This window comes from Equus quagga, chromosome 14 (genome assembly GCF_021613505.1).
Source record: "Equus quagga isolate Etosha38 chromosome 14, UCLA_HA_Equagga_1.0, whole genome shotgun sequence".
NCBI classification, from domain to species: domain Eukaryota; kingdom Metazoa; phylum Chordata; class Mammalia; order Perissodactyla; family Equidae; genus Equus; species Equus quagga.
The window spans coordinates 24,156,713-24,217,843 of NC_060280.1; the positions used below are offsets into that span (position 1 = coordinate 24,156,713).

Genomic DNA, 61,131 nt, shown 5'->3' on the forward strand with positions numbered 1-61,131 from the left:
TAGCGGTGTCTTCAGAATCCAAACCAGAGAGGATTTTCTGCTTTCCCTTCATGTTGATGACAAGAATTCAGGGATCACAGTCACCCCTGCACCAATACTTACAATGCCCAAGAAGTACAATTTTCTATTTCCCCATTAAACTCTAACCTTGGCAAAGAGCTTCTCGTCCCTCCTGGAGAAAGAAGGACATCCTGTTAACTTCTAGTCTTGTGTATTTCTGAAAGCTGAGATGTCTGGTTTAAAGTGGCAGGCCGTCTTACAGAGAGGTACAAGGGAACAGTTCCTGGAACAGCTGCAGGGGCCGCTCCTCAGCATTTGGACACAAGTTTTCTAGGACGGAGAGAGTGATTGGAGAGCCTGGTGGAACGGTGGCTCAGGCAGACACCGTTTCCCAGCCAGGACTTAATTTGGCACCGTACGATGGTTTCATCTGAGCTCAGCCTTCCCCCAGGCTCTCCTGACTGTTATCATGGCAGCAGGTGCTGTCAGGGCAAAAAGTCTCCTCTTAAACGGGGTGCTAAATCAGAGTTTAATAACATGCATACACCGGAGAAACCCAAGAAAATTAAGTCACTAAAATAGAAGAAATCACAATCTTAAATACCATCTTCAGCTAAAGACAAAGGAGGATGTTGGGGTGAATGGTTTGGAACTTCAGAGAGGAGAAGGGCAATTCACATAAAGGTGGAAAAGCAAACGTTCAGTGAACAAATGTTTGCCATGTCATCACAGACAAGGGGACATGGAGAAGACTCTGATCTCTAGCTCTGCCAAGTGCCCTCACTATACTCGGCCCATATTCTTTATAGATATTTCTGGGAATACCTGTGTTCGTCTTACAGGCCACTTCTCGAAATTCCACTGGGTAGTTCTGGGGTGGTAAAGAAAACCTTTGTGAGTCTTTCGTTTCTTTAAAATAATCAATCTCCCAAAGAAGCATATTTTGGGGTGGCAAACTCTGTTCCTTTTCAAGGACAACCCAGTGAGAACCTAAAAGAGAGAACCCCCACTAAGCTGTGCCCACACTCCTGTCCAGAGAAACTAGGACACAATAAATGTGAGTCCTTTTATCTTAAAATGTGAGCCTTTTGCTAAACTTGTGGTATCTGGTTACACAGTAATAGAAAATGAATACAATGTTTATCTAGTATGTTGAGTTAGTTTAAAGAGGATATTTCTACTACAGAAGATGATGAGAACAAAATTATTTTTACAATAAAGTAATATTTATACTTTGAGAGAAAAATTTTTAAAGACTGTGATTCTTTATTCTAATTATCCTCTTTCTTGAAATCAAGCAAAACTAATTATTTTAAAGTGAAAAAATGTGCTTTCTTAAAATGATTTATTTCAAGTCCTAAAAGAAGTCAAGAAAATATGAATAGACATCACTCTGGATCAGTGCCTATGTGCTGCAAAATAGCAGAAGTTATTACAAATATTTTGTTATTTAATTCCCACAACATCCCTATCAGGTAAGTTTTATTATTTTTATTTATTTTGCAAGTGAGAAATTGAATTCCATAGAAATTAGTTAATTTTGATATGGGCCACTAAATGGCTGTATTGTCATACAAAATTAGGTCTGTTTTCATATTCCTGCCTTTTAACCATCCAATTACAATATTCATGCCCTACACTAAATGGAGGGGATATTTTCTTCATGTCATCTGCAATGGCATGCTGGTCCTGAAGTAGCTCAGTATATTATTATCCATTTTCACGTCTACTCCTGTCCCATTTATGGCTGCATGGATGGAGCACATCAAATTATATTTCATGGTACCTAAGATTTTCCCTAATATGCACCAGGCTTCTCCTGCAGGTCAGCATTTCCTGGCTCTCTCTTCTGCCCCACATCTTTGGGAGTCAGGCTGCTGCCTTCTCTGTGATTTGGTGCAGAGGAGACATGGCAGATTCTGCAGTAGCACACCTGATCCTAATCCTCCCTCTCCCATTCATTACCTTTGGGGCCATAGGGAAAAAGTTTAACAGGTTTTAAATTCTTTTAAACTCATGATACAACTATCTCCTGTGGATGATGTTTGTAAAGACTAACTGGGATAATGTTAATGCATAAGTGTGTATATTTAAACAAGTGATTACATGTATATATAAATATATGTACATATGTGTATATGTGTGTGTGTATGTATAGAGAAAGAGATGTAGATCTATACAGATTAACACATTGATCTCAATTCACACACTTTTCTTTTGATGCAGTATGACCAAGATACTCATCTTTCTCTAAAGTCCTGCAAATCCTTTTTTTTCAGTCAGTTAATATTTAATTGCAATAGTGTTTTTATGATCGAACAGTCAACAATGCACAAAGAACAAAACGTTCAGGGAATGTTTACACACAGTGAAAAAATACTTTAAATATGCAGTGGAGGAGGAGTGGTGAATTTACAGTTAACACAGCTAAAGGAAAGATCCTTGTTATAAATTGCACAGAGCATGTAAAAATGTTTCCCTGAATGCACAGAGTAAGACTTTAATTAAGACCTACCAGCAACTGTGCACCTTATCCCACTGCCATCGGCAGGAGTCAGTTGACCACAGAGGACTTTGTAAAGGAAAAGAGAGAACAATGTTGGCCCATCTCTCACTGGAGATGCCAGCCCCTTGCTAGCCCATTTCCAAGCCCAGGGTATGCCCAGAGCTACTTCTCGGCAGGCCACCTCCCAGCCAGAGGCCTCCACTGCTTCTGAGAATCTCCAGTGGATCCCAATAGCTAGAAGAGTTTTAACCCCAATGATTTAGACATTAATTAATACTGAATTTATTTATTCCAGGATAAAGCTAGCCTTCATTGTGTCAATAAATTGAAATTTTTTCAAAGAGAAGGGAAAAAAGCTTAGTATGTCTAGATAAACTATCTTCTGATTGGTTGAAACACAAGTAAGGTTTCTTCTTTAAAGCACTTCAGAGAAAGAGGGTAATAAGTAACCTTTACTCTGCTGTGTAAACACTGTACAGTAACTCACCATCAGTCCTTGGTGGAACCCAATTAAGTTACTGAACAGAGTGACTCTGTGAAGTTGGCCTTGAAAACACCTCAACCTCAGCTCAGCATTTAGGTGGCAGAAGGAGGCCATTAACTTCGCACAACATCCTCTTCCGTTGATGTCTGCACTCTCTCTCTCGATTCTAGAGTGCCAGTAAAATTAACCCAGTTGGGATGTTTTCTCTGAAAACTATAGGCACTATGGGGGAAAAACCTTCTTAAGACAGCGGGGACGCTTTTCAACAGCTGGCTTCAAACCTCTGCTCTCCTGTTGTTGAAGTGCGCTCGTTCTTATTTCTAAAGTTAAGCTGTTTGTTGCAACCAGAGAGTGGCTTTTCTTTTAACACTAATGACACTGAAGGAGAAGAAAAGAATCCTTGAATGCACTCTTTAAAAAAATTCTCATGCCATCCATGCTCAAGAGTTTAGTGAGGTGTTTGTTTTTTCCTGAACAAAGTCTGGTGGACTCAAAACTGACTTTGTTAAGTGGATTGGTGATGGTAGTGGGGAAAGCTCTCAGATCAAATGATTTGTTTACAAAAGCACAGATTTCAGGGTTGTATAAAAATCCAAATAATTTCAAGATAATCTTTACTTTTGATATAAAAATAAGGATGCTAACTCCTTTATCTCAGTTTATCGCAATAATTTTTTAAAAAGCCACAGATTCTGTCTCAACAATTGCTTTTCATTGCTAGCAGAAAATGAAAGAGGAGAACACGGATTGGCAATGCTTGTGCTCTTCTCATATGACACAATTAAATGCATAGATGAAAGGAATCACTTTAGAGTTAAAAGAAAGTGGTTGCTCTCTCAGAAAGCATCAGAGAATCCTCTAGTGACCACAAAGGAGATAATGCAGAGATAACTGTCTAGGCAATGGCAGACTAGAGACAGAGAAGTAGTCATGAGTGTTTACAAAGGAAAAAGCAGGAGGAAGGGAACCTCTTTTGATTTATACCATACATACTATTAGGTAACTGTTTTTAAATATTTTAACCTAAGAAACATTTGTACCTATGTTCTGTGAAACCTGACAGCCACAACTCAGGCTAAAATTCCTTTGTTCTGTACCTGTGCTTTCCCCAGTTCTTTCCCCTAGTTGGTTCACATTTTAGGAGAGTTGGGAGCATGCAAAACCAAGAAAACTGTATCCTGGCTCTTCAATTGCACTGTCAACAAGAGTGTCTAGAAACAGGCTCCGCATTCTTTCAGCTTTACTTGGACAACTCTTTTACATTCTGCACATAAAACACATTGGATACAGGACCACTGGCTTCTACCTCTCCAGACCACTTCTCAGCTGTTCACAGCTTCAAGCAATAGGTTTATTGTGCGCCTAGAGCCTTGGAAGTGTGGGCACCACTGTTTGGGGTCAGGGGCCTCCTAACTTGGTGGAAGAATGTATGCTATGCAGTGGCAGCAGGGACCCTCCTGGGTATACCAGGCATTTAGATCAGTACCTTGTCTTTGGCCCAGAGGTGACACACATTGTCACAATATTCAGTGATAAAAGTCCTTGCTGCATGAGGAAGTCAGTTTTGAAGCTCTCTTGTTGTAGCAAGACCTTTCAGTCAGTGTGGATGCAGCATTTCTGAAGAAAAATTATTTTCACTTATCATTAGAATCAATTCCAACTCTTGGAAATCTTGAAGTTGAGCAACATCTTTGTCTTTTCTTACCAGAGCACTGGATACCTTTCTGATCTCCACTTATCTGGATTAACACTCAGGGCACAGTAAGTCATTCTGAGCAATTTGTGGTAGGTAAGCTCCTGAAGGGCCAGTTCAATTTTAACAAAATCATTTTCTCAAAGAGATGGGTTCTGAACCCTCATCTTAAGTACTAGCTCTTGCATATTAAATGGAAATGCTCCAGTGAGTAAAAATGGAGGGAATGCTGGCAGCAGTCGTGTAAACATCCCATTTTGAAGCTCCAGCAACACTGGCAGGTTGGACAGGACAGAAGAGAACAGTGAGCGACTGTGACTCCCTGGTGACTAACGAACAGTCTCCGGTTTTGTGCTTTCTGGTGTTCTGAGTATGGCAGAGGGGGCAGACACCTCATAGTTCTGAACCAGTGTCAAGAGGTGTGGTCCCACGAAAAGGTTCCCAGCAGGGGAGGGTCCCTATGAAGGAGCAACGGAGGTGAGCCATCCACAAGAAGTGATGCAGGAGGTGAAGATGAGCCCCCATTCTGCAGTTGGGTTGAATCCTCTACTGTGGGATTGTAGATAAAATGGAAGTCTGTCTTGGCCAAACAATTAGGAACAAAAGGTAGGTCTGTCTCCTTCTTAAGCTGGGGGTAGTTTTCTTCATCATAATCATTTTCTACTCCCATAATCTTCCTAATTTCTCTCCTTGATGTTAATTGGACTGGCATTTCTCCTTTTGTGGTAAGAATTTCTCTGTCAGATGCTCATTTTAACAAGTTAGAGACCACCTGGTCATGACTGTGTTTACATATCCGGTGTACACAGGTCCAGTTGGTGACCTCATTTGGGGAGTTCACATTGACCCCACTCTCTACCAGTTTCTGTACTTCTTGAATGTCCTGCAGGCTGATGCTGTGCACTAGTCCCCTGCTGTTCCTGGCCCACAGGTCAAGCGTCCTCCAGTCCTTCAAATCTTCATTCAAATTTTGTACAGTATTGTAGCCTGCTCTAAGTTACAAGGCATACTTCTCTAGCAACAGTTTGTGTCTTTGTTCTCCTAGGTAGTTCTGTTCTTCATCCTAAGTTTGAAAGTGATTTTTTTAAAAAAGAGATGAAAAGTGCCTAAGGTACTAAATACTGTGGTATACCCAAGTGTTTCACTACAGGGAAAAGGACTGAACACGAAAAGGCTGTCTCTCATAAGGACAGGTGGGCAGAGACCCGACCCTCTCCACAGGACACATCATGAAAACTCAAACTGTCTGCAGGGGCATTTCAGAGCTGAAAAATGAGACTTCAGTAGAACCAATTCTCATTTTGTTGAAGCAAAACCAAACCAAAAGAAAACTGTTCCTAGGGACATTGGCATAGCTTATCTTTTTTCAGTAAAAATAATAAATATTTATTCTTACACATAAGACTCTTAGCAAAGTGCTTTACATTTAATAAAACATAGACTCTCAAAGTGATCCTAGGAATTGGATACAATTTTTATTTTATTTTGTTTTGTTTTTTAAAGATTGGCACCTGAGCTAACAACCGTTGCTAATCTTTCTTTCATTGTTTTCTTCTTTTTCTCCCCCAAATCCTCCCAGTACATAGTTGTATATATATATGTATATATTCTTTTAGTTGTAGGTCCTTCTAGTTGTGGCATGTGGGATGCCACCTCACCATGGCCTGATGAGCGGTGCCGTGTCCACGCCCAGGATCCAGACCAGTGAAACACTGGGCCATCGAAGCAGAGCACACGAACTTACCCACTCAGCCACGGGGCCAGCCCCTGGATACAATCTTTAAAATCAATTTTTATTTTAAGAAAATGAGGCCAAGAGATGGTAAGTAACTTCTTCAAGTTTACACAGCTTATAAGTGAAGAGACAAGATTTGACCTCAGAAATTCTGAGCACCAAGAATCTACTTTTGGTAAATATTTAATTTCTGCACTTCTCACTTTAGCGCTGTGATAGACATGGGGTGCCATTGGTAAAGCAACACACTCTGAAGGATTCACTATGTAGGGACAGATTCTTATGTATGCTCCTAGATAACACAGATAGGGTTGACAAGTTTTGCTTTGTTAATTCTGTTCAGCAGCAGAGGGAATGAGGAAGAAAGGAGATGTGAGAGGAGTTACAGCAATACTGTTCTTTCTGTCAGAGGGATTAGATGTGTTTCCCTTGCAATACAAAAAAATAAGCATTCTCTCCTAACAAAAACAAGATATTAGGAAGAAAAAGTTCAAGCTTTCACTGTGTTAGAGAAGTGTATAGACTGTCATGGCTTGAATTATGTTCCCCCAAAATCATATGTTGCAGTTCTAATCACTAATACTTCAGAGTGTGACCTTATTTGGAGATAGGGTATTTACAGAGATAATTATGTTAAAATGATTAAGGTGAGCCCTACTGTAATGTGACTGGGTCCTCATCAAAAGGGAAAATTTAGGCAGAAAGCCATACATAGTGAGAAGAAGATGTGAAGAGACATAGGGAGACAAGAGCCATCTACAAGCCAAAGAGAGAAAATTTTGACCAGATCCTTTCATCACAGCTGTCATAAAGAACCAACTCAGCTGACACCTTCTCTTTGGACTTTTAGACTCCAGAACTGTGAGAATACAAATTGCTGTTGTTTAAGTCACTCAGTCAGTGGTACTTTGTTGTGGCAGCCCTAGTAGACCAATACAAAGACCTTCTAAATAAAAAAAGGGGAAAAAAGGAAGAGGTGGTTGGAATGGTGCAAATCAGCTCAGGTGCAGGAGATGAGCCCCAGGACAAGAGCAGAGGAGGGTGAGAGATTAAGAATGTTCAGGAGCTCGAGGGGCACACGGTGATGGGGCCTGGACAGTTCCAAGGATTGGAATATGGATAAACATTCTGAGAAAAGTGACATTTAGAGAACTAATAGATGAGAGACCCATGGTTTGTGACATTGAAAAATGAGACAATGCCTTCTTCAGAGTCTAGGAAAACCTCTACATGATGGGGAGGAACAGCCATGGAAAGAGTCTGGGAATCAGAGGTGGAACAGTCTTCAAAGGCATTGTACTCAGATTCATTCTGAAGCCCTATAACTTATTAGCCATATTGAAGTCTGTGTCTAGAGTATACATTTGAGTGGTTTACATTTGGCCAAAAATAAACCCAGAGGTCTTATTTCTCTTGAAGTTCCTTTCATTACTGCATACCCTCCGGATCCAGGCAATCTTCCCAGACACATATACTTCCCAGGAATACTTTCCTGAGGAGAAACATTGGCAGCCCAAGACATCGAAAGCTAAAAGATCATATGGATATATATACCTAACTGTAAAAGTTTGCACAACTATCCCTTGTCTCTAATCCAAAGACACACCAATACCAGTAATAGCATTGACTGGATTCAGCATCACATCCACTGTAGGAAAATTAAAGGGTCAAGTGAGGGTTATATAATGGGTGTGTCTTGCAACATTGTGAGGAGCAATACTGGGGGTTGACTGGGGGAACTTGTGTTGATAGGTCAGAGATGAGTAGGACACTTAAGAATGGTTGCATTACGCATCTTTGGGGAAGAACACATGAAGCTAAGTCCATGAGACCTAGCCATAACCACCACTTCTGAAAAGGGACCAGAACATGGAGAATTGTGTACCCTGTAACTTCTTACTTCTGTAGCATTGGACCTCTCTCAGCTCTGAAATAACAAAACCTGCAATGATGTTGTCAGAAAGAAAGGAGTAAACACTGATACCTATCGTCTATCTAGAGTGGGGAGAGGGGAGGGGAGCCCTGTGAAGCTGTGAACTGGTTAATGAGGGGACAAAGCAGACACCAGGCCATTCCCATTTCAATCTGAACATCTTCAGCACAGGATCCCTTTCTCCTTGTCAGGCCTATCTCCTTTTTTTTTCAACTTTAATCTAGAAACAACATGCACTTTCCCATTTTGCCCTGATACTACAAGAATCCCACACCCACACTCCTCCCTTGGTTCTCCTCAACTTTAAATGCTTGCAGTTTCCCTATCAGATTGGAAGCTTGAAACACTCTCCTTTGTTCCTTGGGGACGTTTTTGGCTTCTCCAGAGTCAAGGTCTCACTCCTAGGTACGAAAAACATTGACACCAACACCTCTGAATTTTGGTCCTTCTAAAACCACTGACTTCCTGTCTTTTCACTCTATTTATTCACTTGAACCTTATTTCCTAGAGACCTTGTGAAAGGAAAGAGGAGACTGCTGACCTTGAAGCCAGAAGAAATGTACTCATGTCCACTTTCCCGTTTACCCTCTCTATGACCTTGGGAAGGTCGTGATCTCTTAGAAACATAGTTTCTTCCTTTCAATATGAAAATGTTAACCTCTGTCTCTCTAACTTCTGGAAATCATATGAAATGACATGAAATAATAGATTTTAAAAAACAAAAATTTGGCAATTAAAAAAAAATTAATGTGTGGAAAAGTCACTGAATGGATATGGGTTCCCAGGGAGATGACCAGAAAATGAGGTTGCAGAGACTGAGTGTTTAATACATACCAAGTGTGAGAAAACTGTCTGGAGGGCCCAAGATCTTGAAAGTCTGCTCCCCAGTAGGGAGGCCCTCAGAATACCATCTGAGATTTCATTTTCTCTGGAAATAATTACAATAATTTGGAAAAGAAGACATTATGAACACCAAACTAACACTGGTCTGAATTGCATGCGTTTGGAAAGAGTTTGATGCTCCCAGGTAAATGTGCAAATTTAGACAAAAAGTCACCATCTTTTCATTCTAGCTTCTAAAGTACATCAGAAAGATGGATAAACTGTTTGCACGAGGGATGAAATATTCCTTGAGATTCAATTCTGTTTTTGAATATCTAAACAGAACCATATAGAAGGACCTAGTCTCCTCCATTTCCGGGTCAGAAATTTTTATATAAAGGAGTTCTGTCCAATCCTGGGTAGTTGTCAGATAAAGAAGACACAACCTTCCTACAAGTCAACCACCTATGAAATATGGGAAGCTCAGTGAGATACAGGCTAGCTGGGTGAATAAAATTGATAAAATCATAGGGGTCAGATAATACAATACCTTATCCATTATATGGCCATGGCCCCAAACTCTGTGACCTCCCCCAACAAATTCCCTACCATAAAATCTAGTCCACTCTCAATAGTTGTAGAACGCTCAAGCCATGATTTGTAAACAAATTTAAAATAAATCTACATCATAATTTTCTTGGCTGAGTGATGTTTTATATTTATTGACCACCAGATAACTCTAATGGCTTTAAACCTCTCTTCACAGCACAGAAGGACCATCTCTGGTCTCCCTCACATACCTTTCCATGATGCCATTCACATCCTGAGGAGAAAAGAGAAAACATGAGTCAAGGAGTGACTTCTTCATTTCTTCACTTACAAAGCTCCATCACAATCCCAGTGTCCCCTGATATGGTAGGAATAGCGATGGCCCCAGTATGAGAGCCAAAAAGTAAAGAAAAGGTCCAGACCAGTCATTCTGAAAGACTCATGAGATATTGTCACATTTCCTAAAAGATAGAAATGGCTTTGACCCTATTGGAAGTACATCATAAGGCTTTCAATATCTGGAGGAGAAACATATTTATGAGGAAAACCAGAGGTTAATAATTTTTTTCCCAAAACAAATAAGGCTCTCTGTGAGACGATTTCAATAATTCATGATTCTTTCATTTATTCAACAGAAGTGTAAAGTGATATACTATTATTTATCAAGCATTATGCCAGCCTTTGTACAATCAAAAATGAGTAAATAACCATAATATTCCTCAAGAAGTTTACAAGGCTTTTGCTGAGGTAACAAGCAAACAAATGTATTTATGTAGGCATTTCTCAAGTCTCACTTCTCATTTTATACACTATCTATTAGTGACCTCATCTACTCCCTTCAATTCAACATATACTTGTACAGCTGATTTCCAACACTTTATTTTCACCCAATCTTTTCTCTTAAATACAAGCTCATATATTTAGTAGTAAAGAAGTCGCAGGAAAGAGTAACTTAGAATGTCTAATAGGTAACTCACTATTCGCCAATCAAATTTTCTCCTCTCTTATACTCCATTGTCCATAATGTTAACAATATCCACTTTATCACTCTCCTAATAACTGCAAAATTTACCCTCCTTTTCAGTTTCTACCAAGCCAGTTTAGTCCACATTCTTAACAGCTTTTAGTCATGTGATCATCTTTATCAACACAGATATAGTTATATTTCTTTGAAGAGATATGTACCAATACATTTGGTTTCTTTTACCTCAGACTTACCTCTTCGATGTTACCAAAAACTAGTTCAATGGCTGGGTCTCCACACTCTAAAAAAAATGGTTTTGCTCTGTGTATTAGGGCTTTTTTGGTACATGACAAAAACCACATAAAACTAGATTAAGTGGAAAAGGAGGATTTGGGGAGCAGTTATAGCTTTAGTCAAAGACTAATTTGAAGCTAAAACCTTGTCATCAAGATCTCATCTATGTCCTTTTCCAAATTCCATTTATTCCCTCTATATTGAATTTATTCTGAGTTCACCAAGGGGACGTGAATCTCCCTATATAAACTCCGGGAGAAGAGAGAATTCTCTTCCCAGTTACCACAAAAAATTCCGAGGCCTGCATGACATTGGCCTGCATTGGCTCAGGTTCCCACATTGAAAGCATCACTGTGTTGTTGCTGGAAGGAAATGAAGCAGTGTTGAAGGCAAATTTCTATATTTTACTAGAATTAAGTTAGTATTAATCTGAAGTACATCATGATAGGATACCTTTCATATCGTCACTAGAGCAACTGCTAGGAGAGAAACTAAAAAAAAATAAAGTTAGAAAATGAGGAAATTTTAAATAATATATTAGAAACACAAAAGAAGCTTCTTAAGGAGAAAGAGGAGACTAAAAATTAAAGGAGACATAGAGAAAGCAAATAGCAAAATGGCAAAATTAAATACAGCTATGTCAATAATTGCATTAAAAGTCATTGTCTTAATATCCTAACTAAAAGACAGAGATTGTTGGACTGGATAGAAAGCAAGATTCAATTGTTGCTGTCTACAAGAGACATATTTTGGACTTAAAGACACAAATAGGGCAAAAGTAAAATGATAGATAAATAACACCAAACAAGCAATAATCATAAGATAGTTCATGTCTATATTAATATCAGACAAAATAGATTTTAAGACAATAAATACAATAAGAGTATGAGGGAAATTTCATAATGATAAAAGGTATGTCAGGAAGGTGCAACAATTATAAATGTATGTGCACATAATAACAGAGCTTCAAAATACACCAAGCAAGATTAAAAGGAAAAATATACAGTTCAACAATAATAGTTGGAGATTTCAATAACTCACTGTCAATAACAAAATGAACAGCTTTCATGAAAATCGTCAAGGATACAGAAAACATGGACAATGCTATCAACGACTTAACATAACTGACATCTATGGACCGTTTCAGACCATTTTGCCAGTGAATGCAGAATATACATTCTTTTCAAATTCATGCAGAAAAATTTTCTAGACGTAAAATATCTTAAGCTATAAAACAAGTGCAACATATTTAAAAGGCTGAAAAAATAAAATACGTGTTCTCTGATTACAGAGGAATTAAATTTGAAATCCACAGCAGAAGAAAAAGAAATTACTAAATATTTTTCAATTAAACAACACACTTTCAAATATCTTGTGTTTATCAAAAAATCATGAAGAAAATTTGAAAATAAGTTGAACTGAGCAAAAATAAAAACTAAGTAATCAAATGCATGCAATAGAGCCAAAGCAATGGATTTATATCATTAAATACCGTATCAGAAGAGACGGTCTCAAATCAGTGATCTAAGTTTCCACTTTAGTAAAACTGGTGAAGGAACAGAATACTAAACCCAACACACACACACACACACACACACACACGTGTGCACTTGAGTACGCACACACTCATACATAAAGAAAATAAAGGTGAGAGCAGAAATAACTGATACAGAATGGATTAAAAAATAGATAAAATCAATGAAACAGTAAAGTTTGTTCTTGAAAAAAATCAACAAAATTTGACCAAAGATAACTAAACTCAACAAAACAAAAGAGAGAAAAGCAAATCACCAAAATTAGGAATAAAAGAGGGGACATTACTGTGAGTGCTGTGGAAATTAAACACTTTATATGGGATTATTATAATTAACTTTATGTCTACAGATCAGACAGCTTAGACAGAATGGACAAATTCCTACAAAGACATACACCACCAAAAAATGACTGAGGAACTGTAAAAAATTTAAATAATCCTGGACAAGTCAAAATATATTATTTTAAAGCTTTCCAAAAAGAACAATCCAGAGTAAGATGGCTTCCCTGGTGAACACTTGAATATTTAAAGAGAAAATAATACCAGTCCTTCACAAATATTGAAAAATGTAAAGAAAGAGAGGTAAAGTCTCAACCCATTCTATGAGGGGAAAAAACCCCCAAACTTTTGGAATCTGAAGTACACTCCTTTGTCTGTGACTAAGCTGGATCATGAAGATGTGCCAGATAAATGCTTAACATAGACCACAGATGATAGGGGTCTAGAGAATATTACTGGACACAATGGATCTTCTCTCCCAGGTCAAATTTTCACAATGCACTTGATCAGTTAATAAAAATGAGATTTTCCCCTTGTTATTCATGCATTCAATTATTCCTATAACCTCTGAAATAGATGCAGGAAGGGGTACTGCAGGGCCAGAGGAATCTTAGTGTCACCACCAGAAAGAGCAAAGCAATACGGAGGAGAAGGAAACTCGCCTTCATTTTTCTTAAATCGCATATGCAGGGCTTCTTCCCAAGTCTTACCTGCAGTATCTCCAGTGTTGACCCCTGCAACCAGTGCTCCACATCTGAGATGAGAGCGCTCACCAATCAGCTCTGCTCCACCGCCTCATTCTCAGCCTCAGCCAGGATAGGTAGAATACCTCCCTCTTCATTCGCCAGCTTTAGCAGCTCCCTCTGCTCCTCACACTCCAGGATACCTCTCCTTTGATTGAACTCTGCCTGGACTCTTTCTCTCTCATTTTGTATTTGATTCTTCAGGAATGAGAAAGAGAGAGAGGTACTCAGGCTCTCAGGCATAGCCTGGGAGCTAGAAAAAGAACATTCTGTTTGGGAAGTTCTCACAGTGAAGTGAGATGGAAACAGGGGAACAAGTCTTAGGGAAGCCATTTTTCCGTGTATCTTATCTACGTCATATTAAAAAAATAGTGGCCTCAAATCTGCATTATTGAGACCAACCCTGAGCTACAGTGGATACCTGGGTGTGGCTCAGCTTTCACACAGCTGTGCAGGACAGTCGAGCTTTCCTGCATTATTCTTGACCCCACACCCACCCTCTGCCAAAAGTAGAACACTGAGGATAAAATCCTGAGCCACTGCCAAATGTCTCCCCCGAGAAGGGTCAAAGGCTCAAAAAATGACAGGAAAAGGACACAGAATTCATTAGCCGTCCTCACCAGAGAGTATGTCTAAATGAATACCTCCCTCCAAATGTCTGTGTCATTTGTGATGTGTTCCCTTTTCAGCCCCACTCCTATTAGGGAAGGGATAAAAAGAGGAGGACTAATCAAACAACTTTTTGACACATCAACTGTCAGGAAAAAATAAGGAAGGGAGCTCCTTGTGACAACACCCAAAGTCTGGCACACATTTCAGTCTCACTCCCTCAGGATGTGCCTCCTCCTACCTTCCAGGCAGGCAGTCCTGACTTCTCTGACACCAGCTTCCAACTTCTCAGCTTCCTGCTGCTCCTCCCTCAGCTCCACCAGAACTGCCTGGAGTTCCTCCTGTGAAAGAGGAATCAAATCAGAATCAAGTACCAGGCTTTCTCAGCATTTGGATAAAGGATGATGAAATCAGCTCATCTCTGGAAAGACTAGAGTTTAGAGAAACTGTGAGAACAGCAATTAGAATCTTTGACTTAGAAGAAAACCTGAGGTGGTGAATGTGTTCTTTAAGACTCGGCTGATAGAAGTCAGCATCTCCTCACCAAGAGAAAACGGATTCTCTTTGTCCTGAAAGAAGAAACGGATACCAAGAGAGGGGAAGAATCTACATCTCAATCTGCCCAGCTCCCCAGTTAACCCTACTATTCAGAGGGATAATGAGAGCTTTTCTTGGGTACCTAATCTCTGCCTATTAGCACAAGATAAAAAAATATATACTTCTGGCTAAGAGTCTGTACTGTAGGCTTATCCTTTTGTGACTGGAAGGAATGCACAGAAATGGCTTTTGGGCCTTGGAAGCTGAGCATAGGAAGAAAAGAGATCACAGGCCTGAGAGCTATGGTGACAAAGTAATTAAAATCCAAAGTAAAGTGGAGATTTCCCCTCAAGCATCATTTTCTTCCCTGTCTTTTCTCCATCCTGGTCTCTTACATGATATTCCTTGGCAACATTCTCTCTGAGGAAGGTGTGGTGACTGTGATGCTCCTGAGAGCACTCACAAAGCCAGCAAATGACCTTCCCATCCTCCTTACAGAAGAGAAAGAGTTTCTCTTCATGGTGCACACAGAGATCTCTCTTCTTCTGTTCCTCTTCTGAGCTCAACTTGACCTCCCTGAGCCTCTCTACTATGTTGGCCACGTGCCAATGAGGCCGCAGGTTGCTGGGCTCATATGGGGTTTGGCACACAGGACAGTTGCTCTCTCCTTCTTGGCCGATCCTGGACTCTTTGTTATTTGTGGTGATGCAGGTTTGGCAGGAGCTGTGGCCACAGTCTAGGCTCAGGGGTTTTGTCAGAAGCACCAGGCAGATGGGGCAGGTCACCTCCTCCTTTATGTCCACAAGGATTCCTGAAGCCATCACAGCTGTTCCTCTGTCTTATCTGTTCTGACTTCTGAGTCTCCTCTTGCTCCTCTTATCTGTGCAATGACTGATATTTTCTTGCACTTTTACTCAGCAAAAGGGTGACTTGAGCTCTTTTCTACCAGGATACGTCAGTGACCCACCACCTATCCTGCTTGTTCTTTCCCATGACAGAAACACACCTTCAAAGTTAAAAGCACCAAACTACTTGTTCTTCTGGGATTTTATACTTGCTCTTCTTTCAGCTGCCCTGATATCACTATGACTCACTTTTATACTTTAGTGAACTCTCTCCATACATGTTGTCTTATCAAAAAGACCTGCTCTGACTAACGTATTTAGAGTGTAACCTTTGCCATCACTTACTGTACATTTGCAATGATTTCTCTTATTATCATGATGTAATACACAAGGCTGTGTGTGTGTACATGGTAAGAGGAACCTTTATAAGATGTACAAAGAGAGATAATAAGTGACTTACAAAGATCATTATTCTTAAATACACAGAGTTAAGATAAACCTAATGTCTGGGGTCCTCCTTCAGAGCTCAGTCTCCTCCTCCCCTCAGAGTTATTCCAAGACAAACAGAGGAAACTTCACAGACCCAATTAATACCCAGAGCAATGGGGTGTGTCAAAGTGAAGAGATGGAGGCAAGCTGGGAGATTTTGAGGAGTCCTGTGTTAGTATAAGCCAACGATGTTGAAAGGAACCTAAATGTATGTATGTCTGTGGATGGTGGGGAATGAGATAATATGGATATACTCACAGGATCATACATGTCGGACACCTGGAAATGATAAGCACAGATTAAATGAATGTGAGTCTTGAGAAAGAAGTCCCAAAATTCTAGGCAAGATCATTCCACAAAATATCATTGAAGATGAATTATGCTAGCAACTGGACCAATATCCAAAAACAAAAAGATAAACCTAAACAGAAAATTTAAACCTCCAAGTACTTGACATGGACTTGGAAAGTAGTAGTGAATTAAATATCCAGCCTTATGTGTACAAAAGAACAGATGTGAAGAACACTACTAGAGAGATATACATGTTGTTGGGAAATCAAATAATGGGAGCAAATGGAGGTTATCCAAGAATTCCAATTTGAAAACATAAGAGTTGAAGAGAAAGTTGAAGAAGATGAAGGAAATATGGGATGAGAGAAAGGAAAAAATGTATTATATGGAAGAAATGACCTTTTCACAGGAGACATATCATCTTGTATGAGTTTTAAAATGCCAATGTGGCTGGTATGCAGAAAACTCCTGGGCCTTTGGTATCACATGAGCCTGCATTCACCATAAAATAACACACTTCTCAAATTACATAACATTTAGGGACTGTTTTTCAAGAGCAAGGAGAAATTATCAATGTTTTCCCATCAGAGAAGAGTGGGGACGTATTTGGCTTAAGACTTGAGCTGGAAATTTTAGATGGATCCAAAGTGGCATTGAGAAGATCAGCTAGGATGCAGGCTCAGTTGCTCTGGGGAGAGACGATGACAGCTTGAGGGACAAGGTGATGAAGGAAAGGGAGAGCAGGAGTTGCGAGTGAGAGACAAGATGACGTAGAAGGACAGGGCTGGGACTAAGATTGGATGTGGGAAAAAAGGGTTAACATCAGGCCCGGACTCTCTTCTTCTAAAGATGATATTGGCTTACTCTTCTTCTAGTAAGATTTTTTTTCTGGGAAATCTACTGGGTTACAATAAACTGGAAATTCAGTTGCCTTGATAGAAAAATGGTCTTATTTTTAAAGTGCATTCGGATTGGGAAGACTTTATATAGACCTTAAATACCAGTTGTTAAGAACTGACCTCATTTTTCACAAGGAAAATGTGACTCTTATAATCAAAGTATGTTTTTTTAAGCCCCTGGAAGCTGTGCCCATTGGTTTTCACAAGGTAATCAGTCCTTTGTAGCACTAGGCTTTTCTAACCTATGGTAATATCATGCACACCCACCAGTCTGGCTTCTTAAAAAGCTAAGATGACAGTGAAAGAATTTCCTATACTACTGTAAGGTCCGTCACTGAGAACTCACCTGAGGCAGCCATGCCAGCGTGCTGATTCTCCTGTCCTGTATTCCCCAGCTAAGCTAAGTGACCTGGTAGTTTATGTCTTATTAGGTCACATAGATGGAAACAGCCATCTAGATTACAAACTGCCACTGATGGTCAGTCAGAAGAAGTATCACAGAGTGGTACCACAGTGAAGCTTATCTCCAACCTGCACTCAATATGGCACTGTGGCCACAGTCGAAGATCAGAAGTTCTGTCAGGAACTCCAGGCAAATGGGCCTATTAAGCAATTAACAAAGAAGAGGAGTGTCTCAGTAGATATTAATGTCTTAAAAATTGTCAAAGTTTGATGGTAAAAGATCTCCAGCATGAGACAACAAGTAAGTTTTCCCTTTGTTCTTCACAAGGGGAGAGAAAAGCGGTAAGACTGGATGGAAATAAATTTAGACCTAGTAAAAGTGTCTACTTGTGCCATGTTCTTCATACATGAAGGGAACCAGATAAAGAATGAGGCTGAAGGTGAACTGGCAGTGCAACCCAACTATGGTACTGAAAATAGCCCAGAAGCCATATGTAGATAGCCCCTGGCTGCAGATACTATGGCCTAGATCAGGTTCTGATGACTAAGGAGATCAGAGGGAGGTTTTACACCAGGGGTGGATATTTTATGATAATGTATACCCCTGTTTATGACTCAGGCTGTGATCCAAACATGGGCTTGAGGTCTCCAAATATTTCTCATCCTATTCAAGACCCAACCAGTGCTGAGATGCATCAAGAGTTTATAGAGGACAGAGGAGCAGAGAATGCTTTCTTCCATGGGGTCACAAATTTATTTTCACAGTGGGGCTACGAGGAATTAATGTCACAGCAGCTGCTGCCACAACGGACACAAAAGGGCAATGTGCAGAGGAGCTAGAGTCCTCTCACATGGAGGGTGACTCCATCTCTACCTAAGCAGAGACCCTGGGGCTTCAGAGCAATCAGCAAAATAGATATGGGAACATGAGTGGTGTCTGCCTGACAGAACTCCCAGGTCAGTTGGCTGCCATAGGTGTCAGGTGATTGCACCTTACGCAATGGTCTTTTGACAGCTGAGCTTACGAGAACACAAACTCAAAATGTCTCAGGGGTAACAATTAAGAAAAGCAAAAGATATTAACAGACTATAACTATGTAAAAGTCCAAACAATAATGATATAAACACAATTTTGTTCTTTTGTCACTGCAGTAAAACTGTTTCTCTAAGCATGAGGAAGCCACAAGTTACTGATGTCAAATGGAAAAAGTCAGTTTTCCTAAATGGAATGGAAAAATGAAATTCTGCTATGTTTTTGTTGTCAGACAGTCATCTAACACTATTTAATATAAACTCCTTATAATACTAGCAAATTAAAAACCGAAGCAAAAAAGAAACAAGTAAATTCTAAATCCCTGTGATAACTGACATGACAGAGGTGTACTGTATGAGCTCAAAAGACATGTGCCTAACATGGACTTATGACCGAGAGGAGGACAAGAATGTGCAGCAGAAGTGATAATCTCCAAAGTCACCTTTTAAAAAGTAAGATTGGGTGACATGAGGGGTAGTCAAGGACAGGAAAGAGATTTGACTGGTGTCTTCTACATGCCTAAGTAAGGTGGGTGCAGCTGTACCTGCTATAGCAAGGAGGAATAAACAGAGAGACTCAATTACTCTAACTTTCTTCCCTCATGGGTCTCAAGATCTTGTTATCATACTACTTCTTCTGACATCTTTTTATATCATTAACACCAATCAATCATTTTGTTCATTAATGTGAGAACAGTCACCACTTCTGGCAGTTCTTCCTACATGCTCCTCCTCCTCCTGATCTCTCAGCTGAGCTCTGTTCCTGGGTGGAAGATATGGTCCAAGGAGAAGCATGAGCAAGGTTAGTGATTTCGAAGGACCTGCAGCAACTGTGTACTGGGGGGTTTGGGGAGATAAAGCAGAAAAAAAAATCATCATTGGACTATATGTCCTGGCCCCTAAAATTAGGCAAGAAAGACAAGTAAAAAGCATAAATATCAGAACATAAGAAATAAAAGTCTCTATTTGCAGATGACATAACAATTTATGTAGAAAACCAAAATAAATCTAGAGGAAGCTACTAGAATTAGTAAATGAACTAAGCAATGTCATAGGACTCAAGACCAACATTGAAAATCAATTATATTTATAGTTTAGCAGTGAGTAGTTAGAAAATCATCTTTAAAGGTCCCTTTTACAATAATTTCCACCCTGAGATATAAACAACACCTCATATCCCACCCCTGGGTGACTAGATGAGTCACCTGGTCTGGGAGGATTTGCAGCACTGGGAAGCATAGCTATAGGTATGAGATAAAAACAGACTTGGAAAGAGAAAAATGGAGAGATTAAGAGTCACGATAAATAGATCCCCATCATGATCCTTGGGCAAAATGGCTGATTACTGGAATCTCACGTGATTGAGTGCATAGCATATGTTTCTATTTCAATAAGGATCTCAGGTTTTCAGGGCTTAGAAATGTCTGGTCACCAACTAGTGATGTTATAGATACCACTGCCTGCTCATTGCTCATGAATGAGTCTGCACAATGAAGCCTGTTTATTCCGAGGTTCCCATGAATGCCATGAAAGTCTCATTGTGGACACTTGTCTGGTCCAACACAATCCTCAGATCCCAGAAATAGAAGATGGAGTAATCGCCACTCAGACAACTTGTTCTGGGAAAACCCACAATTAGCGCCAAATAAACGTTTTATTTTGAGTCCAGAATCCCTTCTCAGGACATTTTCTGAGAAGAAGATACTTATAGGCTTCATACTCTTGTGAGGAAAGGGCTTAATTTGGGGGCAGGATATGCTGTAAAAAAAAGGATGCCTCCAACTTTTCCTTTCTGTTTGCTAACTCACATAGTTTTCTCTTTAACTTGTTTCACATCTTGAATTGCTTTTCTTAAGCAGTTATGGCCTCAGTCATTGTAGCAATAGGGTGACAGGAAAGTAGAGGTCAAAGGGAATATGGATAAGAATCAATTTCCCACAGTATCCATGGATAAGAGTTTGAGGCGTGTGTGTGTGTGTGTGTGTGTGTGTGTGTGTGTGTGTGTATGGAGAGAGGCTGTATGTATCTAACCTGGAATGGAGAACTGAAGAATTTCTTGTGAAACAAGGACCAGAGCAGACACTGTTTGACCAAGTAGCCCGTTATTTCTATTTCTCTCAGCTCATAAGTAGGTTGGGAAAGAGTTGGAAATGAAAATGCCGAAAGACAGGGGGACATCATCAAATGCTGTAGGAACACTCAGTGCTGCAACATCTGCCCTGCTGTCTCACAGGATGAGGAGAACAGGCTTTCCTTCATTCCTGAGGACTACTGTTGCCTTTCACCTCACTGGAAAGAGTGAGGCTGACAAGGAAAGGAAACACTGACCTGCACTATTGCTGAGGGAGCCCATGATCAAAGTTCTGACACTTCATCTATCACCATAAGTCATAATGAAACCAGCAACCTGAAGAATGGAGATTTATCTGGGCACACAGAAATGATTTTCCACTGACAGAGAATTACTGTGGAAATAGAAAATAATGGCAAATCCAATTATACCTAGTCTATTCATTTAGGTCAAAGAGATTTTTCCAGTAATTAAAATAAAAAGTGAGGGCTGGCCCCATGGCCCAGTGGTTAAATTCAGCACACTCTGCTTTAGCGGCCTGGGTTTGGTTCTCAGGCGTGAATCTTCACCAGTTGGTGGTGGCCATGCTGCTGTGCAGACCCACATACAAAATAGAAGAAGATTGGGCACAGATGTTAGCTTAGGACAAATCTTCCTCAGCAAAATAATTAATTAATTAAGGAATTAATTAGTAAATTAAAAAATAAAACAAAGACTAAGCATCTTTGAAGAAGGAAAATATTCTTTTATAATGAAGAGATATTTATTATGTGGACAATAAAGTATTGTCAACTACAGTCGTGCACTACATAACGACATTTCAGTCAATGATGGACCATACATATGATGGCGGTCCCATAAGATTAGTACCACATAGCCTAGGTGTGTAGTAGACTATACCATCTAGGTTTGCATAAGTACACTCTATCGTGTTTGCACGATGATGAAATCACCTAATGATGCATTTCTTAGAAGGTATCCCTGTCCATAAGCGATGCATGACTGCGTAGGCAGAATGTGGTACAGGAGATCTCTGGAGCTTCTTCGTCTTGCAAAAGAGAAACTTTATATCTGTCGAACAGCAACTCCTTATAAATTTGTTAAAATGTTAGCTCTCAGGTTAAGTGTCTTTACCACAATTAAAAAAAAAAACAGTTAGATAGCAGAGTATTAAATAGCAAAATTGTAAAGAATGTCAAGAGAAAAAATTTAGAATTGTGTACTCAGATAACTATATGTAAGTTGAAATAAAGATAATTTAAGATTTAAAAAGAGAAATATTTATTATAGAAAAATACGAAACTAAGAAATCAGCTGTGATTCTTTGATCAAGTTTCTCTATTTCAAAGAAAAGCAAAGGTACTACTATTTAAAATAGATTAATCTTCATTCTTAACATTATTTCAAAACACAGAGACAATGAATCAACACCAATCTGGATTCACGCTTAGGTGTTAGGAATTGAAGAAGCTATTACAAACATTTTATTATTAGTTCCCACAATACCCCAATCAAGTAAATCTTAGTACATTTATTTCTAATCATAAACTGAATCCAATTAAATTTAACTTAATTTAGTAACATCACTATGATAATGAAATTCTACCTGATTCAAAGTCCAGGCTATTAACTGTCCACAGTGTTCGCCCTCTACATCATGTCACCTGCAAGAGCACCCTGGTCATGAAGTACCTCTACTTGTTTTTAGTTATTACTATGACCTGTTCCTTCTTCATTAATGGCTACATGAATTGAGCATATCAACCTCTATTTCCTGGCACCCAAGATTTTCCCATGATCCTCCAGCTGCTTCTGGAGATGAGTATCCTCTGGATTCTCCCTCCTACCCACATCCTAGGGCATCTGGCTCCTACTTTTCCTTAAGGGCTGTACTGTAGTCATGGCACCTGTGCTGGAGAAACCCAGCCTGAGTTAATCCTGCCTTCTTCGCTCATTAGCCATGGGACATTGGGGAATACCTCATAAGATTATATACTCTTTTAACTATTTGATAAGAATTCCTTTTTCATATGACATTTTTGAAGATTAACTATGATAAATATACTCTATGTATATATATTTATATGCACAATTTTATAAATATATATACCTATGTATACTTGCGTGTGTAAGTGTGAGTGTGTATATATGTACTATTCCTGGGCCAAGTTCTTTCTTTTTCATTCTACTGGGACAAGTTATTACCACTCTATATCTTGATGTGGACTCTGTGCAGCAGGCTGCCCTAGTTTATAATGCATACTTATCTAAGAAAATTTATACCTTTGCTAACCTACGTAAGTATCTTTCTCATCCTGAATTTGAAACGGGGTAAAAAAGAAAAGAAAAGCACATAAGATTTTATATATTGTGTATACTCAAGTGTTTTGCCACAAGGAAAAGGCCTAAACACCATAATCATGTCCCTTTTAAGAACTAGTATCTCTAGACATGGCTTCGCCTGCTAGACAGATTTTGGACTCTCAAAGTTTAGCACTTCCTGGACTCATTTCCAATAAAGGGCCTTAAAAACAGTTCCAGCCTTGGTATAAAAAGTTCTATAGAACAAGACAGGAAATTGGAATGATCTAGATCCTTGGGAATTGAGACTTCAGTAGAATCGATTAGCGTTCCTCTGAAGGGCACAGATCTATTTCACAGGACATTGACGCAGCATATACTTTTCAGTAACCGTGAGAGAAAATATTGATTATATTGTGCAGGACACTTAAATAGTTACTTTACATTGAGTGACATTTAGTTTCACACAACAATCTAAGAGTTATGTTCAGTTTTAAATCGTAATTTGTATCTTAGGAATAAGAAATCCAGAATTTATTTGTGACTACACATCTTGTGAAAGAAGAGACAAGATTGGAACTCAAACACTCTTTACATACAATCTTCACTCTGGGTACATATATTGCCTATATTTTCCTTTCCTTGACTCTCTGATACCAGGTATATCCTGGCCAACATATGGACATACACACAAAGACTCCTTAGTTGGTAGTGGTGGGTGTGGGGAGATTATGGACTGTCCTAGATAGCATGCATGGTGGCAGAGAGGCTTTGCCATGTCTTTTCAGATGACTGATAAAGGGAAATATGGAGATATGAGAGGGCAAACATGTTATATGAATACTCCTCTGTCTTTAGGAGAGATTAGACATATTTCTTTGAGAGGATAAAAAGGGTAAGTGAGAAATAAGTATCTCTCCTAAGTCAACACAGGTACACTGTGCATCCCAAGGATTAGTAAAAGTTCTAAAGAAAAAATGGAGACAGCAAAGAAGAGATGGTCTAAGTGGCGCAGATGAGCTCACGTATAGAGATGAAACCCAGGACAAGGGGCACCTTAAGAAGTGGGTGAGGGAAAAAGAAGATTCAGGAGCTCAGTGGGCAAAGTCTTGGGAGCTGTACAGTTCGAAGGATTGAAATATGGATAAACAGGCTTCAAAAACTGACATTTAGAGAATTTGTAAATCAGTGACCCATGCTTTGTGACATTGAAAAATGAGACAGTGCCTGCTCCATAGTCTAGGAAAACTCCAAAACAATGAGGAGAAACAGCCATGGAAAAATTCAAGACCTTGAGATCAGAGGTGGAAGAGTCCTCAAGGCATTGGGCTTAGATTCCTTCTGTAACCCTATAACCCAGTAGCCATATTGAGGTCTGTACCTGGAGTAAACATCTGGACAATTTACTTTTGTGTTGAAGACAAACTCAGAACAGTTTTTTGTATTGAGGTTACTTGTTTTACTGTATACCCCAGGATCCAGGCAATCTTCAGACACGTCTACTTCCCTGTGATATTTCCCTAAGGAGAGACACTGGTGGCCCAAGACACTGAAAGCAGAAAAATCACATGGATATATATTCCTAAAGACAAAAAGGTGCAAAAAACCCATTAGGCTCTGATCTGCAGATACCACAATATCCAAAATCGTGTTGACTGGATTCAGCATCACATCCAACTGTAGGAAAAATTACAGGGTCAGGCGAGGGACACAGAACAGGTGTCTTGTGACATTGTGAGGAGCAATATTGGGATTTGACTGGGAGAAACTTGCGTTGGTGGGTCAGAGATGAGCAGGACACTTACGAACTGTTGTATGAATGCATGTTGGCGGGAGAACATGTGAAGTTAAGATCATGGGATCTAGTAGTAACCATAACTTCTGAAAAGGGATCAGAACATGGAGAATTGAAGACCTTGTAACTTCTTCCACCCCAGTAGCCTTAGAATTCTGTCAGCTTTGAAATGACAAAAGGTCAATGATGTTGTTAGAAACAAAGGAGTAAACCCTGCTACCTAGCTATTCTCGAGTGTGCAGACAGAGGAGGCAAGCCCTGTGCGGCTATGAACTGGTGAATGAGAGGACAAAGCAGACACCTATCATTCCAGCTTAGATCTGATCACATCTTCGGCACAGGATCTCTCTCTCCTTGTAAGGTCTACTTCTTTGCTTTTACTCACATCTAGAAATGACATCCACTCCCCCATTTTGCCCTGATCCTACAAGAATCCCACACTCACACCATTCCCCTGGCTCTCCTCACCTTTAAATACTTACTGCATCCTGCTCAGGTCTGGGACTCAGAATTCACACTTCAGTTTCTTGGAAACAATTTTTGACTTTTTACATGTCCAGGTCTCACCTCTTGAGAAGACAAAATTAATCTTCCTGCACTTATGACCTTGTGTCTCTCCAAGACAACTGTCTCCCATACCTATCACTCCATTGATGCACTTAAATCCTCTTCACTGAAGAGCCTGAGGAGAGGAGAGATGAGAGCCCTGACACTGCAACCAGAAGAAATATGCTCATGCCTAGCTTTCTATTTACCCCCTGTGTGATCTTGGGAAGGTTTTCACCTCAAAGAAACTCATGGTCTTCCTTCTACAATGGGGAAATTAACCCTATACTCTCTACTTCCTAAAAATAATATAAAATTAGGTGAAATAATGATGCCTTTAAAAGGTATTTGATCCCTCTAAAAAAGTATTTGATACATGGAAAAGTCACTGCCATCTCAGTGGGTCCACCCGGAGGAGGCCAGAGATGTGAGGTCCCAGTCAGATGGTCAGTAGAGAGGCTCCAGAACTTGGCTACTGAGGGGTTTAGGTTATCAAGTGTAGGGCTCCTGTGTTGAAAGTCTGAAGGGCCTCCTGAGCCTGTTAGTCCAGCACAGATGCCCAGAGATTAACATTTGAGGTCAAATTCTAAGGGGAAAAATTACAAACATTTGGAAAAGCAGAAGTTATAATAACCAAATTAATAGTGGTCTGAATTTCATGTGTTTGGGGAGACTTTGATGCTGCCAGGTGGGTAGTCGACTTTAGACACAAGAAAACCATTTTTCCTACATGATGCTAAAGTGTGTGAGCAAGAAGAAGTTAATTATTGGCACCAGGACCAAAGCCACTATTCCCTGAGACTTGAATCTATTTTTCTTTTTTGGAAATCAAAGAAAAACTACCTTCAAAGACCTTGTTTCTTCTATTCTCAGGAAGAAAAATAAATGTAAAGGAGTTATCCTTGTAGAAAATTTGGGCTTGGCAGATAAAGAGGACAGGTTCCTCCTTGTGATAAGACATGCATCTAAGAAATATGGAAAAAAGAGGTGAGGCAGAGATGGGGTTTGGCTAAAATGAGTGAAGTTATGGAGTTCTGATACAGCAACCCCTCATTTTTAATGCTTCTATTGGCCCTAATTCTGTGATCTCTCACCACTCAAATTTCCTATCATTGACAACTTTCATCTGTGATGAGCAATTTGAAACAATATCATACTCAAATTTCCCAGCACTGTGATTATTTTAAAATGATGATTGATCTCCAGATAACACCATGGCTACAATTCTGTCTTCACACAAGACAGATCTGATTTTGCAAACATTCCTTCTTATGACGTTAATAACATCCTAGGGAGAAGAGAGGAAACATGAGTCAAGGATAGAATTGCTAGATTTACAAAATAAAAATCACTAGTTAAATTTTGGATAAATAACAAATTTTTTTTAGTATAAGTATGACCCCCAAAATATTTAAGATACCCTTCTACTAAAAAATGATGTGCTATTTATCTGAAATTCAAATTTAAGTACTCATGTCATATTTTTTGTGGCATCCCTCAAAGGAATGATAAGCCCTCCTACTCTACAAAGTTTTACCCACCTTCTTCCTCACACCCCCAGTACTCTTTGATTTGATGTGAAAAAATAGACGGTCAGAATATGGGGCACAAAATGCAGACATAATACCCAGACCAACGATCCTTGAGGACTCATGTGAGGATGTTATAAAGATGCTTCAAGCATCTGGAGATGGGATATATTTAAAACAAAGAGAAGAGGCCTACTTATGTTTTAAATACATTTATGAGAAGAACTCATTATGCTTCTATTTATTCCAGAGACAAATACAGGTGAAATCTACTACTTGCCAGACATCATTCCAGGCTCTGGGGATTCAAAGATGAGCAGTTAATAACAGTCCTCAAGAAGTGTATGTTCTTTTACTGCAGGTACAATCAAATGAGCACTTCAAATAATTGTTTCTCTGGCCTCCCTCTACTCACTCCATACACCTCCTACACATTAGCTATAGATGATCTCATCAATTTTTAAATATTAAATAAGCAACAGGAATCAGCATCTAAGAAATTCTAAAGTGTAACATGCTGTTTCCTGACCATTCACATGCAATTGTCCAGAATGTTACTATTATCCCCTCAGTCACTGTCTTAGAAATTACAGTACCTTACCCTGTATTCCTAAATTGTATTAAGCAATTCAGTCCATATCCTCAACCTATTTTAGCCATCTTCTTTTTCCCATTATATTCATTATTTGCTTTATTTTTCTGAAGAGAAATGTAGCAATATCTTTGGTTTCCCAATCTCCAGCCTAACGTGTTTTATACCAAAGACTTGGCCACAAGTTGGCTCTACATCTTCAGAAAAAGACAATTTCTGTAACAGGCTTTTTTTGTTTTTATTGTATATGACAAAAACTCAGTGAAAACTGACTTACATTTAAAACAAGGAAGAAGAAATTCAAGGGGGAGGTAGAACTTTAGTAATAGCCACGTTTTTAAGTGAAAAACTTGTCAACAGAATCTGTTCTTTCTTATCAAAATTTTATTTTCTACCTGCTATGTTGACTTTCTTTTCAGACTGTATGTGGCATCAACTTGAATGTCTTGATCTAAATGAAAATCTCTGATATATACCTGACAGAAAAGATAATTTGTCTTTCTAGTCATGACAGTAAAATTCTAAGGCATAGAAATCATTGACTTGAATTGGATCAATGATTACAATAATCACTGTGTCATTGGTAAGCATATAGGAATCAGATTTGCTGATTTACCTAGAATTGAGAAACATATACCTACTGAATGCTACTGATTTTAGCAAACTTAATCAACTACATGGACTGAAGGTGGAGATGGTTCCACAAAGGGCAATCCAAGAGGTTGTTACCAAAAGAAAGATTTTGAATTAAGGTTGTACAGACAAACAAAAGTCCCATGCAGTCCATTCTTAGCTGACCGCCGCTTTCTCACACTTTCCACCAAATTATTTCCAAAATGTGTCTAAGTATATTACAATGGTTACAATAATATTAAAAATGGATGACTTACATCATATACAAATTATTGCTTAAAATCAATTAAAGGTCTAAACTTAAGATCTAACACTATAAAAGTGCTGGAAGAGAACATAGAAAAAGCTCTTCATGAAATTTGATTGGGTAATAATTTCTTGGATGTGACATAAAAAACACAGGCAATAAAAGAAAAATAAATGGACCTCACCAAAATTAAAAACTTTTGTACATCAACGGACACTCTGAAGAAAGTGAAGAGAAAATGCACAGAAAGGGAGAAAATATTTTCAAATCATATGTCTAATAAGATATTAATATACAGAATATGCAAAGAACTCCTACAACTCAGCAACAACAAAAAAAGACTCAATTCAAAACATGGAGAAAATATTTGAATAGATATTTCTCCAAAAATATACAAACTGCCAATAAACACATGAAAAGATGCTCAGCATTATTGGTCACTAGGGAAACGCAAATCAAAACCACAATGAGATAACACTGCACACACTTTAGAATGGCAAAAAATTCCTAAAAATTAGTAAGTATTGGGGCCGGCCTGGTGACACAGCAGTTAATTCCATGTGCTCTGCTTCCGGGACCCAAGGGTTTGCAGATTTGAATCCTGGGTGTGGACCTACGCACTGCTTATCAAGCCATGCTGTGGCAGGCATCCCACATATAAAATAGAGGCAGTTGGCACAAATGTTAGTTCAGGGCCAAGCTTCCTCAGCAAAAAAGATGAGTATTGACAGCAGATGTTAGCTCAGGGCTAATCTTCCTTAAAACAATAATAAGTATTGGTGAGGATATGCAGAAACTGGAAGACTTGTACATTGCTGATATAAATGTAAAATGATGCAGCCACTATGGAAAACAGTTTTACGCTTCCTCAAAAAGCTAAACACTTAGTATTATGATCCATCAATTCCACTCTAAGGTATATACACAAAGGAATTGAAAGCAGAAACTCAAACAGATACTTTTATGCAAATGTTCATTGCAGCATTATTCACAATAGCCAACAGGTGGAAACAATCAATGTCCATCAACAGATGAATAGATAAACAAAAGGTAGTGCATACACACAATGGAATATTGTTCAGTCATTAAAAGGAATGGAGTTCTGATACGTACTACAACATGGATGAAGCTTAAAAATATTGTACTAAATGAAAAAGTACAGACACAAAAGGAGCAATATTGTGTGATTCCACTTATTCCACCTAGAACAGGGAAGTTCACAGAAGCAGAAAGTAGATTAGTGATTATTAGGAACTGGGGTCAGGGGCAATGGGGATGGGAAGTTATTACGTAATGGCTACAGAGTTTCTGCTTGGGGTGATGAAAAATTTTTAGAAATAAGTAGTGGTGATTTCTGCAAAACACTGTAAATGTAATTAATACCCCTGAAGCACACACTTTAAAATGGCTGAAATGACAAATTTTATCATACATGTTTTATAACAATTGTTTTAAAAATTTAACAATGTAATATACCAAACATCATTGAATTTTACACTTTAAATGAATGAATGCTATGATGTGTGAATTATATCTCAACAAAGCTACTAGAAATGGACATGAGCCCTTTTATAGGGTGGAAGATCGAAACTCTCATCTACCATTCAAATCTACACTCAAGACCAGCATTTCTGTCATTTTCATCCTTATTGTCTGAAAGCAGCCTCTCATGGTCTAGCAGCCAATGTATATATGACAAAATGACCCATTCCAAACAGTGCCAAATAAACAGTCCAGATAACAGAGAAACTGTTGTCTGAACTCACACTTGGCAAAATCATGGAGGGTAAACACCACAAGCCCATCACACATTATAACAATTTGAAGAAGAGCCAAAACTCAAAAAGTTTCTTAATTGGCCAAAGAGGAAAATCGTAGAGAATGTCCATTATGTAACTATTTCTTTCCAATACATACAGACTCGCAGATTGCGTATTAAAGTCCCATATTGCCTCAGAAATGGAACAAGCACAGACATCATTTCCCACGATTGTGATTTATTTTTCCCAACTACTTCCTTAAAATTTTGTATGATTTTGCCTTTTTTATGGCCAATTATAGGAGCTCATAACAAAACTAGAGATCTCTTCCAGTTCTACAGATTTGTATCTAAGAGTTTAGCTTATTTGTTAGCATGAGGACATTATCCTAGAGTTAATTCAACACAGTTTATTGGGCCCCTTCCCTAATCTGCATTCCAATGAATAGGCATTAATAGTGATATTCTTGTGCCCTATCTCAGGTAGGAAGTTTACCATTTGACCTTTGTATGACTGCTGTCTCAGTCTCTGGCTCTTCATTAGTCCCAGTCATAACTCACGCTTTACTTTCATCCACTCTGACTTTGCTGGAACTAACTTTAGCTGAGAATAGAGAAGCTGGACTTTGTTACAAAGCAAATGAGCCTTTCTTAGCAACTTTACCTGAAACTCCTCAGTCCTATGGGTCATTACTAAAGGCTAAACAAAATAGCCACATGCAAAGTCAACAGTCCCACTGTGCAACAAGTGATTGTGTGAGAGCTGCCTCGCTTCCGTCTTCCATTTGCAGCCCAACAAATACAGGGAATCATTCACAAATTACTCAGCATTGTGTTTATTTCAAATGACCAAATACAAAATCAAGCAGGCTTGAGTAGAAAAAGATGATAGCAGATTGTGGCAAATCAAATAAATGAAATACCCAGTAATCTATCTGGCTCCAGCAATAACTGATCAGGTGAACTGAATGATCACAGTGGTATGTTATTTCTGAGCTTATAGTTTTCCTGAGTCAGTGTCATTCCCAGTTATTACTTGGTTTTCCCTGGACAACTGAGTATTACTTCTGGCTATCTAGTTCTGAAAGGGAAAAATGCCACATTCATAAACATGAAATAAAGAATGTTGAAGAGAATAAAATAAGAATAATTTATTGGATCAGATAAGAAACAGCTGAAAAACAGAAGAAAAAAATGGAGGAAGTAAAAGAAATTAAAATGCCCAGCCTGGAAAATAAATAAAATTGGATTTATTTACATACGACATGATCTAGTATGTAGAAAATCTCAAGGAATACATGCACGCACACACACACACACACACACACACATAAATGACTAAAACTAACAAAAGTGTTTAGGAATATGGTGAAATACAAGATCAATATAAAAATCTAGTGTATTTTTGATTAGTAGTAATGAAAAAATCCAACAAGAAATTGATGTTTACTTATAAAAGAAACAACTCAAAAACTGAAGAAAATAAATAAAAGACTTCTGTGCTGGAAACAAAATACTGCTGATAAAGTTTAAAGAGAAACTAAATAATGGAGAGATTTTGTATTGTAAAGATGACAATATTCCTCAAATTGTTCTTTAAATTCCACACAATGCCTATCAAAATCCAATAGGCTTTTAAACAAAAATTAACAAAATATCTCAAAATGTCCATGGAAAAGTCAAAGAATCCAGGGCAGAATTTCTCAACTTTGGCACTACTGGTTTTCTGGCGCAGATAACTTTTTGTCATGGAGTTGGCCAAGTGCATTGTAGGAGAATTAGCAGCATCTCTGACTTCTACCCACTAGATGTCAGTAACATTCTCCAAATGTTCTCTGGGGTAGGCATGGTTAAAACTGTCCCTACAGAGAACAACTGACTTAGAATAGAATTGTTTTGAAATAGAATTGTATATAACGTCTTCAAATTATTTTCAAACAATTTTGAAAAATAAGAACCTAGTTGTAAGACTTATGCTAACCAATCTCAAAATTTTTTATGGAGCCACAGTAATCAAAAGTTTAAAATATTAGTGAAAGAATAGACATATAGATCCATGTAACAGATTGATAATCCAGATATAAATACTTACATTTAGAGTAAACTGACTTTTGACAGAGGTGCCAAAATAATTTGGTGGAGGAAGGGAGAGTCTGTTTAAGAAATGTTGAACTAAATTTGTTCATGGTTTAACAACTCAATATATTTACTAAAGATCCTTGTTGAACACTTAACATAGCTGAACTTCACGATATGTAAATTATTCCTCAAGAAATATGAAGAGTTTTCTTTTTTTTAAGGCAGAGGTAAAGACTCAGCAGATGAAAATTAATTACCAAGTATTGCAGCAAAAGTTAAAGAAATTCTTGTTCAGCTGGCAAAGGAGAATGGCAAAAAGTCAAGCAGAGAAAACTTGAAATTTCCTGAATCTCTCAACGTAATTCACAGCTTAAGATCACAGTCACAATGATAATGCCACAGAAAAAATTTTAACATTCATGTAGGTACAATTCCTTCAAAAAGTCTCTATACGTTTGCCCCCACATTCTTGCCCCAACAAACACACACACACACACACACACACAAAGCACTCACACTTATTCATACATGTACATCCCTCACTCAGGTATTACACAGTCTAGGCTTACATTTTCCCTCCTCAACAACAACAAAAATCAAACATAAGCAAAAATTCATGTTGTTTGCTTATTTATAACTAAGCTTAGTGAGGAGAGTCCTCACAAATGCTAATAGGAGCCTATGAACAATCATTTCTCCAAATAATTGCACAGCCTTTGATAAGTTAATGATAGAATTTTTCCTTACCATTTGTACATTGAATTACTCCTATGACTCTTGAAACAAATGACACAGAAGAGGCAATGGAGGGCCAAAGAAACTTTTTAACGTCACTAGGAGGAGGAAAGTTCATGGACCCAGAAGGGAAAAAAAGCTAGTCTCTGTGTTTTCCCTGGAATGTCACAGGTAGGACCTCCATCCTGAGTCTTACCTGTGCTGTGTCTATTGATGATCTCTACATCTGAGGCTCCAGATATGACATGAAGTCTCTCATGTACTGACTCTGCTGGACTGACTGGTCTTTAGCTGCTACCAAATTATCCAGCAGAGTCACCTCATCTTCCTCCGTGTTTTGCAGCTCCTCTGCTCCAGACTGTCCAGGATGCCTCTCATTACATTAAACCCTTTCAGAATCCTCTCTCAGTCTGCATATGATGCTTTGGGGATGAAAAGAGAAAGAGGCCTTCAGTCTTTCTGGCTGACAGCCTACTTCGTATGCGCCTGGGAGCCAAGACAAGAACTACTTTCCTCAGGGAGTTTTCAAAGGGATAGGAGGTGAAATTGGTGAGCGTTTCCTAGGAAAGACATTTTTCCTCCTGTCTCCCCTTGAGCTCCTCCCAAAGCGATATATTCAAGTCTACTTCATCAAGGCCCATCCTGAGACACAAACTGATACCTGGAGGAGGCTTGGATGGCAGATACCTGTGCTGGATGATCATGCTACACTGTGCATTAAACCCCTCCACCCACACTTCCTAAACAAGGAAAGCTGGGCCTTTCTCAACGTGTGTTCTGGGAGTATCCGAGCCTCAAAGTTGATGATGGAAATGGGACATGGGATTCACGAGTCATTTTTATATTGCTTCCCTCTATGCCTTTGCTTCCAAATATTTGGATTCACTTGTGATATATCTACTATCTAGCCCTGAACCCTCAACAAATAAGGAATGAAATGAAGACTAATCAAATGTCTTTCTGACTCATTAATTCTGAGGTAACAAAGAAAATGGGACTCCGTGTGATTGGACCAAGGTGCTGCCCAGTTTCCTGTCTCCAGACTCCCTCAGGAAAAACCTCTTCCTGCCTTCCAGTAGCTCTCTTTTCTGATGTCAGCTTCCAACTCCTCAGCTTCCTCAGCTTCTTCAGAGCTTCCTGGAGCTTCTGTTGTGAGAAAGGAATCATCAGAGTCAAGTTATGAGCTTTCTCAGCACCTGGACAAATGGAGAAGGAATCAAGCCCAGCTCGGAAGAGACTAAAGTTTACAGAAATGAGCCCAGCATTTAGAATCTAAGATGTAGACAAAAATCTGAGGGGGTGAATGTATTCCTTAACCCAGGGAGATGCAAGTTATGAACCTTCATCAGGAATAGCCTGTGTCTCTCTTCCCTAGAAGAACTGATCATGGAGCCAGGAAAGTCCTTTCTCCTCATTAATGCTTTTCCCACATCCAACCACCCATGTTCCCAAAAAAACCTTCTGGTCAGGGGGAAAATCAGAACTTACTTTGGGAAGCAATTCTCCACTCATCCAAATTCTCTGTGCTGAGTTTCTAGTTTAGGCTTATTTTTGAAGCAAATGGATGAATGCACAGAAATGTCCTTCATGCCTCAGAGCCAAGCAAGGGGTATGGAAAGATTGCAGGGCTCAGTCGGATAAAAAAAGTGACGGTTTCACTTTAGATAACATTCTGCCCTATCTTTCTCCACCCTGGAGCCCATCTGCTTTTCCATGACTGCCTCCTCCATAAAGAATATTTGGTGACCCTGGTGCTCTAGAGACAACTACACAAAGCCTACAAATGGACTTCTTGTCATCCTTACAGAAGAAATGGAGTTTTTCTCCATGGTGCTCACAGAGATCTCTCTTCTGTACAAGTTTCTTGTTACAAACACATTGAGAGCTATTACAGTTGAATTCTCTTCCCCAAAAAGATGTTGAAGTTCTAATCCCAAATATATGTGAATGAAACTTTAATTGGAAATCTTGTCTTTGCAGATGATCACGTTAAAATGAAGTCATTAAGGTGGGTCTAAATTTAGCATGACTGTGTCTTTATAAAAAGTTGATATTTGGACAGAGACAGACATGCACACATGGAGAAACCACGTGAAGATAAAAGCAGAGATCAGGGTGATGCATCTACAAATAGAGGAACACCAAATATTTCCAGCAAACTTCCAGAAGCTAGCAAAAAGACATGGAACAGATCCTTCCTATGAAACCCTCAGAAAGAACCGATCCTGCCAATACCTTTCATCTTATATTTTTAGCCTCCAGAATTGTGAGAAAATAAATTTTATTTAAGCCATGTGTTTGTGGTACATTTTTTTATGGAACCTCTAGAAAATAAGACAAGTGCTTATTTTTCCTTTATTCATCCATTCTCCATTCTATCATTGAAGACGCTTTACATCATTAAAAAAAAAAAACCTCCCACCTAATGCAGACAGACAGACAACAGACAGACACAGAGACAAAATGTATGCTCTCCTTTGGAGACGGTGCAATGTAGGAGTTCTACAGTAAGGTAAGGAACAACTAGATCCTGAGTTTCCTTATCTCACTCTATCCAGATGGTCTGCCCAGAGGCTTTCTGTATCTGTACAGTTTAGACGAGAAAAATGAAATGGTCTCCACAATGCAGATAAAAAGTCCTATCAGGTGTTTATCCAACATCCTTGAAACTTCTCCTGTTACTCTTTCAGGAACTGTCAATGGGAAGGTGGACCTGTTCTTGGCATCCAGAGACCTGAGAAAAGTCAGAAACATGACAACTCCTCCTCCATTCCTCTGTGCTGAGCGATCCCTCTTCAACCTTCCCTTAAAGTACAGGGTTTAATCTGCCCCACAGTAATGACCCTGTCCCTAAGCACTCTAGCTCCCAGGGCAATTAGTTGCAAATAAGTCATTTGGCAATAGAGGCCATCTTCATATAGCTAACCTAAATCTGGTCCCTTTTTCTCACAGTCAGTTCATCACAAAATCCTATAGCATTTTCTTCAAATTAGGTCTCATTCAATGAAGTCTTTTAACCATATTCAAGGAATAGTTTCCCCACTGTCTCCCCAATGCTGTCATTGGGTCACCCAGTGAGCTCTCATCACTGTTCACATCAACAGCCAGAATGATTTTTAAACATATACATCAATCTTGTCACCTCTCTGATCAAAGTCATGTCATTCCATGTGAGTCCTTCTTTATTGTGGTCTACTGAAGTGCACGTTACACATCCCCTGCTATGGGCTCATTCTTCTCACCCCACCTCCTACTCCTCCTCAAACCACACTGGCTGCCTTTATGTTCCTTAATCACTCTGGATAAAAATATATTTTGTACACATCATTTTTTTTGAAGACTCTTCTCTAAATCACCTTCCCACATTGAGACTTATTCTGAAATCTATTTAAAATTGCAAAACCCTTTCCCAGAGCATGTAGATCTTTTGCCCCATCACTGCCCATTTGGCTTACTATTATTATTGTTTCTTTGTTGTGTTTTTGTGCCATAGTGAGTTTCATCTTTTTGCATACTACATTACTCTTTTACTCTTTATTTACTTTCTCTCCCCTGAGCCCTATAATCTTTTGTGGGTGCTTACTTTTAGTGTCAGTTCAGTAGATGTTAATACAATTTTTTTCAACAGCTGTAAACTATTCTTTTTGTGAATTTAATCAAACATTAAAATTTATTTAAATTCATTGCCTCCTCTTTATTGGGCTCTGTACTAGTCACTGAGTAGACAATTAATATATACCATCTTGTCCAGGTCTTTCTAAGATTATGAAGAATAAGTTCTTAGCAAGACCTCTCACCTGAAGGTCATGGGGCACTACTCAAGTAAGAGTAAACCATGGCCCTCAGTGGAGAACAAATTCCCTGTGCCTGGAACTCCAGAGAGACAAGTGACCAGAGAGGAGTTGCGGAGATGGGAAGCATCTGGTCATCCAACCTGTCTCATCAGGCTGGCCAAAGGACTGATAATTTAACAGGAAGATTGTGAACACCTTCCTAGAACTTACCAGGACTAGTAGCACAAAAGATTATCTTCAAGAAGGTCTTATCCTGGCAGAGCCCCTAAGATCTCTTCTCTCCATCATGAATCCACATAAGGGCTCTCCCCTCTGCGGGCTCTCACCAAGAGCTTATGCTTTTGTGAAGAGGGAAAACAGGGTTCCATCTCACAGGCTTCTCTGGAGGGAAGGAGGAAGGAATTCTCTGCTTCTGAAATAAACTATTCTGGTTCATCTTCACAGGGTAGAAAATCAAAGCTACAGAATAAGAAGAAGATAAAGGCAACAGCCTGGAGAAATAGTGGTCCCTCCTAGAAACAAACAAGGATCTTTACTTTTTTAAACTTCTCTTTCTTAAAGCTTGCTCCTCTCTCAGAATCAATGTCCCCTCTTCTGCCACTTTAGCAGAAAAGCTACAATACGGCTCCTTTTTTAATCCAGAGAAACTTCAGAACCAAAATTAACCTCACCCAAACACATTCAATCTGTTTCTCCCAAAGACTACTGTTCTTTGCCCTCAGAATCTACCCTACACACCTTTAGCCAAAGTGGATGAGTCCTGACTTGGTAGAGATCAGGCGCATGTGTGGTAAAAATTCACTCACCAAGGCAAAGCCCTGCTCACCAAGAGGAGTTCCCCCGCAGGAGCTGGGTGAAAAATGAAGGTTAAATTCTTAGAAGGGGAAATTAAACAAAGGAAGCAGAATAGAAACGTTAAAACAATAACAATGAGAGACCACTAGGTAGGACTAGTGGAGAGTAATGCTTCAGTATGCTCTAGGGCCTGCACTATCTTACTCCTCTCCTAGTTTAGTATAGCAAGAATATTTGAATAAGAAGAATGTGAATTACAATGATACATTCTACAGTTTGCCTGAATACTCAGAGTTCAATCTTATTGTTATTATTTAAGCTAATCCTATATTCAGATCCTAAGCAAGTCACTAGGAATAAAATAATGATCCAGAAAGGTTTGGCACCTGCCTCTTGTAACACAGAGTGTGATGAGGAAAATAGTCAGTTATAAACATTCTAAAATTAAGCTGGCACAGTGAGTATTAGTGGCTGTCATTGTGAATTGTAAAAATAAAATTAAAAAAGATTCTTCAGTGGGAGCCTATTGAGAAAATACTTCCACGAGTCCATCAGTTAATTACAGGTTTCTGGTCTTCATTCAGACAGGCCAGAAGAGGAAGGTTTCCAGAGACTAATCATAGTAAAACTGTGTCAGTGTCACGTTACTCAGCAAGTAAGAGGCAGGTGAGAACATAGTGGTTTATAGATGGTGCTGCTCCCGAATAATCTTCCACTGAGTAACACTCACACCTCCAAAATTTGTCCACTTTTCTCCACTTCCTTTGGGAAACATTTGGTCCTTTCTCACCCATCCATCAAAAGCAGACCTAAACATTTTACATTTCCAATACATACTTTTGTGTCCTATTATCTACTGTGTTCTTGTTCTGACTACATGTTTCAGATGTTGTAGCTACAAGACAGTGGAAGCTCCATAACATGAGACCCTGACAGATAGGACGGCAGAGCTCACCAATCTTCACACGTTAACTGATGTGAGACATGTAGGGTGCTGGGAAGTCGATGTTTTTCCTATTAAAGCACAGCTATTTTGGCATTGTTTGTAACCCACAGAAGAGTAAGCTAATATTGGCCTGTAAACTCTTTCTGACTCACTCATATCTATGAGACCGGAACTGAAAATTATATAGACATAATTGCTGAGCCATATTGACAGTTTCAGTTTCTTGGGTAGGAATAAAATTTGTTCTAACAACAAATAAACTCATGATGCTTTTCAAGTGCAATGAAATCCTCCACATTTTGTACAAATTGCATTTTTTCCTTTACCTTCTTTGTGATCGCATAATACTGTCATTGAGTATCCCTCCTCATCCAGCCCTGTGCCCAACGAGAGTAAGTCGTCTTGAAGGCAGGAAGGGTCTTTTTCTGTGTTGTTCCTTCTTGTCTCAGATGTATTACAGTGTTGTATCTATGCAGTGGTATCTAAACAGAAAGACATGCAGTTACATAGCTGTAGATATCATTTTAATTACACTGAACATACTGATGATAACCATGGTTATGTTCTATTATTGTTGTTGCAGTCAACATAATTCTGTGATACATAATGAAATTCTCATATTAGTGCTAACATTTATGTGAATTCTCTTGACAAATCTTAACAAACAATTTTTCATATCTTCTCTGATTTGCGCCTAAGATTGACTAAGGCACTTACTCAATGCCTGTTGTTTCATCTATCTACACCACCACACTCTAACCACATTACTTCCTGTGCCCTGTGGTTTTTTCAGATTGTAAACAGTAAACAATCATGGGCCAAAATGGGGGGATCTTTCATTAGACTCCTCTCCAACAGGAGATGTAGGGATTGGTGGGGAACACAGAGCTCTAAGGAGGATTTATTATTTCCTGGGCCCTCAAAACATACTAACCTAGGGGCCGGCCCCATGGCCGAGTGTCTAGGTTCACACTGATTGAGATCCTGGGCATGGACATGGCACTACTCCAGAGGCCATGCTGAGGTGGCATCCCACATGCCAGAACTAGAAGGACCCATGACTAAAATATACAATTATGTACTGGGGGGATTTGGGAAGAAAAAAGCAGGAAAAAAAAAGACATTGTAAGCTAGAATGTGGACCATAGCAATGTGGTTATCTCTGGAGATGGACCTTGGGTGGTGGGAGAAGGAGCATGGTTCCTTCAGGTTTCCTTCTGGCACACGTTTTCTCATACCCTGACAAACTCTGATTTCTTCCTTGGTTTCTCTCCAGTTTAAATCTAATGTCTCAGAGGAGGTTCCCGGGACATTAGTGGCAGTCTCCCTGCCCTCCCATCTCCTCTGGGGCCTCTGATTCCCTCCTTCATTTTCCAGATGAATTTTTTATAATCTCTTCCCAGACAAGTGCAACAACATCAGGTCTTCTATGTAGTTGCAATTTTTAAATTATAGATTGATCCAAGGCTTTACAGCCTAAAGCTGCCCTATCTCCAACCACTCAGAAATGAGTTTGGGGAGAAAGAGTTCTTGGGGGATAAAGAGAAGGAATCCAGATAGAAAGCCAACTTTTACACCCCTTACTGCCAAAGAAATCTCTTTCTTCATATTCCAGAGGCACTTGGACCTCATACAAAATCTCATAGAGTCTGGAGGAAACCCACTAGATCTCTTGGGCCCAGGAAGTGAAATCAGATCAGAGATTCAAAGGGAGAAAAAAGTACAGGCATAGCTTGCTTTATTGTACTTCACAGTTATTTTGCCTTTTTTTAGAAAGTGAAGGAGAGTACCATGCATGCCTCTAGGAAGCCTATTAGAACAATTTTTCCAACAACATTTGCTCCCTTGGTGTCTGTCTGTCACATTTTGGTAATTTCCACAATGTGTCAATTTTTTTCATTATTATACTATTTTTATGCTGATCTGTGATTAGTGATCTTTTATGTTACTATTGTAATTGTTTTGGGACACAATGAACTGTGCTCATATAAGACAGTGAACTTAATCAATAAATGTTGTCTGTGTTCTGATTGCTCCACCGACCGGCCATTCCCCTGTCTCCCCTTCTCCTCAGGACTCCCTCTTCCCTAAGACACAACAATGTTGAAATTAAGCCAATCAATATCCCTAAAGTGACCTCCAGGTGTTCGAGTGAAAGGAAGAGTTTCACATCTCTCACTTTAATCAAAAGCCAGAAATGATTAGGCTTAGTGAGGAAGGCATCTCCAAAGCCAAGATATGCTGAAAGCCTCTTGTACCAAACAATCAGCCAGATTGTAAAGGCAAAGGAAAAGTTCTTGAAAGAAATTAAATGTGCTGCTCCATGAATATATGAATTATTAGAAAGTGAAACAGATTTATTGCTGATATGGAGAAAGTTTTAAAGGTCTGGATAGAAGATCAAACCAGTCACAACATGCCCTTAAGCGAAAGCCTAATTCAGAGCAAATCCTAACTCTCTTCAGTTCTATGAAGGCTGAGAGATGTGAAGAGGCTGGAGAGGAAAAGTTTGAAGCTAGAAGAGGTTGGTTCATGAGGTTTAAGGGAAGAAGGTGTCTCCATAACATAAAAGGGTAAGATAAAGCAGCAAGTGCTGACATAGAAGCTGCAGCAAGTTATCCAGAAGATCTAGCTAAAATATTAATGAAGGTGGCTACACTAAACAGCAGGTTTTCAATGTAGACAAAATAGCCTTATATTGGAAGAAGATGCCATCTAGGACTTTCATAGCTAGAGAGGAGAAGTCAATGCCCAGCTTCAAAGCTTCAAAGGACAGGCTGACTCTCTTGTTAGGGACTAACACAGCTTCTGAAGTTTGGCTGAAGCCAATGCTCATTTACCATTCTGAAAATCCTAGAGCCCTTAAGAATTATGTTAAATCTACACTGCCAAAGGAAGAATAAAGCCTGCATTGCAACATATCTTTTTAAAACATGGTTTAGTGAAAATTTTAAGCCCACTGTTGAGACGAACTACTCAGAAAAAAAGATTCCTTTCAACTGCTCATTGACAACGTACCTGATTACCCAAAATCTTTGAGAGATGTACAATGAGATTAATGTGTCTGCCACCACAACATCCATTTAGCAGCGCACAGACCAAGAGGTAATGTCAAATTTCAAGCCTTATTATTTAAGAAATACATTTTGTAAGGCCATAGCTGCCAGTAGATATGATTCCACTGATGGATCTGGGCAAGGTACATTGACAAATTTGTGGAAAGGATTTGCCATTCTAGATGCCATTAAGAACATTTGTGATTCATGGAAAGATGTCAAAACATCAACATTAACAGGAGTTTGGAAGAAGTTGATTGAAACCCTCGTGGATGACTTTGAAGAGTTCAAGACCCCTGGAGGAAGTAACTTCAGATGTGGTAGAAATAGCAGGAGAACTCAAATTAGAAATGGAGCCTAAAGATGTGAAAGAACTGCTGCGATCTCCTGATAAAACTTTAACGGATGAGAAGATGCTTCTTATGGGTGAGCAAAGAAAGTGGTTTCTTGAAGTGGAATCTACTCCAGGTATAGATGCTGTGAAGATTATTGAAATGACAAGAAAGTGTTTAAAAATATGGCAATAACTGAGTTGATAAAGTAGTAGCAGGGTTCGAGAGGATGGACACCAATTTTGAAAGAAGTTCTGCTGTGAGTAAAATGCTATCAAACAGCATCACAGGCTACAGAGATATCGTTCATGAAAGGTAAAGTAATCAATGTGGAAAATTTCATTTTTGTCTCATTTTAAGAAATTGCTACAGCCAGCCCAACCATAAGCAACCACCACCTTGAACAGTCAGCAGCCATCAACATAAAGAAATGATCCTCCATCAGCAGAAATATTATGACACACTGAAGGCTCAGATGATACATAGCATTTTTTGGCAATAAAGTATTTTTTAATTAAGATGTTTACAATATTTCTTTAGACATAGTACTACTGTACATGTAATAGACTACAGAATAGTGTAAACATGACGTTTATATGCACTTGGAACCCCAAAAATTTGTGTGACTTGTTTTATTGTGACATTCACTTTACTATGGTGGTCTGGAACTGAGCCTACAATATCTCTGAGGTATGCCTGTAAAAGGATGGCTATGGGATGTATGGGAGGCATGAGAAGGAAGAGTATAAGAGAAAAGAGAGCACCTTGCACAAGGGAGCTCATCTCCTTTGGTCCTCAAAATCAATTCCCCTACCCTGTCCTGGGCATCCCACGTAAACACACTCACACACACTGAGCCCTCCACTCCCCTCTAGTTGTTAACAAGATTTACAGATCAAAAATAGACTATAACAAACATCACATCTACTGTATAGCTCGACGCTAACCACCATATTCCATACCATCTTCTTCTCCTTCCTGAACTGTGAGAATGAAAAATGGGACAACCCCTTTGAAAGAAACCTGGTAGTTCGTTATGACATAAAACACACACTCACCCTAAAAATCAGTCAATCACCTTATAGTATTTACTCAAGAGGAATGACCTATTTGTACTTGCAGAGGACTGGCTATGGGGATCCCACCAAGCCCTTCAAGAACACATACTGCAAAAACAATTTCCCTTCCTTCTCACTGCGGGAAGAGAAAGGGCTTTTCTTCATTGCCGAGGACTGCCATAGTCTATATGATCACTGGAAAGAGTAAGGCTGTCCAAGAGAAACACAAGTATGGCCTACAACGTTGTTGAGAAATCCCACAAAGTATTCTTGACTCTTCCCATATTGCCATGAATAATAATTTGTTGAAGAGAAAAACAATTGCCCCACTTCCCACCCCAGGGAGACAAGTGAGAGTTAACTGAGCAGGGAAGGTACCTAGCACAGCAGAAGGGGAGTATAAGCTGTGAATGCTGAGGTTAAGAACAGACCCAGTTTGGGATAGGATGGAGAGAGTAGCACAGAATGAAGAGATTGCACAGCATCATCATCACATAAAATGGAAAGTCACTAGAATACCGTATTAACAAGTGCAGGTTATGTGTTTATTCCAATGAAGATCTCAGGTCCTCAAATGGAGAAAGTTCTGATCACCATGTGGTGCTGGCTCCAGATACTGCTGCCTGCACATTGTCCATGGATGTTCTCGCAGGTTGAAGATTCCTTGTTTCCTGAGTTCTCCTAATCCCACTGAAACTTTTTGCTGTGGATGCACATCTGCCTCATTAATGGCCCAGCACAGTCCTGAGGCGCCGGAAATACACCAGGAAGTGATTGCTACTCAGAGATTGAAAGGTGCTGGGGTAGGAAAAACCTTAGAACTGACTTGCAGAAAGCAAATCCACACTTGGTGTCCACCAGATTATTTGAGTCCAGGATACCTTCTCTGGTTGTTTACTGAGAAGAGACAGTGCAATTTGGGGAAGTTAAAAGTTTCATATTCTTTTCAGAAAAGGGCTTCATTTTGGGACCATGAGCCTCTGCTAAAAAGTAGATGCCCCACAATGTACAGATTGTTTCTGTGGTATATAAAATTTCAGGGTTTTATTTCCTTATACCTAGGTACCTCATCCTGAACTGGAGGACTGGGCATTACAGTGAACATCCCTGGAGAGTCATTTGTCAATTATTCAAGAGTACAAATTTTTGCTAGTGTATCAGATCCTCAGTCATCATAGCAATGAGGTGAGAGGAAGGCAGAGGTCAAAGGAAAAATTTAGATCAATTTCCTCCAGTTGCCATGCATGAGCACTAAGATATGGATTTATAGATCACACACACACAGATACTGGAAATACCCACTTTGAAATCCCTTATCTCATCAAAGGTCATCCAAAGATGAGGAAGTTGGGAATTCCGGGGACAAGCAGGGATGACAGTAGACACTGTTAACAAAACAGTCCACTTTTTTTTTAACTCCGAAGTTGGCTGGGGGAAGAGTTGTGAATAAAAATTCCAAAAGACATGGGGGTTCCCACTAAGTCCTGAATGAACATCCACTGCAGAAATAATTCCCCTCCTATCTCACTGAAGTTGGAGAATAGGCTTTCCTCTTCATCCCTGGGAACTTTCATTTCACTGCAAAAGTAAGGCCGACCAGAGCAAAGAAGACTGACTCACCTACACGGTTGTTAGGAAATTCCACAATAGAACCTCTGGCTCTGACTCTATCCCTGTGAATAATAACTCTTTAAAGCTTGGCAAACAGAGTCCAAATTGAAACTCAATTTCAGTGACACAGAATTACTACAGAAAATGAAAAAGATAAGACTGGGTGGCTATATAGAAACATTTATTTGCAATTAGCTAAAACTTAAAGAAAATTGTAATTCTTTAATTAAGTTATTGTATTTCTTAAAACAAAGTGGGGGTAATAGTGTTGAAAGTAAACTAATTTGTATTGTTAAAATCATTTATTTCAGTCACAGTGAGAAGGAGCCAAAAAATAAGTACACAGCATGCTGGATTGCTGCTATGTGCAATGACAGAAATGACAGAAGTTATTGAAAACATTCTGTTTTTTAATTTTTGTAACACTACAGCAGGCAAATTTCATATTTTTTTTACAAATGAGAAACTGAATCCCATAGAATTTAAGTCACTTGATAAAGGCCAGTATGTAGCATGCCAGAATTATAATGAAATTCTAAATGTTGTACACATACACATAGACACAGATTATTTAGCACAAGCAGAGCTGGAGTAGTCTTGACAGCAGCAGAGAGCTAATTAGGATCTGAGAAATGAGACTTCAGGAAAAACAACCCTAGCGCCCCTGAAGACACAAACCTGTTTCATGAGACTCTGACACAACTTATATTTTTCAGTAATTAGTAGAGCAAATACTTATTATTAAGTTGAGACAATTAGACACTTTGTACTTAATGGGATTTTTCTTCTCACAATGATCCTAAGTATGATGCAATTTTTATAGCAAGATTATTTTAAGGAAATAAACACAGCACTTAAGTATGTTAGTCAAGGTTACAATGCTATTATGTGGAAAGACAAGACTTGAACTCAGACACTCTGGACCTAAAACTTACACTCTTGGTACATATGATTTATTTCATGATATTTTCTCCTTAACTCCTTGATGAATAAGGGGTACCAGGAGTGAATCGACACCCCACTAAGGACACATTCTTTCGTGGATATTTCCCATACACGGTCTTCAATAATACACAAAAGTTGTTGAAAAGCTGTCCTTCATCTTCTCAGTCTGTGGCAGAGGAAATGAGGATGTATAAATTGACAGATGTGTTACATCTTTCTTTCTTTATAAGGCATCAGTCAATTTTCCTTAGGAGTATGAAAAATGATGAATTAAGATTTTCTCCTAATGCAAAAATGATACTGGAAAAATACAACACAGGGCAAACTGAGCATCCTATTAATGAATGAAGGATCTTCAAATAGGAAAAAGAGACGCAGCGAGGAAAAGATGGTGAGAATAGTATAAATAAGCTGAGTGCATTAGATGCACCCAAGGCAAGAGGCAATACAAAGTGTGTGAGGGTGCAAGAAGGTTTAAGAACTTGGCGACCACAGTCATGGGGAGATGACATTTCATAGGATTGAAATATGGAAAAGTTGCCTGAGAAAAGCAACATGAGGAGAATTTATAGATGAGAAACCCATGGTTTGTTACATTGAAAAATGAGAAGGTGCCGGCCTCATAGTCTAGGAAAATTCCAACACGAAGGGGAGGAACAGTCAAAGAAAGGGTTAAGATCAAAGGATCTGAGGAGGAAGCCTCCTCAAAAGCATTATATTCAGAGCGATTCCGTAACCCTATAACCCAGTACCCATTTTTTTGGTTGATATGTAGAGTAAACATGTTGTCTAAAACAAACTTCCATATTGAATTTAGGGCATTTTCCACTGTATACCCCCAGGATCCAGGCATGCTTCTTTGACACATCTACCTCCCAGTAATGTTTCCTTGATCTGAGAACTGGGGAGCCCAGGACACCATAATCATCATAATCGCCATTCCGATATGCATTTTTCTTTGATTTCAAATAGAACACATATCTCACTTGTCTCTTATCCCCAGAAATGAAAACTTTTGATTTATTGTTGGGAGGATCCAATGTCACATGAACTGTAGAAAAATTACAAGGTTGGGTGAGGCATATGATGTAGCTTGATTTGGCACATTCTGAGAGGGATCTCGGGAATAGCTTGAGGGGAAACTGGAAAGAACTCTGTTCTGTTCTTGGGGAGAGATATAACACTGCAGAAATATAAGATCTATCTGTGTGTTGGAAGGGGAAACATGGGCCTTAAAACATGAGACCTGCTAGAAAATGCAAAATTCTAAAAGATAATGAGAACAGAGTGGCTCGATAACACTGTGATTTCTTCTTACCCTAGTAGTGTTGAACATCTGTGAGCTCTGAAATTAAAACATCCAAGACATTAATAATCCAATATTAAATATAAGGAAAGGAGTCAGCACTGAAATCTATTTCCTCTCTAGATTAAGGAGAGGTGAGATAGTTAACTCAGGTAAATCAGAGGATGAACAAGACACTTGGCCACTCCCCATTAAATTTCATGATATAATCAGCACATGATATCTACCCTTTTTTCTCTCCTCTACCGACACCTAGAAATTGTACCCTCCTCCCCACTTAGCCCCTGCTATCACAAGAATCCCACAGCCACCCACTAGCTCTAACATTCCTCACCATTAAACATTCGCAACATCCCTCTCAGATCAGGAGCTCGGAAAACTCTCCTTTGTTCCTTGGGAAAAGTTTTTGGCTTCTTCAGAGTCAAGGTCTCACTCCTAGGGATGACAAAAATTGGCTTGCACACTTCTGACTTTTTGTCCCTCCAAAAGCACTAACTTCCTCTCATTTCACCACATTGATGCACTTGAACTCTCTTATCTGGAGACTCTGAAAAAGGAGATAGTAGACTGCTGCCCTTTGAGCCAGAAATATGTTTATGTCCACCTTCCAAGTTACACTGTATGTGACCTTAGGAAGATCCTGACCTCTCAGATGCACAGCTTCTTCCTTCCAAAATGAAATCACTAATCTCTCCCTCTTTACCTCCTAGTAATCATGTGAAATTATATGAAATAATGGATTTAACAAACAAAACAAAATATTGGTACCTTAAAAAAAATAATGTGTTTAAAAAACCCTGAATGGATGTGGGTTCCCAGGGAGAAGATCAGAAAATGAGGTTGCAGAACCTGGATCCTGGGTGTTTGAGACATCTCAAGTGTGGGAATACTGTCTAGAGAGGATCGAGATCTTCATAGTTTGCTCGCTAGTGTAGGGTGGCCCTCAGAATAAGATCTGGGATTTCAGGTTCTCTGGAAACAACTACAAACCCTTGGAAAAGAAGATATTATGAACACCAAACTAACAGTGGGATGAATTTTAAGAGTTTGGAAAGAGCTTGATGCTTCCAGGTAGGTGTGCCAATTTAGATACAAGGATGCCTCCTTTCCATTCTGGCTTCTGAAGAACGTGACCAAGATGGATCAATTGTTTGCACCAGGGCCAAAATATTCCTAAAGATTCAAGTCTGTTTTTTGAAAATCAAACCAGAACCATACTGAAACACCTGTTCTCTTCAATTCCCAGGGCAAAAATTTAAATACAAAGGAGTTGTCTCCAATTTTGGGTGCTTTGCAGATAAAGAAGCCACGACCTAACCGTGATAAGTCAAGCACCTACGAAATACGGGAACTCCATTTAGATCCAGGCACACTGGGTGAATAAATTTATGAAATCACAAGGTTCTGATTCACCAATGCCTTATCTCTAACCCTGCCACTGAACCAAACTCTCTTCAACTTCCCCCAGCCAATTCCCTACCATAGAATCTGGTCCACTCTCAATAATTATAGAACACTCAAACAATGATTTGTGAACAGAAATTTAAGAAAAATCTATACCTCAAATTCCTGCCCTGAGCAATGTTTTATTCTAACTGACCACCAGATTACCCTAATAGCTTTAAACCTCTCTTCACAGCACAGAAGGACCATCTCTGGTCTCCCTCACATACCTTTCCGCGATGCCGTTCACATCCTAGGGAGAAAAGAGAAAACATGAGTCAAGAAGTGATACACTCTCCCCACTTACAAAGCTTCATCACATCCCCACCACACCATGATGTGGTGGGAATAGAAATGGTCCCAAAGTGAGAGCCATAAAGCAAAGATAAGACCTAGGCTACTCATTCTAGAAGACTCATGAAATGTTGTCACGTTTCCTAAAAGATAGAAACAGCTTTGATCCTAGTGGAAGTGCAGCATGAGGCTTCTGATATCGGGAGATGAGAGACATTTATGAGGAAAACAAGAAGTCCATAATTTTTTTCAAAAATACAGAAGGCTCCCCATGAGATGATTTGACTAATTCATGGTTCTTTCATTTATTTAACAGAAATGTAAAACGATATACTATTATTTGCCAAGCATTATAACAGGCTTTGGAAAATCAAAGTTGAGTAAATAATCATAATATCCCTCAAGAAGTTTGCATGGTTTTTGCTGAGGGAACAAGGAAACAAATACATTAATATAAGTATTTTTTAAATCTCTCTCTTCTCATTTTATATATTATCTGTATGTGCCTTCGTCTACTCCCTCCAATTAAACACACAAATATGCCCAGTTAATTTCCAACTCTTTATTTTTACTCAATTTTGCCCTTAAATGTAGGTTAATATATTCAGTAGTAAAGAAGCCACAGGAACCAGTAACTTAGGATGTCTAATATATAACCCACTGTTCATAAACCAAATTGCTTCTTCTCTTCTACTCCATAACGTTACCAATATCCACTGGGTCAGTGTCCTGAAAAGTACAATATTTACCCAACTCTTCAGTCTCTACCAAGCCAGTTTAGTCTACATTCTTAACAGTTTTTAGCCATCCGATCTTCTTTGTCATCACAGTTATTATTTTATTTGTTTGAACAGCTTTGTACCAATACATGTGGTACCTTTTGTCTCAGACTTACTTCACTCATGTCACCAAAAAATAGGCCAATAGCTGGGTCTACAGATGACAAAAAACAAATGATTTTGCTCTCTGTATTAGGGCTTTTTTTGTATAAAACAAAAACCAAAAAAAAAAAAACTATTAAGTAGAGAAAGAATTTTTGAAGGCAGTCATAAGTTTATTTAAAGCTTAATTTTGAAGCTCAAACCTTGTCATAAGGGACTAGTCTATGTCACTTTTAAAATTCTATTTATTCTCTATATGTTGATTTGTTTTCAATTCATGAAGGGAACATGAATCTCCTGATATAAACTCCAGAATGAAAGAGAACTTCTCTTTCCAGTTCTCACAAAAATTCTGAGTTCTGCAAGGCATTGGCCTACCTTGGATCAGATGCCCATATTAAAAGCATCATTGTGTTCTTGCGGAAAGGAAATAAGCAATGTTGAAGGCAAATTTCTATATTTTACTGGAACTAAGTTCGTTTTAATCTGAAGTAGATTGTGATAGGATAGGATGCATAATGTAAACACCAGAGCCATCACTAGGAAAAAAACTTAAACAAAATACAGTTAGAAAACCGGAAAACAAAATGTTATATTGGAAATATTCATTTAACAGGAAAGAAGCATCTTAAGGAGAAAGGTAAGAATAAAACCTACAGGAGAAATACGAAAAGCAAGTAGCAAACTGGAAAATTTTAATTCAGCAACATCAATAATTGCATTAAATGTCATTGTCTTAATACCTCAATTAAAAAGGCAGAGATTTTTGGACTGGATAAAAAGGAAGATTCAATTATTGCTATCTTCAAAATGCATAATTTGAATTCAAAGACAGAAATAAGGGAAAAGGTAAAAATATAAAAAAATATAAACCATACAAGGAGTAATCATGAAATTGCTCCTGTCTATATTAATATAAGACAAAATAGACTTTAAGGCAATAAATATTATGACAGAATGAGTGAGAAATTTCATAATGATAAAAAACTCAGTACATCAGGAGGTATCATGGTTATAAATGTGTATGCATTTAACAACAGAGCTTCAACATACACAAAGTGAGATTAATAGAAAAACTAGATAATTCAATAATAATAGTTAGAGATTTCAGTAACTCTCAGAGAGAATAGCTTGTTTGAAAACTGTCAATAAGACATGAACAATAGAATGAGCCAAGTTGATCTGACATTTATACAGCATTTTACCCAATGAATCGAGAATAAACATTCAAATTTACATGGAGAAATTTTCTGGATATACAGTATTTTAGTCATAAATGTGTCAAGACATTTAAAAGATTGAAATAATAAAATATATGTTCTCTGATTACAGAGGAATTAAATTTGAAATACACAACAGAAGAAAAAGTAAGAAATCACTAAATATTTTTTAATTGAACAACTCACTTTCAAGTATCCAAAGGGTTAACAAAAAATCACAAAGGAAATTTAAAAGTAGGGTGAACTGAGTGAAAATAAAAACTAAATAATCAAAATGAATGGCATACAGCTAAAGTAATGCATTTATCATTAAACACAATGTCAGAAAAAATGGTCTCAAATCAGCAATATGAGTTCTCCACTTTAAAAATATCCAGAAAATGAACAGCAAATAAACCTAACATACACACACACCCATATGTGTACCTACATATGCACACACACATAAAGAAAGCATTAAACGTGAGAGCAGGAATAAATGATATAGAAAGTTTAAAAAATAGATAAAATCAATGAAATAATAAAGACTGTTCTTGTAAAAAAGCCACAAAATTGATCAAACATAACTAAACCTACCAGGAAACAAAAGTGAAAAAGCAAATCACTGAAATCAGGAATAATACAGGGGACATTACCGTGTGTGTTGTAGAAATTAAAAAATTTCTGAAGTATTATTATGATGAACTTTATGTCTAGAAATCAGACAAGTTAGATAAAATGGATAAATTCCTATAAAGACATGCAATACCAAAAACTGACTCAAGAACTGTAGAAAATTGAAATAAGGCTAATACAAACCAAAACAATATTATTTTAAACCTTTCCAAAAAGAAAAGCCCAGAGTGAGATGGCTTCACTGGTGAATTCTATTAAATATTTAAGAATAAATAATAATAGTCTTTCACAATTTTTATTCAAAAAATAGAGAAAGAAGAGGAAAATATCAACTCAACTACAAGGAAAATAAAAAACAAACTTACAATCCAAAGTGCATTTGCTTGTCTGTGACTAAGCTGGGTGATAAAGAGGTAACAGATACATGCTGGACACAGACTCCAGATAACAGAGGCCTATAGAATACCACTGGACACAACAGGTCTCCTCTCCAAGATCAAATTTTTGCACTATGCTGGATAAATTAATAAACTTAGATTTTCCCTTGTTATCCATGCATTCCATTATTCCTATAACCTCTGTAATAGTTGCAGGGAAGGTGTGCTGCAGGACAAAAGGAACCCTAGTTTCACCATCAGAAAGAGTACAGCAATACAGAGGAGAGGGAAACTTGTCTTCATTTTTCCTAAATCTCAGATGCTGGGGCTTCTTCTCAAGTCTTACCTGCAGCATCTCCAGTGTTGACCCCTGCAACCGATGCTCCACATCTGAGATGAGAGCTCTCACCAACTGGCTCTGCTGGACCAGCTCATTCTCAGACTCAGCCAGATTATAAAGAATATCTCCCTCCTCATTCTTCAGCTTTAGCAGCTCCTTCTGCTCCTCACAGTCCAGGATGCCTCTCATTTGATTAAACTCGGCCTGGACACTTTGTCTCTCATTTTGTATTTGATTCTTCAGGAATGAGAAAGAGAGAAATATGCTCAGGTTCTCAGGAAGAGGCTGGGAGCTAGAAAAAGAATGATTCTATTTGGGAAGTTCCTACAGGGAAGAAAGATAAAAGCAGGGGAAAAATTCTAGGGGAAGCTGACTTTTCCTATTATTTTCTCTTCATCATATTCCAAGTAAGGGTCTCAAATCTGCATTGTTGAGACTAACCCTGAGCCAAACTGGATACTTGGGTGTGGTCCAGCTTTCACACAGCTGTCCAGGACAGTCAAGCCTCTCTGTATCACTTCTGACCCAGTGCCACCCTGTGCCAAAAGTTGAAAACTGAGGATAGAACCATGAGCCATTGTCAAATGTCTTCCCCCAGTCAAAGGCTCAAAAACATGACAGGAAAGGAGCACAGAATTCACTAGCCATCCTCATCAGATCGTTCATCTGGTGACTACCTCATTTCAAATAACTGTGTTCATTTGCCACAGGTTCACTTTTGAGCCCCTACCCCTGTCAGGAGAAGTATAAAAAAGAGGACTTATCAAATGACTTTTGGACACATCAACTGTCAGGGAACAAAGAGGAAGGCGGTTCCTTGTGACTAACACCCAAGGTCCTGCCCAGATTTCAGTCTAACTCCCTCAGGAAGTGTCTCCTCCTACCTTCCAGGAAGTTCTCTCCTTTCTGACATCAGCTACCAGCTCCTCCGCTTCCACTCGCTTCTCCCTCAGCCTCTCCAGAACTGTCTGGAGCTTCTCCTATAAGCAAGGAATTAAATGAGAATCAAGCACTGGGCTTTACAGCATTGGAATAGAGGATAAATGGGGAAGAAATCAGGCTGATCTCTGGAGAGACTGCAGTTTACAGAAACTGTAAGAACAGCAATTAGAATCTTTCACTTGGAAGAAAACTAGAGGTGGTGAATGTGTTCTTTAAGACTCAGGTGATAGAAGTCAGCATCCCCTCCCTAAGAGAAGATTGATTCTCTTTGTTCTAGTAGAAGAAATCTGATCCTGAGACAAGGAAAGAACTTATATCTCAAGCCACCCAGCTCTCCATTCAACCCTCCTGTTCAAAGGGGTATTAAGAGCACGAAGTACAAACGTATCTACTTCTGGTAGGTTTATCCTTTTGTAATTGGATGGAATGCACAGAAATGGCTTTCAGGCCTCGGAAGGTGAGCATAGGAAGAAAAGAGATCACAGACCTCAGGGCTATGGTGACAAGGTCACTGAGCTCAAACGTAAAGTGGAGATTTCCCATCAGGTACCATTTTCTCCCATGCCTTGTCTTCATCCTGGTCTTGTACCTGGTACTCCTGGGCAATCTCCTCCATGAGGAATGTGTGGTGACCACGGTGCTCCTGAGACCGCTCACAAAGCCAGCAAATGACCTTCCCATCCTCCTTACAGAAGAGCAGGAGTTTCTCTTCATGACGCACACAGAGATCTCTCTTCTGCTCCTCCTCTGGCCTCAACTTGACCTTCCTGAGCCTCTCCACTATGTTGGCCACATGCCGATTATGCCGCAGGTTCCCCGGCTGGTAAGGGATGCGGCACACAGGGCAGCTGCTCTCTCCTTCTTGGCCAATCTTGGACTCCTTGTTGTTTGAGGTGATGCAGGCTTTGCAGAAGCTGTGGCCACAGTCTAGGCTCAGGGGTTCTGTCAGGAGATCCAGGCAGATGGGGCAGGTCACCTCTTCCTTTATGTCCACCAGGATTCCTGAAGCCATTGCAGCAGCTCCCCTGTCCTGACTTCTGTGTCTCCTCTTGCTCACGGATCCCTGTACAATTGCGAAGGTAAAAGGTGACAGCATAAGAAAGGTAAGAATAAAGATACTAATTGTGTTAAATCAAGGCCGAAACACAATATTGAAGGACAAAAAAGAAAAGGTGGCGAAACAAGGAAAGAAGCTTGGTGATCTGATAGAAAGGACTTTTCACAATGACTTGAGACACTTTACTCCGAGTTCACATTCTATGACAAATTCCATCCTTGTCTGTGCAATGATTGATATTTTTCTTTACTTTTACTGAACAAAAGGGTGAGAACTTTCCTACCAAGATCCTTGTGTGATCTACCATCTATCCTACTTGTTCTTTCCTGCCAAAACACACCTTCAATGTTAAAAGTGCCAAACCACTTATGGCTCTGGGGTTTTATACCTGCTCTTCTCTCAGCTGCCCTGATATCAGCATGACTCACTCTTATACTTCAGTTCACCGTCTTCTAACAACAGCAAGACCTACTCTGTGTAACTTATTTACAGAGTAACCATTGTCATACCTTGATAGTTGCCAAAATTTGATGATAACAAAAAGATTTCCAGCATGAGACAACCAGTAATTTTTCCCTTTGCCCAGCAAAAAGGAGGGGAAAGCCATTTATTTGTTTATTTTATTTACTTATTATTTATCTATTTATTTAGACCTACTAAAAGTGTCTACTTGTGCCATGTTCATCATCCATGAAGGGAACCTGATAAAGAATGAGGCTGAAGGTAAACCAAAAGTATAATCTAGCTAATAGTAGAGATACTAAAAAGAGTGAAGAGGCCATGTGCAGTCAGCCCCTGGCTGCATAGACTATGGCCCAGATCAGGCTTTGCTGAGTAGCAAGGTCAGAGGTGGGTATTATACCAGGGGTAGATATTACATATAATGTCTACTCCAGTTTCTGACTCAAGCTCTGTTCCAAACATGGGAGTGGGGCCTCCAATTATTTCTCAGTCCACTCAAGAGACAACCAATGCTGAGATACTTCAAGAGGCTGTAGAGGGGGAAGGATCAGAGCATGGTTTATGCATGATGTTATGGAATTTATTTTCACAGTCGGGCTACAAGGAACTAATGGCAAAAGAACTGCTGCCACTGTGGACACAGAAGGGTAACGTGCAAAGGAGCTAGAGTCCTTTCATGTGGAGGATCACCCCATCTCTACCTAATCAGTGATGCAGGGCTCCACAGCAATCAGCAACATAGATAAAGGAAGATGAGTGTTGTCTGCTTGATGGAACTCCCAGGTCAGTTGGCTGCCGTAGGTGTCAGCTGATTGCACCTTATACATTGGTTCTCCAACATATAAGCTCACGAAAATGTCCCAGAGGTGACAGCTAAAGACGAGCAAAAAAGACATTAAAAGACAATAACTATGTAAAAGTTCTAACAATAAGGATATAGTATAACTTTCTTCTCTTGTGATTGGAGCAAAACTATTTCTCTAAGCATGATGGAGCCCCATTTTACTGATGTTATATGGGAAAGAGTCATTTTTCCTAAATAGAATGGGAAAATGAAATTGCGCTGTGTTTTATTTACCAGATAATCATCTAACACTATTTAATGTAAACTCCCTATAATACTACCATATAAAAACTGAAGCATAAAGGTCAGAAATCAGTTCTAAATCCTTGTGATAATTGGTATGACAGAGGTGTAGTGTACGAGCTCAGAAGACAGCTGCCTAACATGGACTTATGGCTGAGAGGAGGACAAGAATATGTAGCAGAGGAGATAATCTCCAAAGTCAACTTTGATAAAATAAGATTTGGTCGCGTGGGGTTAGTCAGGGTAAGAAAAGAGATTTGACTGGTGTCTTCCATATGCCTGAGTAAGATGGGTACAGCGGTACCTTCTATAGGAGGGGGAAGTGAACACAGAGGCTCCCTTATTCTAACTTCCTTCCATCGTGGTTCTCAGGATTTTGTGATCTCACTACTTCTTCTGACATGTTTTAATATCATTAACACCAATCAAGTAACTCATTTGGTTTACTAATGTGGGAAAAGTTACCTTTTCCAGAAATTCTTACTGCATGCTCCTCTTGCTTCAGATCTCTCAGCTGAGCTCTGCCTCCAGGTGGCAGACATGGCCCAAGTAGATGGATGAGCAAGGTTAGTTAGTGATTTTTAAGGAACTGCAACTATTCTCTGTATCTAGATGAATGAATAGATAAAGGCTGCAGAGCTTGGCAGCTGTCACCCCACCAAGGGTCCTAGGCACAGACAGGCCAAGGGATGAGAATTTGTCTACAAAGTCATGCAGAACTACTGTGTTTTTACACTGATAGACATGAAACTATTAGGATTCAAAGACCCCTTTGCCTTTGTTCCTTTTGTTGAGGAGAGGGACCTTCTACCTCTGAAAATTCTAGGAGTCTGGCTGTTCAACAAGGTGCAATTTAAAATTATAGAAAGTTTAGGAGACGTGGCTAGATTCAACTTGGAGAAATAACAGTCCCTTCAGAAAACAAATAAAGCCCTTCACTTCTCCAAACCTCTCTTTTTTGAAGACCACCCCTCCCCTAGACTGCACTTCAGTCAGGACTCTAGCAGGAAGCCTGCAATTTGGGCCTGTTCCCTCTTCAGAACAGCTTCCTGAAGGCGAATTAAACTCACCCTAGAAAATCGTTTTTTCTTCTAAAGTCTCCAAATCTCTGTCCTCTACAAGCTGCTCAACTCACCTTCAAATGTCAATGGAGAATTCGTGCTTCCTTGGAGCAGAGTGAAGCCAGGCTAGGAGCAGAGGTGGTTAGGATTCACTCACTAAACCAGGGCCCTGATCTACACTAAGAAGATCGGAGGAGCCAGTGAAAATGAAAGTTAAATTCTTGGGGGAGGGCAGAAAAGGAGAAGAGAAACTATGGACCAATGGGAGGCCTCCACGTCAGGACCCTGGGAAATGACCAGGCTTTTGCACCGGGGCCAGATGGGCCAGTGACTACCTTCTTATCCCTTTCTCAGTTCTAGTCCTGGAAGCTCTTTCATGGCTCTTCAAGGTAATTCGCCCTTCGGAGCACTAGGCTTCCCTGGGCAGTGAAATTATACACAGATCCACCTTGCCTTGTTCCCTTACAAATGAGCCGTCATGAGGAAGAAATAAAGTACCTCCTTTACCACAGTGAGGACCACACAGAAGGCTCACCTGAGGCAGCTATACTTGCACACTCTCTCCTGTCCCACACCCACCAGCTGATCTAAGTGAGTCTGACCAGTTTGTGTCCTATAAGGTGATGTGAGAGGAAATAGCTATCCAAATCTGAAATCACCTCAGGTGGTCAGTCAGAGGGGCTATCACAGTGGAAGCACAGTGATGCTGACTTTCAGAACCTGGATTCAGTATGGCCAAAATGACACTTTTCCTAATTAGACTGGGTTGATTAAATTGTATGAACTGTCCTTTTGGGGCAATGTCATCCAATACTGTTTAACATATAATCTCTATTTCTTACCATAATAAAAGTGAAGCAGGGAAATAATCATGACATCTAATTTTCCATGTCAACTTGAGTGTCCACAAGGTGCTCAGATCAAACATTATTTCTGGATGTGTCTGAGAGGTTGTTGTTTCCAGGTTAGCATTTAAATCTGTGAACTCAGTAAACTTGATTGTCCTCCCCAGTGTGGGTGGGCATCAGCCAATCTCTTTAGGGCCTGAATTAAAGAAAAGGTGGAGGAAGAATGAATTTGTCCCTTTTGCTTCTTGTCTGCCTGTTTGATCTGCACTTGCACTAGCAGTTGCACGATCTGGATACCCTGGTTCTCGAGCCTTCAGACAGGACCTGATTAAACCATCTGCTTTTCTGAGTCTCCAGCTTGCAGACAGCAGATCCTGGAAGTTCTCAGCCTCCATAATCACTTGAGTATATACATATATATATATATATATATATATACACACTCATATATATATATTATATATATCATCAGATATATATATATCAGATATATATATGATATATATATATCATATTGATTCTGTTTCTGTCAAGAACCCTGACTAATACAGTAGTGAAAAAATTCTAAAACTCTGTGTTAAGTGGCATAGGTGAAATGTGATCATGATAATGATAACGACACAGATGAACTGTGCTATTTCAAAAGATGTGTGCCTAAAAATGCCTTGGGGAAGTTAAGGGGACAAGGAGGATGTTGTAGGGATGATAATACTCAAAATCAACCTTAATCCAGTAAGATCTGGTCAGATAAGAGGAAGTCAACATAAAAAAAGAAAGAGCTTTGACTGGGATCTACCATCTGAGTGAGCCAGTCTGAAGTGCAGTGAGCCTTTTACAGGAAAGAGGTGGTCAAATAAAGAGACACTTGTACTTTAATCACGTTTTCCCAGGGGTTTCAAGATCTTCTTATCATGTCACTTCTGATATCTTTTCACATTAGTAACACCAATCAACTATCTCATTTTGTTTTATTAAAAGTTGTAAAGATGCCCCTTTATGGAAATTCTTCCTACATGCTCCTCTTGCTCCTGATCTCTCAGCTGAGCTCTGTTTCTTGCTGGCAGATATGGCCCGAAGAGAAGGAGGAGCAAGGTTTTCAGGAACTGAACTAATCCCTGAGTTTGAATTTGGAAATCTGTTATGACTAGCAAACTTAAAAGAAGCTATGGATCCAGACAGCTGTCATACTATTAAGGTTCCCAACCCATAGATGACAGGGTGTAGGATTATGTGGTGTGCCTATAGAAACCCTACATTATTACAGTGACAGATGTTACATTATTCACCTTCAAAGAATTCTCTGACTCTCCCTTATTTCTTCTTCAAAGGATGTTTTTCATCCCTTAGGAGGGTGAGGCATAGCATTTTTCTCTGCTGCTCTCTGTGCAGAACTGGTCCAAAAGACAGGGCTGTGGCCTATGGAGATCCACTGGCTTTCTCTTGGGCATCCTTTGCTAACATTTCTCAGGAAGTTCTCGCTGGAACTAGGATTACTACTAGAGGTGAGGTCACAGTCTGTATAACCCGAGTTAGGAAATGAAAATGCATGAGTGGAAGACAGGAGGGAGAAATGCAGTGGGCAGCATGGCATTATCACTAATACTGTCATTAGCTATCTCCATCCTCACCCCACATTGCACCTACAACTGTAAGTTTCATAAAGTCAGACAGAGATTTTCTCTATTTTGTTGCTTAGTGCCTCAGATCTGTTAGAAGTTGTTGCATATAAAGAATGATAAAGATATAGAAATACAGACCTACCGCTATAAAGCTCATTGTAACTGATTTGAACATCTGGATGATAAACAGGCTTTACTGTTCTTACTGTGAATACAATTGCTGTGTTACACAATGAAATTCTTTTATTCTTATGGTGTTATTAACAAAAACGTAATTCCCCTTTGACAAAATTTAGCCAAAATTTTTCGTATCTCTTGATTTCTTCCTAAAGAGTATTCAGATTGATGTCTAATTTGTCTCCACTACCACATTTTAACCACATTAACTCGTACTTTGTTTTAAGGTTTTCTTAAATGGAAAAATGTTGGAAATCCATTAGTCAAGGGGAGATATTTCATATTTCCTCTCCAAGCAGGAGATGTAAGGACTGGAGGGGAAACACAGAGCCCTAGAGAGGATTTATTTTTCCCTGTAACTCAGAACATGATAAGCTGGAATGTGGAGCATGCCAACATGCTCCACTCTGGTGAAAAATTGTATGTGGTGAGAGGAGCTTGGTGAATTCAGGTTTCCTACTGGCCCATGTTTTCAGGTATCTTCAGGATTTGATTTCTCTCAGCTGCAAACCTGATGCTTCTTAGGAAAGTCCCAAGATATCAACCAAGGATATGGGGTCAGTTCAGAGATTCAAAGGGAGAGGAGTACAAGGATGGATATTGATCTGTGGAAGGATTGGGAATGGAAGAAGTATTGGACAGAGAAGACGTCTTTGAAAAAGATAGCTCTTTTTTTTCAAACATTGCAATCAATACTGCTAGTGCTGTGCTTGTCCACAACACAGTTATCCACTGAGCTCTCCAATCCTGCCCAGTTTCAATCATATAACATAACTAAAAAGACATCTATCCTTAATATCTCTGCATTAACCGCCATATTCCATACCATCATTACTGAATATGCAAAGCAAGCAAAACTGAGGTTCTCTTTCCACTAATGGAGCTATTGATTCTAACAAAACATTACCTTTAACCCATAGATCAGCATTACAAACCTTGAACAAATGTAAAAAAAAAAAATGGAAACTAAATATGAAGGCACTACAGAGTGACAAAAGAGTTAGAATCTGCAATGCAATGGACACTTGGCAGAAGGAAAGAGTATTGGGGCAGTTTCCTGGTTTTATGGCTTTTCATTTGAAAGCAGATCTCAATCAGTAGTGTATGGGACCACTAAAACTCAGCAACATACAGACTTATTGGCTTGAAGAAGAAGAATGATGTGGGGCTACCACAGCAGCTGGGAAGTGGTGGGGAATATCTGTAAAAGAGAGATGCAGAAGAAGAGATCCCGAATTGCACATTTGAACTCTCACCAAATCTCTAAACCACACGTGTGAGAGAGACGACAAGTCATAGAAGTAGGGCTGACAGAACTGAACAGAGATTTCAGCTGCAAAATGCAGGGGAGAATTAAGAATTTGAATTCAACCAACTTAACTATCAGAAAAAAAAACTAATATTTTTCAGAGAAATAAAGAGAATCCAGAGTCTCTACATCTCATTCACAATTCCCCTGGAAGAATTTTAGATACAATATAAAATCATTCAACACAGAAAGAAACAAAAAAACATGGCTCCTACTCAAGAGAAAAGGCAATCAATGGAGACCCACTTCAAACAATCAAGATTTTGTATTTAATAGACAAGAACGTTGCAGCAGCTATTCTATCTAAGGTGAAAGATGTAAAAGAGGATATGCTTACAATAATGACCAAAGAAGAAACATCAAAAGACAAATAGAAATAGTGCTTTTAATTGAAATATTAAAACTAGAAACTACAATCAGTCAAAAAACCAACCCAGGCTTGGTTTAGGGGAAATTCAGATCATAAAATAAAGCCCGGGTGAACTTAAAAGTAGATTAATAAAAAAGATCATATATGAAAATAATGAACAGAACCTCAATAACCTGTTAAAAAAAAATCAAGATAATAACATAGGCTTAAACCACAGGACAACTACTAAATTACTGCAATGCAAAAACTATACAAGTAG

At 39.1% G+C, this 61,131-nt stretch overlaps 2 pseudogenes; both read right to left on the reverse strand.

Annotated features, from left to right (window-relative positions):
- Positions 1-4,516: 4,516 nt before the first annotated feature.
- LOC124225495 (ankyrin repeat domain-containing protein 40-like) lies at positions 4,517-7,940 on the reverse strand (annotated as a pseudogene).
- Positions 7,941-8,007: 67 nt separating this feature from the next.
- LOC124225496 (uncharacterized) lies at positions 8,008-56,722 on the reverse strand (annotated as a pseudogene).
- Positions 56,723-61,131: the final 4,409 nt, after the last annotated feature.